This window comes from Rhinolophus ferrumequinum, chromosome 15 (genome assembly GCF_004115265.2).
Source record: "Rhinolophus ferrumequinum isolate MPI-CBG mRhiFer1 chromosome 15, mRhiFer1_v1.p, whole genome shotgun sequence".
In the NCBI taxonomy this organism is placed as follows: Eukaryota; Metazoa; Chordata; class Mammalia; order Chiroptera; family Rhinolophidae; genus Rhinolophus; species Rhinolophus ferrumequinum.
In genome coordinates this window covers 47,161,475-47,233,563 of record NC_046298.1, presented here as the reverse complement: position 1 = coordinate 47,233,563, position 72,089 = coordinate 47,161,475, and the positions used below count along the sequence as shown (strand labels likewise).

The 72,089-nt window shown below is 43.1% G+C and overlaps 3 protein-coding genes and 1 pseudogene across 17 annotated transcripts in view; 2 read left to right on the top strand and 2 right to left on the bottom strand.

Annotated features, from left to right (window-relative positions):
• The window catches only part of LOC117035424 (cationic amino acid transporter 3-like), a 5,258-nt gene extending 2,370 nt beyond the window's left edge, over positions 1–2,888 (top strand). Inside the window, exons 3-11 of the mRNA XM_033129287.1 lie at positions 49–226; positions 437–549; positions 717–939; positions 1,107–1,246; positions 1,352–1,454; positions 1,643–1,845; positions 2,034–2,200; positions 2,482–2,590; positions 2,758–2,888. Coding sequence (XP_032985178.1) covers positions 49–226; positions 437–549; positions 717–939; positions 1,107–1,246; positions 1,352–1,454; positions 1,643–1,845; positions 2,034–2,200; positions 2,482–2,590; positions 2,758–2,888 — 1,367 coding nt within the window. The remainder of the gene's footprint in view (positions 1–48; positions 227–436; positions 550–716; positions 940–1,106; positions 1,247–1,351; positions 1,455–1,642; positions 1,846–2,033; positions 2,201–2,481; positions 2,591–2,757) is intronic.
• A 10,252-nt stretch (positions 2,889–13,140) lies between these two features.
• Positions 13,141–29,619, bottom strand: ZNF331 (zinc finger protein 331). 15 transcript variants are annotated; one of them, XM_033127904.1, is made up of 6 exons: positions 29,409–29,617; positions 28,656–28,820; positions 28,169–28,263; positions 20,330–20,413; positions 18,749–18,899; positions 13,141–15,578 (listed from the first exon to the last, which is right to left on the bottom strand). In XM_033127904.1, exons 4-6 carry the CDS (start codon positions 20,336–20,338, stop codon positions 14,260–14,262), a joined length of 1,479 nt encoding a protein of 492 aa, XP_032983795.1. In that variant the 5' UTR covers positions 20,339–20,413; positions 28,169–28,263; positions 28,656–28,820; positions 29,409–29,617; the 3' UTR covers positions 13,141–14,259. The 15 variants fall into 15 exon arrangements, with proteins under 15 accessions (XP_032983795.1, XP_032983805.1, XP_032983792.1 ...); XM_033127914.1 differs by lacking the exons at positions 28,169–28,263; positions 28,656–28,820 and having other exon boundaries at positions 13,141–14,346; positions 14,395–15,578; positions 29,409–29,619; XM_033127901.1 differs by lacking the exon at positions 28,656–28,820.
• Positions 29,620–54,006: 24,387 nt separating this feature from the next.
• LOC117034679 (vomeronasal type-1 receptor 4-like) lies at positions 54,007–54,932 on the bottom strand (annotated as a pseudogene).
• A 6,572-nt stretch (positions 54,933–61,504) lies between these two features.
• Positions 61,505–62,400, top strand: LOC117035423 (vomeronasal type-1 receptor 4). The gene is given in 4 exon segments (XM_033129286.1): positions 61,505–61,619; positions 61,622–61,837; positions 61,840–61,888; positions 61,890–62,400. Coding segments are annotated over 4 exon segments (891 nt in total).
• The last annotated feature ends 9,689 nt before the right edge of the window (positions 62,401–72,089 follow it).

Sequence of the window (72,089 nt, the reverse complement as noted above, 5' to 3'; positions counted from 1 at the left end):
TCTATGAATTCATTTATTCTGGATTTTTCCTATTTCACTTTCCCACAGGTCTACTGGTTCTGGGAGCTAGAGAGTCAGCCCTGGTCACCAAGATATTCACAGGCATGAACCTTTCCGTCCTTAGCTTCGTCTTCCTTTCTGGCTTCATTAAGGGTCATGTGCACCACTGGCAGCTCACGCAGCAGGATTACGAATTGGCCAAATCTGGATCCAACGACACCTACAGGTCAGGAGTGCACTCCTGGACAGAGTAGAGTGTGTGTGTGGGCGGGGTGGGGTGGGTGCACAGCTGGGAATCTGGTGGGGAACAGAGATCTGGGCTGATGGGTCCAGGTGACGAGGGGAGTGGAGCCCAGGACTGTGGTCTGACTGAGCTGTCCAGTACAGAGGGCTGAACACATCTCACCCATGTTCTTGCTCTTCCCTCTCTCTATAGCTTGGGCCCTCTGGGGTCTGGAGGGTTTGTACCTTTTGGCTTTGATGGGGTTCTCCGCGGAGCAGCTACGTGTTTCTACGCATTTGTTGGTTTTGACTGCATTGCCACCGCAGGTAACACGGTCATTCTGTCCCATTTGGGGTCTGGGCACAGTATGGGCTGCCCTCGGACACAGGGTTTATAGAAGGTTAGCCTGCGTTTGGAGGTTCACGAAGCAAGAGAATTTTGTGCCTTCATGTCCGTGTGTTTTCCTGACCCCACACTTCCATCTGTCCTGCAGGGGATGAAGCCCGCAATCCTCAGCGTTCCATCCCCCTGGGCATTGTCATCTCGCTCTTCATCTGCTTTTTGGCATATTTTGGTGTCTCAGCGGCACTCACCCTCATGGTGCCCTACTACCAGATTCATTCTGACAGCCCCTTGCCACAGGCTTTTCTTTACGTTGGATGGGCCCCTGCCAGATATGTTGTGGCTGCTGGCACCCTCTGTGCTCTTTCATCCAGGTCAGTGTCAAAAACTTTCTCCTCATTTACTTTACATTCTCAGATGTCCCTGCCTTTGATTGAGAGATGAGAAGGAGAGACACCTTGCCTCATGTAGGCTAGGGAGTAGAAGCACTGGTCTGTCCTGGTCTCCATGTCCTCACACACGTTTCCATTTTCTCCTCCAGCCTCTTGGGTGCCATGTTCCCCATGCCTCGGGTGATCTACGCCATGGCAGAGGATGGGCTCCTTTTCCGGGGACTTGCCCGGGTCCATGACCGCACACACACCCCCATCATAGCCACTATAGTTTCTGGGACTCTTGCAGGTAGAATAAATAAAAGCCACTCCTTTTTTGATCAATTTCCTCATCTTGGATATTTCCAGTGGTTTCTCATCCCTCTCCCCCGACCTTGTTTGTGTCCTATTCTAGCATTCATGGCACTCCTCTTCGAGCTCAGTGATCTTGTGGACCTCATGTCAATTGGGACACTGCTTGCTTACTCCCTGGTGGCCTTTTCTGTGCTTGTCCTCAGGTGAGGCTCCATTACCTCCTGACTGGGGTCTTGACCTCGTGGGGGTTGATGGAGGGCTGATCCTTTTCTGCCTTCATGCTGTCTCCTAAGTGCCCTGCTACACGTAAGGCAGGGAAGAGGTGGTTAGGCTGCCTGATGCTGGATGGATAGGGGCTGGTGTGAATATTTCCTTAATACCTCTAACTCAGGTACCAGCCAGACCAGGATTTACGGAAGAATGAGAAAACAGAGGTGGAAATAACTGAGGTAAAGCCTGAACCTGAAGCAAGTTCTTTGGCATCTGTACCTGAAGCAGGAAACTCAAAGACTCTAAAGAGTCTGTGTAACCCGATCAACACCATCCCCACTCGGAAATCTGGCCAGACCGTCTATGGATGTGCCTTTCTGCTTGGTGAGCAGTGGGGTTTCTCTTTGGTGGTGTTCTGAAATTAACAGGATGTGTGCCTTTGGCAGCTGAGGAGGAGTCTTGGAGATATGATGGCTCTTCTTGACGTGGACAGTTGAGGGTGGGATGTGAGCCAAGGTCTTGACATATTTGGCTTCTGGAACTGGACCTGTTCTCCAACTTGACCCTTGCAGCTCTCTTGCTGACGATCCTGTGCCTGATACTGGCCCAATGGCCCAGCCATCTGTTCTCTGGAGACCCACTATGTACAACATCAGCTGGGCTGCTGCTTCTGCTTATTTTTGGGACCACTTTCATCATTTGGAGACAGCCCCAGAACCCAACTCCTCTTAACTTCAAGGCAGGTGACTTTATATCTCCAAACTATCTACCTGGAACAAATGAACTCACTTGAGGTCTAGGCATTCTTTCCTGGACCAGGGAAGAACAAGGGGAGTTGCTAAAACCATGATCCACACTCAATCCTTTACTAGTTCCATTCTCAGGGACATCCAGTGGGACACCCAGTATAAGCGGGCATTGAATGCTCAGCCCGGATGGTCCTGGTCTTCCTTCCCGCCCGGGGGGTAGGGCACCTCCGTCTTTGCGGTGAGTGCCGGGATTTACCGACTCTGCCCACAGGTCCCTGCTTTGCCTGTCCTTCCGCTGATAAGCATCTTTGTGAACATTTATTTGATGATGCAGATGACTCCCAGGACCTGGGCCCAATTTGGCATCTGGATGGTGATTGGTAAGTGGCTTTCTGGGGACAAGGGGCCTCTTGGGTGGCTGACCTCAGCCCTCTTTCTAATACCTTGCCTCCAAATTGTCTCAAATGCCATAATAGGAGGCCTACCGGGCATTTACAAGTGGGGAGAGTGCCCAATTTTCCTTCTTATTGTCTCATTTCTGTACTAGGACTTGCCATATACTTTGGATATGGGATCTGGCACAGCGTGGAGAAGACCAATGATCAACAGCCACCGGCCTCAAGCTCCCAGACTGCTGACAAAAATGTCCCTAGTGCTGAATTTCCATACAGGAAGTAGATGCTGTGTGGAACCTCCATCTGCTGGAGGTATGGAAGTGTCTTCTGGCTCAGCGGAGACTTTGAGCCTCATGGAGTGTGAAGGCGGGATGCATTTAGGACCTTGGATTTAAGTCCACTGGACAAAATGCCTTTAATGTTGTAAACTTTTAAAAGCATAATATATACACACAGAAAAGTGCATTATCACAAAGAAAATACAAAGTAACCAGCAACCAAAAGAGGAAATAAAATATTACTTGCAGATAAGAAGTGCCCTCTTGTGCCTATTTCTGGGGGGGAGGGACGAGGTAATGCCACATGGTGAAAAAAGACAGATTTCAACTATATTGTGTCAAGAGTCGCACTTTAAATATTAGGACAGAAATAGGTTGGAAGTAAAAGAAAGGGAATCTGTCTAGATCATGCAAACAGTAACATAAGAAAGCTGGCACAGCTATATTAGTATCAAGACAAAATAGGCTTTAAGAAAAAGAATAAAAAAGTGGATCATTTCATGCTGGTAGAAAGAAATTATCATTTCTATTCGCCCCCCCCCCCCCCAGCTTTATTGAGATATAATTGACAGATAACATTGTGTAAATGATCATTTTTCTTTTCTGTCACGGACTTTTTAGTTACACAACAGAGTGGATGAAGAAAAGTGCTCCACTGAAAAACGGCAGTATTGCCAGAGGCAGGGGGTGGGGCATAGGAAGTAATGGTGTGGTTGATAAATGGTTACTATTGGGTGGAACTAAAAGGGAATTAAACTGGAAAGACAAGAGAGAGTTGTTCCTACAGGACAGAATGCTTGAAATTGAGATTAGTGGATGTTGAAGGCATTGGTAAGAAGGTATAGGGCTAACTGTGGGAAAGAGCAACTGCAGTCGAGTGAAGAATATGACCATTGGGGGGATGAAGGTCAAGAAACTGAGCAGCAAAGTTATTAGATGAATTAAGAAAAACAGATGGCAGGGGATTAACCAAATTAGAAGCCCTGATGAAATTACAAGGTTAGGAAACAATGGAGACTGAAACTTGAGGTGGAAGTTTGGTGGAAATGGTTGACACCACCTGATTTATCATTATTACCACACTGATGTGGGACAGACATCATGTGCATCCCATTGGGCCGACAGGCAAAACAGAACACTACCCATAAAATAGCCTTGAAAAATTGGATCAGAATGTAATCAAGCCTCTAGTCAATTAGCTCATAGAAGACATAAGGGATGGAGTCAGTTATCTGAAAACACAATCAGTGAAACCTAGAACGTGGGCAATTCTCCAGGAGAAAAGAATGGTGCACTTTCTGTAAAAATTAAATGATATGACCCAAACCAGAGTTAATAGTTGCAGATTAAATATTTACTAAGCATAAGAGTCAGACGCTGACATTCGGAGGAACAATCTATCTTGTTTTTCGTCAGAGAGAATACATGTTCTATTACCCAACTTTGCTGGGTGTGATAATGATATTGTGGTTTTTAAAAAGTATGTAAGATTTTGAATGTGCTTTAAAATACCCCAGCCAAGGGGAAAAAACAAACCAACCCTGTTTGGTTGTGATTTAGAACCAACCAACTGTATACACACACGAGATTGTTGTGAAAAAGTGAATTAGAGGATATTAAGAAGTTAATTACTGGGGCGGTTGGTTAGCTCAGTTGGTTAGAGCACGATGCTCAACACCAGAGTTGCCAGTTCAATCCCTGTATGGGCCAGTGTGAGCTGTGCCCTCCACAACTAGATTGAAACAACTACTTAACTTAGAGCTGATGGGTCCTGGAAAAACACACTTGAAAAACAAATAAAAGTTAAAAAAAAAGTTAATTATTGTAAACTTATAAGATGTATCCTTATGTGAGTGATTCCTAGAGTGTCTCATGTTGAGAGTAACGATATGATCTGTAGACGTGAATACTGGGTTTACTCACAGTGGTTTCCTGAGTGATGCTGGCTACATGATCTCAGTGAAGTTCGCGGGCAGCAGCCAGTTTGCAATGGACTTCAGAAGTGCTGAGAAAAATATTAATAGAAAGACGGGAAGTAGATGACATGCAAATGTAGCCACAAGGAAAAGACAGTACTGGCAGCAGTGTTCCTTCTACAAGTGGCAACTGCTCAGGACGTTCCAGCCAGAGTAGGTGCTATAAGTGGGGTGAACATGACCGTCATCCATTTCAAGGCAGACTGACTTCACGAAGGTGATTCGACCAAATGGTCAAAGGCTGAGCTGTATGGTGAGATTTCCTGGCTCCAAATTGAACCCTTACACTTAGTGACTTACTGTTGGGCCTGTCTGTGCCTTGGCATTTTCATCAGAATGTGGGCACAGTGATAAGTGTCTACAACTCAGGGGTGTCTCAGGATCCGGTCAGTGCATTCAAAGCCTGTGAGTGGCGTCCTGCACGCGGTGCACTCATATCGCAGCCATTCAATATAGCGATTAAGGACGTGATCCTGGAGGCAGGCAGGGTTTGAGTCCAGCTTCATCACATAGTATTGGTGTGACCTCGGGCAAGTTACTCAACCTCACTGGATCTCCGTATCCTCATATGGAAAACGTAAGAATGATGAAACTTACATCCTAGCATTACTGTAATACTTATTGAATGTGAGTTTTTAAAAAGTGACAGCAGGATCAGTAATGTGGATTTGGGTATCAGTGTGGTGCAAAGCAATTGAAGGGTCTTAAACAAGAGCTATAGGTAATGTCCGTGACCTGTGTGTTAAAAACATGTTCAAGAACTGTGATGATGAGCGGTTGTGCTGAGAATGCTGGGTGACTCATTTACTGCTCAGTTCATCAACATTTAACATGGCAATACTACAATTTGAATTTTTATCTTCATTTTCACTATCCACAGATTTTCTCTGAAATCTTTCTCTAAGACACCTGTATCTAGCATTTTCTCAGAGGTCACATTCTCAGTGAGACCTTCCCTGTATGTATTGAAAAAACCCCTCAAATTCTGCAGACACTCTCTAGATTCCTCCCCATCTTCAGCCTGTCATCTCTTCTGTTTACCTGCAAGGCTGGAAGCACAACTCTACTTGTTTATTCTTTGTATGTCTTCCACTGAAGTCCTGCCTGTGACTCAGTCCGCCTATTTTCAGCTGAGACTTTTGTCAAATTATCTAATTTTGTTAACTTATTTGAAATTTCAGTTGGCCAGTTCACTCACTACATAATAGTTGAAAGAACATGAATTCTGTCTAGCAGCAGATGTTTGATTGTTCCTTCAACACAACCAGGTGCAATCAGATGTGGACGTTTTTGATGGACTCACCTATCAGTTTGCCTCATATTAATACTGCAACCCCTCTTCCAGTCCCTGCCAGCTGTTTCCCCCCCCCAACCCACACACAAAAATTCTCCACAGAAAGTCAATGATCAATGTAATTTTCAATAAGGAGCTCCTGAGATTAAGTGGAGGTTTTTTGGAAAAGGTGATATGTGTCTCTGTATATGTCACAGGAAAAATTTCAATTAATGCTATAAAAAGAATATATTCTTTTAAGTGGAGGTGTTGAGTCAAAGGCACATACATTTAAGTTTTGACAGATGGCAGGCATGCCTCATCGATATTATGGGTTTGGTTCCAGACCACCACAATAAAGCAAGTCACACAATTTTTTGGTTTCCCCGTGCACACAAAAGTCATACTTACACTACATTGTAGTCTATTATGGACAGCATTATGTCTAAAAAAAATGTACTTACCTTAATTAGAAAATACTGTATTGCTAAAAAATGCTAACCATCATCTGAGCCTTCAGTGAGTTGTAATCTTTTGGCTGGTAGAGGGTCCTGCCACGATGTTGAAAGGGCAGTATCTGTGAAACGTAATAAAACGAGGTCTGCCTGTATTGCCAAATTGCAGCCCAGAATAGTGTTGTCCAAAAAAATGTAATGAGAGCCACATATGTAATGAAAAATTTTCCAGTATCACATTAAAATAGCAAAGAGAAACAGGTGAAATTTTAATAATTATTTTATTTAGCCCAATATATCCAAAATGTTATCATTTTAACATGTAATTAATGTGAAACTATTGGTATTTTATCTTTTTATTTCTGGATGAGGTCGGCAAAACCCACTGTGTACATTTTACACTTACTTTAACACGTAGTCACATTTCAAACGCTCAGCTGCGCTTATGGCTAGCATACTGGATAATGCTGCTTGAGAATTTCTCCCATGCTTACTTGTTGGTTTAGTGCAGTGGTCAGGTAAACTCTGGTCCATGGCCCCAATCTCCCAGGTGACCCTGTTTTTGTATGGTCTAGAGGCGAAGAGTGGTTTTTATTTTTAAAAGGTTGTAAAAAAGATAAAAAGGAATATATGATACAGAGCATTATGTGGCCTGCGAAACCTTAAGTATTTACTATTTGTCCCTTAACAGAAAAAGCTTGGCAACCCCTAGTTTGCTGTAACTGAATGTGCTGGCTTTATCCACTATACTGATGTGTTCAAATTTGCCTTGTTTTTTGGTGTCTCACCTTAGTCATACATGCCTAGAAGAGACTGGAATGTTCTCTAGTGACCTTTGGTTTTTCTTTGTATAATTACTTTTTTTTTCTTAGTCAATCTGGCTAAAGGTTTGTCAAGTTTTGTTGATCTTTTCAAAGAACCAATTATTGGTTCTGTTGATTCTTTATAGTTTTTCTGTCATTTTTCACCACTCGAATCCCTATTATTTTCTTCCTTCTGCTAGCTTTCAGTTTAGTTTGCTCTGCTTTTTCTACTTTAAGATGTGGAGTTAGTTTATTGATTTGAGATCTTTTTTCTTTTTTAATGTAGGCGTTTACTGCTACAAACTTCCTTCTGAACATGGCTTTCACTGTATCCCATAAGTTTTTTTATTTTCATTTCTATGTATTTTCTAATTTCCCTTGTGACTTTTTCTTTGACCCACTTATTTAAGAGTGTGTGGTTTAATTTCCACATATTTTTTTCCCCTTGTGTTGATTTCTAGTTTTATTCCATTGTGGCCAGAAAAGATTCTATGATTTCAACCTTTTCCAATTTGTTGAGACTTGTTTTCTGGCCTAACATATGGTCTAACCTGGAGAACGTTTTATGTGCTCTAGAGAATGTGTATTCTGTTGTCAGTGGAGTGTTCTGTATATGTTTATTAGGTCTCATTGATTTATGATGTTAAGCTCTTTTTTAAAAAAATCTATCTCCCATCTAGATTTCTATCCATTATTGAAAGTGGGGTATTGAAATACTTATTAATGTAGATATTTCTTTCAACATTGTTAATGTTTACTTCATAATTTTAAGGTTCTTTTGTTTAGTGCATATATAATTGTTAAATGAATTTTATTACTATATGGATTTTCTTTGTTTCTTGTAAGAGTTTCAGACTTAAGGCCTATTTTGTCTGATACTAGCATAGCTACTTCAGCTCTTTAATACCTGATGAGGAAGGACTTCAACTATTTTGCTGTTTGCTGTGTCTTATGCCTTTTTTTTTTTTGTTACATAGATTTAAGGTGTACAATTCTGTAATACATCATCTACATCTTACCCCTTTTTTTGTTCCTACTTTCCTCCATTACTGCTTTCCTCTGTGTTTATTTTTATAGTGAAATGTTTTGACTACCGTCTCATTTCCTTTTGTGTATTTTTAAAAGATATTTTCTTAATGGTTACCATGGGGATTATAATCGACATCCTAAATTTGAAACAATCTAATTTGAGTTGATAGCAACTTAGATTGATCACAGAAACTCTGCTTCTATCTAGCTCTACCGCCTGTATATTGTCACAAATTACATCTTTATACATTTTGTACTCATTAACATAAATTGATATTTTATATTTATATTTTAAATCAAGTAGTAAATATAAAAAGAGGCATTACAAACAAAAAGTATAACACTGGCTTTTATATTTACTTACGTAGTTACTCTTTGTCTTCAAATTACTGTTAAGTGTCCTTTCATTTCTGCCTGAAGGTCTACTTTTGGCTCTTGTAGGGCAGGTCTGCCAGCAAGCAACTACCTCGCCTTTTATCTTGGAATGTCTTAATTTCTCTTTCATTTCCCACCCCCTTCTTCCAACTCCTCCCCACTCTGGTTCAAGCCACTGTTTCTCAGTCTAGTTGTGTAGGAACAGCTCCCTGGCCCATGCTGATATTAAGGAGCCTTGCACTCCTCCTGGCTGAGGTGAAGCAGTCGAAGTATTGAAATACTTACTTTAACACGTAGTAAATACTTACTTTAACACCTGTCGCTCACAGCAGTTCATGGCAGCTCTCGCTGGCTGCTGGCCACTCTTGATGACTGCCAGCCACTCATGGCAGCACACGGCAGCCCACCGCTGGCCGCTCAGCACACAGTAGCTTTTTGCTAACCTCTGGCTGCTCAAGGCAGCCCAGCTCCAGGGAGAGCTGTTGTTCACAATCTTAGCTGTAGAGGGCACAGCTCACTGGCCAATGTGGGAATCGAACCAGTGACCTCGGCATTATGAGCACAGCGCTCCAACCACCTGAGACACTGGGCCAGCCCCCTTTCATTTTTTGAAGGATAGTTTTGACATGTATAGAATTCTTGATTGGCAGCTTTGTTTCAGCACTTTAAATATATTATCCCTCCCTTTTCTGGTCTTTCTTTGGTCTCCCTGGTTTCTGATGAGATTCCCATAAGCCCTTGTTAACAGCTCCTTAGACATATCATTAATGATAAAGTATTTCTTATGCTGATATAGGCAAGAAGGGGATCATTAATTAATGATTTAATGAGGCTCAATAAAAATTCATTCATTCAACAGACTGCATATAGTGTACATGGTATTGTTGAAAGGGGTCAGGATTCAGAGGTAAGCAAGTCAAAAGAGGTCACAGAATTCAAGAATTCACATTCTAATGTAGAACACGACAAAAAACCAGTAAACTAGTAGAAATTTCCATTTAGGATCTGTACCAGACGCAAACAGTAATGTGACAGGGAGAACTCCATGGAGTGCCTTAAACCTATTCTCTCTAAAAACAGGAGCCTGAAGCAAGGACTGTGTAGTGATATTTCATTGGACAGTAAGGAAGAACTTGTTAGAACTACTCTGATGACAGTGGTAGCCACTGGGAGACAAAGGGGACTTTTCTTGTAAAGGAATGGAGTTCTGAAGCAGAAATGTAAGAAAGGCTAAAATGCTGATAAGGGACTGCCCACCAAGCAAAAAAATGGAAACACTGGTTGAGTAATGTAGGGCTGGAAATTACAGCAATTTTCAGACAAGCAACACCAAGCACTGGAAAAAAATTTGAATTGTGTGCAGAATGCTAAGGAAATAGTACAGTGCACTAAAGCCCCAGAAATGAGGACTTCAAAAGTAGATATAAAGTATGGTGCTAGAAATTATACATGGTAGTATATATTTCTAACTTTTTGATGGACTACTGGAGATTATATGAACTGTTTTGTAAGGGTAATTTTAAAACTGGAAAAGGACAGGAAGGCTCAAGATGCTGCATTTCCCCACTCCTCTCCCCTACACACACACACACACACACACACACACACACACACACACACACACACAGGTGGGTTCAGCCTCTTCTGAAACTGCCCTCTTCTGAATGTAGGAATGTCCTGGTTCCTGCTCTGATGTGAACAGCTGCTGATTCTGTCTGTCCCGAATCTGGCCAGCTTATGTAAGAGCTCCTGATTTTCTTTGTTAAAAACTGCAACAGCAGGGCGGCTGGATGGCTCAGTTGGTTAGAACGTGAGCTCTCAACAACACGGTTGCCAGTTCAATTCCCACATGGGATGGTGGGCTGCACCCCCTGCAACTAAAGATTGAAAACAGCGATTGGACTTGGAGTTGAGCTGTGCCCTCCACAACTAGACTGAAGGACAATGACTTGGAGCTGATGGGCCCTGGAGAAACACACTGTCTCCCAATATTCCCCAATAAAATTAAACAACAACAACAACAAGAAACCTCAACCGCATCCTGTGAGGCTATGTGTGCTCCATGGTGGTTATAAGGCTTGGATGCACCAGAGATATTTTGAATCCACCTTGCCCTGGGGATAGTTTTCAGGATAGACTCCTGAACCAGTCTGTCTGGGAGACTCCATTCTGAAAAACCTGTGGAGGCATATGAGAGACTTTTTCTTCCAGATACTGCAGGCTGGAAGTGTGAGGGATCCTGGCGTGGTCAGGACTACTGTGTGCAGCCTCTGCATAAAAGCTACTTTTAAGAAAGCAGAGCCAAGAGCCAGCCCGATAGCTCAGGCGGTTGGAGCGCGGGCTCCCAACCACAAGGTTGCTGGTTCAACTTCCTGACTCCCGCAAGGGATGGTGGGCTCTGCCCCCTGCAACTAAGATTGAACACGGAACCTTGAGCTGAGCTGTCACTGAGCTGCTGGATGGCTCAGTTGGTTGTAGCGCGTCCTCTCAACTACAAGGTTGCCAGTTCGACTCCCGCAAGGGATGGTGGGCTGCGCCCCCTGCAACTAACAACAGCAACTGGACCTGGAGCTGAGCTGCACCCTCCACAACCAAGATTGAAAGGATAACAGCTTGACTTGGAAAAAAATTCTGGAAGTACACACTGTCCCCCAATAAAGAATAAAGTCCTGTTCCCCTTCCCCAATAAAAATCTAAAAAAAAAAAAAAAAAGCTGAGCCAAAACTCAAGGCAGATGTCCTGGAAGTTTTGAGTGAAACACCTGGGTCCACCCAAGGCTAAAGCTAGTGAAACCTCTGCAGGAGTCAAATACTCCCCCACTCTGCCCTCTTAGGCTACTTTGAGTTAGGTTCCTGCTCCTTGAACCAAGAGTCCTTACATTCTTCCACTATTTCTGTCAATTCCTGTCCATCCAAGCAGTGTCCCTGCACCTTGGCCGTGTTCACCAGAGGCCTGCCCAGTACTGCCTGTCTGTGCAGCTTCGAGTTTCTCAGTATTATGTCCACCATGATCCCCATCCCCACATTTCTCCAACCTCCTCACACTTTTTGTCCTTTATAGTCCTCCCCGTTCCTGACAGTAGTCTTCCAATTGTTTCTCCGCACACATTTCTCCCATCTCATACTCTTTCCCTGCTCCTCCATCTGCTCTGTTTACAAAGCTTGGGAGCACAGGGCCCACCCAGCCTGCAGCCTGAAGCAGGAGGGAGCCTGGGCCCCTTCTGTTGATACTGGCATAGGGTCCACAGGAGAGGGGACACTAAAAGGGATGAGAACTCCTACGAGGATGATTACTGGGGGTGAGGAAGCCTCGTCCAGTCACCTGGGTCTGGCACCCTTCCCCATGAACATGTTTCATGTTCCCTCATTCCACACAATTCAAATCCTTATCCCAACAAGAAGGTATGTATGACCCAAGGACTTACTAGCTTTAATTGAAATTAACCCCGACCCTGAGGTAAACCAAACATAAGCCATTCTTCAACCCGGTTCTGGATCCTTTGCCAGCCTTTATAGGCCACTTGTCTGGGCTCTAACCACAGCACCATCCCATGTTCAGGTCCTCCTACTGGCTTTAGCACCCACCCTCGACTCCCCGGGTTACACTCAGGAGCATTCACGTCCTCCTCTGGCTCTCAAAGTCTCCCCTCCTCCCAGGACTTGTCTCTGAGCACTAGCCTTTCCTTCCTCATGTAGTCGGCCCATCAGCTCCTCCCTCAGCTTTTCAAACTCACTCCCATGAGCCCTAGCCCTTTTTCTAAAATAAACCACTCCCGTCACTCTAGGCTGACCATCTTAAGATAGCTCAGGTCCCTCCCAAGTCGAATTGCTCCCTGAACTCTCTCAGGGCTCTACCCGGGGCCCTGGCCCCTTTGTCAGGACAAGTCCACTCGCATCCCTGGAGCATCACCTTCATCGCTGTTGTGGGACCTCCAGGATTTGGTAGTGGTCCAGCGTGCTGGCCCAATTCTTTCCTGAACAAGTCATGTCTGAATATGCAAAAAAACAGACCAGCTCATATGCAATTTTAATTTTAATCATTCTGGTGAGCAGCTAGTGACATCACATGGTGGTTTTACTTTGCATTTCCTCAACGAGAAATGATGTTGAACACATTTTCACTTACTTACTAGCCATTTGGTAATCTTCTCAAGTGCTTATTCAAGTCCTCCCCTCTACTCTTTAATTGATTATGTTTTACTACTGACTTGAAGTAACCTTTATAGTTTCTATGTGAGTCCTTTGTCAGGTGTATGTAAATATCTTCTCCAAGCCTGCTTCCCCCCACCTTTCTTCCGCCTCCTGCCCCCTCTGCCCTCCACTCCAGTTCAAGCTGTTGTTTCTCAGTCTAGTTGTATAGGACACAGCTCCCTGGCCCATGCTGGTATTATGAGCCTTGTGCTCCCTCACCTGAGGTCGTCCATTCACAGCAGCTCAGGCCGGCCGGCTCACGATGGCTGCCGGCCACTCACGCTGGCCGCCAGCTGCTCATGGCAGCACATGGTAGCCCATAGCAGCACAGTAGCAGCCCGTGGCAGCACTCAGCAGCCCACGCCAACCTCCGGCTGCTCACCACAGCCCTGCTACAGGGAGAGCTGTCGTTCACAACCTTAGCTGTAGAGGGCGCAGCTCACTGGCCCATGTGGGAATCGAACCTGTGACCCCGGTGTTAGGAGCACGGCGCTCCAACCACCTGAGCCACTGGGCCGGCCCCCCAGCCTGCTTCTTGCCTTTTCACTACCTTCATTGTATCACTGATGAACAGAATTTTGTACTTTTGATGAAGTTCAACTTATTAACCTTATTTTATGTTAGTCTCTTTTGTGTGCCGAGAAACACTATCAGTCCCAAGGTTGTGCCTATATTTTTTCTCAGAAGTTTCATAGCCTTTTCTAAACTCATTGCACTCACAGGGGGTCTTCTTGTAATAATTCACTAATAGCAACACTAATGATAATGATAAGAACAACAACAGCTAGTATTTATTGAGCTTACACAATATTCCAGATACACTTTCAAGGAATTTACATGTACCAAACTGATTTAATCTCCACAATAGATGTATTAGGTCGGTGTGTTTATCCATCTCCATTTCACAAATACTACACAGGAGTAAGAGCTAATTTGCCCAGTGTCTCACAGGGAGTAGAGGTGGGATGGTGATGCTAACTGGGAGAGTATGTACCATCATGAAAGGCTTTTGCACATGTTACATTAGCAGAGTTATTCCCTAGAATGAATCTGAAATGTGACAGATATCGAAAGGTATAAGAAAGCTTCTATGCATCCATTAAATTAACCCGTCCAGTAAAAAAAGTCTACACTGCGTATCTTGTAATCATTAAAAAAAAAAGTAATTTCTCCAGTCTCCATATTTGCCTCTAGCATGACTATTCTGATATTCTATAAGAAGACTGACCAGTGAAGGCTTTGTTATGTTAAATTGTATCACGAATTTTTCTCCTGTCATGGAAGAAATGAATGCTGTATAGGTGCCTCCAAACAGTCTTTGTATTCAAAAGGTTTTTCAACAGTGTGAATTCTCTGATGTTCTCTAAGATGGTTTGCATGGTTACATGCCTTTCCACACTCCTTACACTCATGGGGTTTCTCACTGGTATGAATTTTCTGATGCTGTGTAAGCTGATGGCCATGACTAAAGGCTTTCCCACATTCTTTACACCCATAAGGTTTCTCCCCTGTGTGAATTCTCTCATGTTTAACAAGGCTTGACCCATAAATAAAGGCCTTTCCACATTCTTTACATTTATAAGGTGTTTCACCAGTGTGAATTCTCTCATGTTGAGTAAGGTGATAGCCACAATTAAAGGCTTTCCCACATTCTGTGCATTTATATGGCTTCTCACCTGTATGAATTCTCTCGTGTTTAACAAGGCTTGAACCCCAACGAAAGGCCTTCCCACACTCCTTACATTCATGAGGTTTCTCACCAGTATGAATTTTCTGATGTTGAGTGAGGTAATTGACACGAGTAAAGGCCTTCCCACATTCTTGACATTCATAGGGCTTCTCACCGGTATGAATTCTTTTATGTTGAACGAGGCTCGAACCACAGATAAAGGCCTTCCCACAGTCTTTACATTCATAGGGCTTATCACCACTATGAATTCTCTTGTGTTGAATTAGCTTATACACACGGCTAAAGGTCTTCCCACAGTCTTTGCATTCATAGTCTTTCTCACCAGTGTGAAACCTCTGATGCTGAGTGAGCTCATCACCACGTCTAAAGGCCTTCCCACAGTCTTTACACTCATAGGGTTTCTCACCCGTGTGAATTCTCCTATGAATAACGAGGCTCGAACCCCATCGAAAGGCTTTCCCACAGTCCTTACATTCATAAGGTTTCTCACCAGTGTGAATTTTCTGATGTTGTGTAAGTTGGTTACCCCAACGAAAGGCCTTTTTACATTCTTTACACTCATAGGGTTTCTCACCAGTGTGAATTTTCTGATGCTGAGTAAGTTGGTAGCCACGACTAAAGGCCTTCCCACATTCCTTACATTCATAGGAATTCTCCCTATTATGAAGTCTCTGATGTGGTCTAACAGAGGTATTTTGTCCATCAGTGGGCGTTTTCCTACAGCTGATTATCATCTGATTGAAATATCCCTCTTGAGGGCCCTGTGCTCCTTCCAACTCACCTTCACACATCCAGTTAAGGCCGAGGGATTTATTTTTTCCATCTGAGTTCCATTTGGAAAAATTTATTTCATTAATGCCCTTTTGTGTAGTTAAATTCTTGGTCTCAAATGGTGACTCCAAATCTGGAAAAAAAAAATTTTGTTTCCTTTTACAGAAAACAAAATGAAAAAAACAAGCCTAACTACAAATCAAAAACTTCGCTAGTAGAATAAGTCAACTAGACCTATATTAAAACATAAAGTTCACATCTGAAACCACAATACTTAATGAGAAACACTGGAGAGTTTCCTGCTAAAGTCAAACAGGAAAAAGGTACTGAATATTAGTCCTTTTCTATCAGCTGACACAATTAAGCAAAAGAAATTAGTGGGGTAAGTCTCAAAAAAGAAGATGAAAAAGAGCACAATTTGTAGATGATGTGCTCTGGGAAACCCAGGAAAATTAAATTCAGAACTACTGTAAAAAATAAAAACATACAGTTGGATGACTGTGTGTAAAATTAATATTCTGAAATTGATATATGTTTACGCAAGTAATATAATAAAGTAATTCTGGATAGAAAGACCCACCAACACTCAAAACCAGTAAGAAAGGTAACATGTAGGATTAAATTTAATTAAAAATGTGAAATACTTATGAGGAAATGTTCAGAAAAATTTGAGCATCAAAAAGGATGTGAACAGCAAAACATCAAACATATTTAAATCCAGGGGCAGCCGATGGCTCAGTTGGTTAGAGCGCAAGCTCTGCACAGGGTTGCTGGTTTGATGCCCACATGGGCCAGTGAGCTGCGCCCTCCACAACTAGGTTGAAGACAATGAGCTGCCGCTGAGCTTTTGGAGGGGCAGCCGGATGGCTCAGTTGATTAGAGCGCGCGCTCAACAACAAGGTTGCCGGTTCAACTCCCACATGGGATGGTGGGCTGTGCCCCCTGCAACTAAAGATTGAAAACAGCGACTGGACATGGAGCTGAGCTGCACCCTCCACAATTAGATTGAAGGACAACGACTTGGAGCTGATGGGCCCTGGAGAAACACACTGTTCCCCAATATTCCCCAATTAAAAAAAATATTTAAATCCATGAGTTCATAATGATACTAAAAAAAAGTTAAATGATCAGTCTTGGAGCATTCTAGGAAACCAGCCTTTCATTATTAAAAACTAGTTATATTTTCTTTTTAATTTTTTTTTAAATTTTATTGGGGAATATTGGGGAACAGTGTGTTTCTCCAGGGCCCATCAGCTCCAAGTTGTTGTCCTTCAATCTAGTTGTGGAGGGCACAGCTCAGCTCCAAGTCCAGTCACCATTTTAAATCTTTAGCTGCAGGGGGCGCAGCCCACCATCCCATGCGGGAGTTGAACCGGCAACCTTGTTGTTGAGAGCTCGCGCTTTAACCAGCTGAGCCATCTGGCTGCCCCTCCCGCAGCTCAGCGGCAGCTCATTGTCTTCAATCTAGTTGTGGAGGGTGCAGCTCACTGGCCCACGTGGGAATCAAACCAGCAACCCTGTTGTTCAGAGCTCGCACTCTAACCAACTGAGCCATCCGGCCACCCTAGTTATTTTTTTCTTTAATGAACAACCTTCTTATCCAATATGAATAGTGCCACTACATACATAACCAACCAGCAGATGGAACACAGTTTCTTTTTAAAGAATTATTACAGTGAATAAATGAAGAAGCAATGGTAGAATACCACCATTTTGAACCCCCAGTGAAAGTGAATCTAGGCACTCAAACAGCACCATAACCAGATAGCGTGTCATGATGGAAGAATGTAACAGCACCTAGGATGCAGCATTGTCAAAATTAGATAAAAGAAAAAAAGCACTCGAAGCTAGGATAACAGCCTTCAGGAACTAGTGAGGGCCTAGGGTCATGTCACCTCAGCTTGGCTACTCAAGGCGTGGCCCACATACCATGAATGTCATAGAGATTGTAGTAGAGATTATCATCAGCAACACATGAAATCGGGGTGAAATATGAGAAAACAACAAGGTGAGAATGGGATGGGGTGAAGATAAAGTTCATGGTGGTGGTTTCCTCCCCAGAAGCCATGGGCCTTGGACCTTGCTAGTAGGTCCAAGCGCCTCAGGGGTGCACCTGCTCCCTGCCCAGCTGGGCTGCTGCCATAAGGATGGTTTGTCCCAGCCAGACTGGCTCTTTCTTTGTAGTGTCTTCTTGTCTTTTTCCTCACAGCCATCAAGGCTCTTTCCCTTCCTTCCATAACAGACAATCACATCCAAAATGAACTGTCCTGCTTTCAAAAATTGAAATGCCACATGATGTAGAACTTGGTCACATATTTTTTTGATTGAGCCTTAGTCAAATTCGTAACAGCATGAAAGTAAAAATCTTAGAGACTTCAGAAAAGAGAAAGGATTAAAGAAAAAACAGGTGGACCAGGCAGGTAAGGAAAAGCTCTTATTTTAAACTTCCGAGGGCCTTATCCCTGGAGGCGAGTACAACATGGTAGCTGACAGTACGGATTCTGGGCCAGAATTCTTAGGTTCAATTCTTGCTTCTGCCTTCTCTGTCTGACCAGTCACTTTGTGCCCCAGAATACTCACCTACAAATCAGACATACTATCATGTCTTTTTCATATGTGAGAATGAAATGTATTTATATACACACAGTGCTTACAACAATGCCTGGTATAGAGTAAGCACAATATTAGCCATTACTATGGTTGTTATTTTACTAACAGTGAGTTAAGAAATTTCCTGAGACATTTACAAGATATTATCATCCAATATTTTAAGTCAAAGTTCATGGATTATAACTTTCAACCTCACTTCAGATGCAACGCATAGGAAATGAAATATGCTCACTTTGGTTTTATATGAATTCTGTTCATTCAATCCAGCTCTACATCAGACAGAGGCTGGTTAACTAGAGAAAAATCAAGCCACTGTGTCAAGCCATTTTCCTTAAAGGTAGACCCAAAGTACCACAGGCCATCAACAGCAATTTGGGTATAAACATATCAGAGTGGGAAGCTCGGTTTCTTTGAAGATGGTCATGAAATGTATGTTCTAGAATTCTAATTCATTCTTTGGTCATTAAGAAAGAGAGGTAACTGCAGCAAGGGCCAGACAAAGGTGGGACGATCACTGATGGATGAGACGAGGAAGGTACGTAATGCCTATTCCCAAATCGACAAACTCAGGGCATTCCCTGGGGACGAGAAGACGCGACTCAACTAGTTTCTTGAATGACAGCCCTGAATTTCACAATGCAGGGGCTGACATTCCAGGGAGCAGAGTCTAAGTTTATGACGCAGGCAACTTACTCAGTGAGACCAAGTTACTGTAATTCTCCAACATCACATCCCAGTACAGGTCCCTCTGCGTGGAGTCCAGACACGCCCACTCCTCCTGAGAGAAGTTGATGGCCACATCTGAGAATGTCACCAGACTCTGAAAACACAAGCCCACATGTCCCTGATGAAATGAGAAGATAGTTTCAAGATGAAGGAAAGGAAAGGAAGGGCTACGCTTTGGGTGGGGGCGGATACAGTGCATAGACTGAAGCCTGTGATATGGGAGGGGGCAGTAAGGACATGTCAGTGACTGAGACAGAATCGCTACAGGTTACTTTAGAGCCCCACCCACTGCTGCACAGAGAACCTCCTACACCCTGTGGAATTCTGACTCATCCTGACCTGCCAGGACATGGATAATTCATAAGCAAAGAGCCTGCCACGGGCCTGCCTCATAACTTCTCAGCGGTGTGGACTCCAGGGCATCCTTTGCCCTTTGAGGGGAAAGAAAAAAATGCCTACACTTTTGTTTCCATGTAACGTAATATAAGATCTTTTAACTTCAAAAATAAGGTTTGCATGGTTGGATGTTTTTAACCCTCAAGTTCATCATTTTGCCAGCTTATCTTTTAAGCATTTTTCCTTTGTAATGACAAAAGCATTTCTTATTCCATCATACAGATGGATTAGACTTAATTATTACACTTATACACTTGGGTTGAACAAAATGTGTAAGATATCCCCCAGTTCTGAGAGCATACGATCATCTACTACTTCCGTCCTGGATAACCCTGCCTGCCTTTGTTCCTGATTTAGAGGGAAACGGTATCAAATGATGCAGAAGCATATAGAGGTCTGGCGGTCTGTTCAACAACAAAATTGCCCTCTTGGGTTCCCTGACAAGAACATGACCTCTAAATCTGTAGGCTCCAGACACAGCCCTCTGCCATCCCAATGCCTCATAAAGCTTGAGCTCTCACCGCACACTAATCCTGAGACCAATGAGCATAAACACTCCCTCTTATCATCCAGGAAAAATGATCAGTGGGGATCAGTTGACAACTCTCATTTTCTCCTGTGGTCCAATGGGACCAACATCCCTAAGTCAGCAAACCACAGACTCAACTCAAATATTTCTCTCAAGGGACTGTCTTCCTCCATGGTGACAACATTGTTACAACATTACTGTTACAACAGTTTTGATGTGGCCTCCTCTCTATATGCTTAGCTATAGGGGTTCTGTTCAGGTGGTCTTCAGATGATTCTCGAAATGGATTGTTGTGTAATTTAGTTGTAATTTTAATGTGATCACGGGAGGCGGCAGACATAGCATTTACCTATTCTGCCATCTTGGACCTCCCCACAACATTCCTCTACACAAAGACAAAAAACTGAGCACAAAGGAGATACAGAACAATCAGCTCCATGGTTACATGAACATTAGCCACAAAGGGTGGGCACAGGGCTCCATGGCATCACCATTCACTAGAACAGGAAGAACTGGGAGGTAGGTAATTGGATGAAACTCCTGGGCAGGGGGCTTCAGGATAATTCATAAAGAAGCCACAGGACCCAAATCCCATATTTCAAGAAGGAAAGAGAAATACTTACATGGGCCATAGTTTTAGAATCCAGAACTGACCAGTTGTCTTAGGATTTCCTTTACCGAAGACACAAAATCCAGAGAAACTAGAGCTGGACGAGGAGAAAGAAGCATCGAAGTAAGTGCACCTTGGTTCCCCAAAATGACTTACAACCTTTTTGCTCCTCTGTCTTTGCTTCTAAAGAACCCGTGACCCCTTCCCCCACACCCACACATACACACATCTGGAGAAGATTAAGAGGATTCTAGAAAACAACAAGCTCTCCCTGAAACTCCAGGAAACCCAGTGGCATAGAACCGAGCAGAGGAGCTTTTATGTACTTATTTCTCACCTTGACTTCAAGACCCAGGCATTTTAGCAGGATTCGTGGCCAGCTCCCTGTTGGTGGGTAGGTATTAAGAAACTGGTCTCGACCAAAGAGAGGTCTGGCCTTTGTCCTCAGCTTCTGAGAGGAATCTACATCATACGGAACAGGAAGGGCTCTGTTTTGGGTGCTGGCTGGCTATACCCAAGTCTTATGGTGGGAGCTGGCTCTGCTAGAAGGACCAACCAGGTGATTCTGGGTGGAGGGTTTTGGGTCATGGGTATCAGTTGACCTGAAGACTGAGGTTAACATCCAAGCAATGAATAAATCAATCATGTTTATAGAATCAATCAACCAACTGTGTCTATGCGATGAAGTCCTGATGAAAACTCTAAACATTGGAGCTCAGGTGAGCTTCCCTGGTTGGCAGTGCTCCGTGCGTGTTGTCAGACATTGATGCCAGCAGAGTAAGGAGTCCTGACTCTCTGGGGAGAGGACGCTGGAAGCTCGGGTTGGGAACAGCCCTGGACCTCCTCGCCTTATGCACCTGTTTCCTTGGCCGACATTAGTTTGTACCCTTTCCCTGGAATAAACCGTACTGGACTAAAACAGCTCTCAGAGTTCTGGATGTCCTTCTAGTCCTGAATTATTGATCCTGAGGCTGGTTTCGGGAAACTCCTGAACCTACAGTTTGTGTGAGAACTGGGGGTGGTCTTCGGTGGAGACTGTGCCTTCAGACCTCATAGTGCGGCTCACTCCGGGCAGGGGGGCTGTGATCTGGACCTGAGACCAGGTGTGTCTAGGACGCTTTCTCTCACTCTGAGCAATCCTGCTTCCTCCAGTCACACCGTCCAGGGTGAAGAGGATCTGCATCAGCCAAACCTGAGTCTCTTCTGGCCTCCAGAGAGGGTGATGTGGGTCAAGACATGGCAGGTGGATGGGGTGACGGACGGACTGCCCAGGCAGTGGTCAGCACTGAGTCCAGAAAAGCTGACTGCATGAACACATGCAGATGATCAATGCAAACACTGACATTACAGCTTATTCAGTGCTAAGACGGGAGAAATACTTAGACATGAAAGGTATTTCAGATATACTGCCAGTCGGAAAATCAGTACCAAGACAGGATACAGTAACACGTTTGTAAAATTCTACATATGAATACATACGCACATGTATAATGATGTGTGTGTATATATATGTATATAATATATAAATACACACACACACACACACACACACACACACACACACGGGGGGGGGGAGAGCGACAAACACACAGACACTGACAAACCATAAGACATCACAGAAAGAAAGGGATATAAAAATAGAAACAGAGAAATAGAAGGAAAATATCCTGGAAAGTTATATATCCCTAACAGAGAACAGTTAACATGGCAGGTCTGAGGCTGCTATCCTTAGGCCTTCTTGTAAGACTGCCCCTTGGCTGGACTTCCAGAATGTTCCCACCATTCCCTAACTGCTAAGACTGGTTCACTGTGCTAGAATTTGGGTCTGTGTTAAGGCAGGAATGCCTATGTGACTGACCCCCCAATAAAAACCCTGGCCTCCTGGGCAGGCGAGTGACCCTGGTAGACAATACTGTACGCTCATTGCCGGAGGAATGAAGCACGTCCTGTGTGACTGCACTGGGAGAGGACTCTCGGAAGTGAGTGCCTGTTTTCCTCCAGATGTCGTCCTGTGCGCCTTTCCTTCTGCTGACTTTCTGTATCCTTTCATTGTAATAAATCTTAGCCATGAGCAGGGCTGTAGGTTGAATGCTGTGAGTCCATCCAGAGAACCACTGAACCTGGTCGTGGCTTTGGTGAGTCTGACACAGACTTTGACCTTGAGTTTCTTCTCTTTGTGTAAGTATTCCTAACTGGGTATTACCACCACAGCCATGCATTGGCTTGATAAATACAAATGTGTGTGCATTTCTTTCTTTTAAATTTATTAAGACGCAGTTAGACTCTTAAAAACCAGAGAAACTTTTTTTTTTTTTTTAAACAGTTTCCTCTTGAAGAAAAAGTTCACACTATATTATCTTTGGATTATCTTAATGAATAACTTTTGTTTCCTTTCACTTTCTAATACCGAAACCAACTCTTCGATGTCCATAGATGCCTACAAATGCTGGAGTACTGACCGGAAAAATGACCAAAATTCCAAGTGATGCCTTAGATACTGACGGCTGTCTCAATGCTGCTTAGTTTATGTCTTGGTGGGGGGTGAACTGTACTTTTCAATTTGTCCTTTCAGCTGTGGTGTCCTGCAGATGACTGCTAAATCACTTGAGCCTATTAGTTTTCACTTTGCATCAAACGTTAGAAAAAATATGTAAGGCATAAAACTTAGAAAATAAATTCCCTTTACCTTCACATAGAGCCTGTGAATTCAGAAGTATTTGGTCATGACCTGATGTCAGTGGCTCTAGTGAAAATGACACCCTGTCCTTAGCACCTCTCAGAGCACGTCACTTGGCATTCCCACAGCCTGCCTTGTGCTTCTTCCATTCAGACCTTCCCTTCCTTGCTGGATTATAAGAGTGTACAGGCAACCGTGTGCTTTCAGTCATTCTGTCATTCCAAGTACCAATACCACAGAGTCAGGCATATTGCAGGCACTTAACAAAAGTGGGATTTTGACTCAAAAGTCCACTTTTTGGAATGTATCCCAAGGAGAAAGCTATAATAGTGTGTGTATACACGCACACACACACACACACAAATTTTTTTTATGAGACAGTTGTTCTTTTAAGTTGAGGTAATTGCAGATTCATGTGCAGTTGTAAGAAATCATTCAGAGGGAGCCTGTGTAACCTTTACCCTAAGGGTACTACACCACAAAACCATACGGTACAATATCATGACCAGGATGTTAGCATTCACACAATCCACTTATTTTATTCAGATTTTCCAGGGAATTATTTTAAAAAATGAAAAAAAGTAGAAATATAATATCTCATAGTAGGGGATAGATTAAATAAATTATAGTCTGCTATAATGGCATATGTTTACTAATAATGATATTGATTTATATGAATTGAGAAAGAAATTTAAGATGAATTACCAAGCAAAGAAGGTAGGTTTAAAAAAGTACGTATAATTTGGGAGGAGAGTCTGACTTTCAGGATGTGAATCTTAGCGCTGATGGTTACTAACCTCACAGTATTTGTGAGACGGGGGTAAAAATAGTACCTACCAGGTATGACTGTCTCAACGACTAAGATCATCTACATAAAGCACAATATGTAACGATTATTTAATGCAAGTTAGCTGTTATTATTGAAGGTCAATAACATGAAACACTCCTTAATCCGTTTTTTTTAAAAAGAAATCGAAGCCTGCTGTGTCATTTTCTTATATAAAAATGTTTTCAAAACTGCTGTCTATATAATCAATGCTAACGAAAAGCTTTCAGAGCCTCTTAAGAATGAAATTATTTTAAATTAACAATAGTGGCAAAAAAAAAAAGATCCTGAGACAGATAAGGAGGTTTATGTGAACATTTTAAACTGCTGTCATCTTACACTTTTCTCATATATCAGTCCTTGGAAATGTCACTTGTACAGTCCATATTTGTAATGTGCCAGTGACCACTGCCATGGTCTGTGAAAGATATACAAAAATCCTAGAAAGTCTAATTTTGAAAGTCTTTCTTGCTAATTTATTGAAATGGGATTAGTTTCAAATCATGTATCTTTAATCCTATAAGGGGAAAATATGTGAGAGATTTTTTTTCAAAGCAAGAAGGGGATCACTGGCATGCCTCTCCCCTGCCCACATGTACACACGTATCCCGTGATCCATGGCTGAAGTGGATTCCTTTTACAAACTAAGATTTGGCGAGTCTTTGGCTCATTTGCACGATCAGTTAGCAGGATTCCATGCTCTAGAAACAAAACCACACACATATGCTTAGAGGGGGAGGGGAGGATTGGAAACATACACACCAAAATATCAACAGTCATTCTCTTTGGATGGTACAGTTATGGGTAATTTCAAGTTTCTTCTGTATGATCTCCCTAGGAAACTGAATTTTTTTTGCAGCAAGCCTGCATTAATCCCATCATAAGAAATGTAACTTAAGACAGTCCCAAATTTTAAAAAATAATTAGCAAAGAAAAGGACCAGGGTTATGGGGGGGCAGTATGTTGCAGTCATTAAGGGAACTTTGAATGGACAGGCTTGTGGTAGACAGAGTAACTGTCTCCCAAAGATGCCCATGTCCTAATTCTGGAAACTGTGAATACGTTACATTACCTAGCAAAGGGGATGTAGGTTGCAGATGGACTTAAAGCCACTAATAAGCTGACCTTAGGTAGGGAGATTATCCAGAATTATCCAGGTGGGCCCAATGTATTTGCAAGAGTCCTTAAAAGTAGACGAGGAAGGGGTCAGAAGGAGAGAGAGATGTGATGACAGAAGCAGGGTCAGAGTGATGTGATAGGAGAGGACTTGACTTGTCTTTGCTAGCTCTGAAGAGGGAGGAAGATGCCACAAACCAAATCAAGCAGGCAGCTCTGGAACCGGGAAAGGCAGGGAGAGAGAATGCCTCCTAGAGCCTCAAAAGGAACACAGCCTTGCCAACACCTTGGTTTTAGCCTGGTGAGACCTATTTGGACTTTGCACCTCTACTAGGACTGTAAGATAATAAATTTGTGTTGTTTTAAGCCACTAAATCTGTGGCAATATGTTACAGCAGCAAAAGGAAACTGATACAAAGCCTAGAACTGAAAAAGAAAGGTGACTAAAACAAGTATCACCTCTCTGATCTTGGACGTCCTTTCACTGCGTCTCAGCAGTGCCATCAGACCCTGAACACAGGAATGCAGCTAAGCTGCTCTGCAGACTGATAAGGCAAAGTGTGCAAAGCAGACAGGAGGCTGTTTGGTACAGAGAAGGTGCTCAATAAACGTGGCCATGCTCCCTCCCACCTTTGCTGAATAATCAATTAAAATGTCACTTTGGATAGGATACTTAAAAAGTGTTTGATTAAATGAATTTCAAGCTAATTAAAAAACTTCACCCATATTATGAGTACTGCTTCATATTGTATCACATGCGTTTTTCCTTCTTACGACTATTCCTAAACATAATTTTTCATAGCTGCGTAATATTCTATAATGTGAATTTGGTGTGGTTTTCCATCATCCTAAATACTGACCGTAGTCAGGCTAACACAGTCTTTGATTCCAGACCAAGAATCTAATTGTTTGGGGCATGTCCACCTCTGTGAATGCCATGAAGCTATAGACGTTCTCCTAGGAAAACACCACATTTACAAACATATGCACTGAATACATATAATTTCCTTTGGGAAATTGTAAATGGAATTAAAAGAAGGACCCCAGTTTAAGGATTCCAGTCCTAGACCCTTTGAGGATCCAGTTCATTTTGTCAACTTGCAAGTACCACTCACAGTGACCGTCATACGTATGTTGCTCCTGACCTATAGAACGTCCAGACTTACCATATAGCAAAAACAGTATTTGCTGAACACTTACGTTCTGCGGGGCTGTTCTAAGAGATTTCACCTGTATTATTTCAACCCTATTTTCATAAAGCTCAAAATGCCAGGAAGAGACCGGATCGGAACCCCAATACTCTAGACTGAAGGTCAGGCTTGGCAAACTACAGCCTGCTGGCCAAATCCAGTCCACAGCCTGTTTTTGTGGGGCCAGAGAGCCAACAAGGGGTTTTATGTTTTTAAAGGGTTGTAAAAACAAACAAAAAGCACAGGAGGAGGAGAGGGCATCATTCCCCATTCCTTAAGTGTGAGCTGCACAGAGTGACTTCCTTCCAAAGAGGACAATATGGAAAGGGGGAAAAAGGAGTGACTTTACAGTGGAGAAAATTGATAAACACTACCTCAGCCAAGTGATCAAATGCCACCTCAACAATCACAAATCGTGTTGACAGTACATACCCTTGCCAATTTCGTGAGGAAAATGGTAATTTACCTCTGTGATCTTCTACCCTCAAATGCATAAACCCTGTCTAACCATGAGAAAAACATTAGGTCCCAATGGAGGGACATCCTGCAAAACACCTGACTGGTACCTCTTAAAAATGTCAAGGTCGGGGCCGGCCCAGTGGCTCAGGCGGTTAGAGCTCCATGCTCCTAACTCCGAAGGCTGCCGGTTCGATTCCCACATGGGCCAGTGGGCTCTCAACCACAAGGTTGCCAGTTTAATTCCTCAAATCCCGCAAGGGATGGTGGGCTCTGCACCCTGCAACTAAGATTGAACACCGGCACCTTGAGCTGAGCTGCCGCTGAGATCCCGGATGGCTCAGTTGGTTGGAGCTCGTCCTCTCAACCACAAGGTTGCCGGTTCAACTTCCGCAAGGGATGGTGGGCTGCACCCCCTGCAACTAGAAACGGCAACTGGACCTGGAGCTGAGCTGTACCCTCCACAACTAGGACTGAAAGGACAACAACTTGACTTGGAAAACAGGCCTGGAAGTACAGTGTTCCCCAATAAAGTCCTGTTCCCCTTCCCCAATAAAATCTTTAAAAAAAAAAATGTCAAGGTCATCAGAAACAAGGGAAGTCTGGAAACTGTCACAGCCAAGAGGAGCGTAAGGAGACATGACAATGAACTGTTGTGGCATCCTGGGATGGTGGTAGGGGGGATTCTGGAACTAAGAAAATAAGTAAAGCATGGACTTCAGTTAATGATAATGTATCAAAATCGGCTTATTTATTGTAACTAATGTCCCTTACTAATGTAAGTTGGTAATAATAGGGGAAACTGAGTGCAGGGTACCTGGAATTCTCTGTACCATCACTGGAATTTATCTGTAAATCTAAAACCATTCTAAAAAATAAAATCTGCCGAAAAAGAACAATATGCAACCATATATAGCTCACAAAGCATAAAATGTTTAATACATGACCCTCTACAGAAAGAGGTGAGCAGCCTCTCCTCCAGGTTCAGAATTTATACTCAGTATCAAACCGTATTGCTTCTCAGTTAATACAAGATGTATCTAAACAAACTGAAACTGACCGACTTCAAACAAGACATGGCTCATGCAACACACTTATAGTTATTGACTACTGAAAAAAAATTCCTGCCTATGGCAAAGACCTTTGCCCAAACCCCATTCCCCAAAGCCTCACGAAGCTGATAACTTTGTCATGTACTGACTAAAACAATCAAACCTTCATCTTTCTTCCTGTGCTTTGAAAGTCAGGTGTGTGGGAAAGACCAAAGATATCTAGTGTTTGATTCCACCTAAAAATCAATGTACTACTTACCAAATCACACTAAAATAAAGTGCAAACAATAACCTCCCAGTAGTATTGTTTTACGCCATCAAATTCTTAGAAAAGAGCACACAGAAGGATGTGAATAATCTGCCAAATGAATAGGTAAATACTCACTGGAGAAGGTGGGTACATTGGGGAGGGTGGGTACACCTGCACAGCCCTGGTCACACCTCTTGGGAAGGAATTACTGGGATAGGTCACTGTTAGGGAGGATATTTCAAGGAAAGCAAATATTCTTAAGTCCTATAAACACAAATCACTTACTGAACAACAAAAAAACAACTCATCTGAACCTTGATTTTAAGATGTGTAACAATTCTTCTCCCGCCTGAGGATGCTTTATCTAGAGGACGGCTGGCCTGGGGGAAAGAGAAGGATAGAATGAGAAACCAGGTTCTTTCTGGAGCACAGACTACATCAGAACATACCGTCCAAGGCCACACCTATCCCCATGTCATATCTAAAAACAATCAGAAATAAGGGGGAACTGGGATCTGAGTATTTCAGAGATTCTTGGGGACCAGGCTCTAGTAACTGGGGTTCTGAAATACGTAGCTGTCCCCTACTCCCACCTGCCAAGTCAGGGACCTCTACCCTCTAAAAAAAGGAACCTTATTCCTGAAGCCTTTCCATTCTGTCATTCAGGGAGCCTGTATGGAGAGCAGTGCTAGATCTATAACTGCCTTCTCATAACTATGTCTGCGCCCTTCTTGTTAGTCATTTTCACTATAGGGTTCAGGCTCTGACTTACCTTTAGTGTCCCTGCGTCTAGGCAGGTATCACATGGTTAGGTGAAGGCAGAGGGAGTTGCAGACATCCGAGCTACAGGTTACACTGTCACAACACACCCGTGTTCACTCAATCCGTGGCCACACACCGAATCACGCGAGCACAACACTGCACCAGTAGTCACAGCCTAACAATCGCACCGTTAGGTGATATACCTTAGTCCTGTCATCGTTACTGACGCCCACGTCAGAGACACGGTGCCCGGCCCTGACAAACCCACAGAAGAGCAAAGGCACACAGTTCACAGCCACGGGGACATATCTGGGCCCTGCCATTCCCTCAAAGGCCACACGCAGGTAACTCACAGCGCAGAGTCGCCGACTTACAGCCTGGCCGCGTCGCCCCTACAGACGCTCCCACGCACGCGTCACAGCCACGGGGACCGGGCCCGGCGGCGTACCCCCTCTCTCACTTCCAAGTGCGTCACAGCCACGGGGACAGGGCCTGTCCCTGTCACCCTCACCGACGCTCCCACGCACCTCACTTGCGGGTACGTGGCCCGGTCCCTGGCACGCACGCGCACGCATGCACACACACACACACACACACACTCACTCACTCTCGCGCGCGCGCGCTTCTCTCCACAGCTGCTCTCGTAGCCATAGGCCCAGGCTCTGCTTCGGGCCTCCTGGCCCGGGGCGTTTCCCTCCCCGCCACCCCCGCTGCATTCCGCGCTGGTTTCCTCCTGGGATGCTAACAACTGCTAACAACTTACCGCGTACGGCACAACGACCAACACGGCGTCGGGAGGGGGCGCAACGGTTGAGCTTAACTCGGGACGGCGACCTGCAGGGGCCGGAGCCTAAAAAACCCTTCGCGCAGGAAGCGCGTCTCCCAGCAGGCAACTGGATCGCTTCTAATGGGGCTGTTCCTCAGAGGCCTCTGGGAAATGTAGTCCAGAATCTGGGAATCCGCGGAGCTGGAAGCGGTTCCTCTCACTTCCTCAGGCAACTAACTCTACATGGCTCTAAAGAGTGGGCTATGCCCCCAGAGACTTCTGGGAAATGTAGTTCTGGTGGGAATTCTCCGGTCTGGAAGCGCGGCCTTCAGGCGTTCTGCCTTTCTCCTAAAGGAGCTGTGCCTAATAGCGCGATTGTTGGGGGGGGGGAATTTGCAAATGCTGGGAGCCCTGCCAGCACTTCATTATCTCTCCCAGCTTGAAATTCAGCCTGCCGCTAAGGACAATGGACCGGCAGGCCCCTGGAAAATGTTCAGAGTCAAGGAAGGAATCCCCAAAAGATGGGAGTCCAATAGTGCAGACTGCTCCTGGGACCTAGCCTAAGGGTGTCTAGATTGTAATCTGTGTGATGTTACTTTGTAATTATTAGTGATTCTTGAACACTAGGGGGCTGAACTATGCCGGTCCACTATGTGGGAATATTTTTCAATAAACAGCCCATCAACTGGATTCCATCAACCAATGGAAAACTATTTTCAATCTGCAGTTGGAATTGTCGACTGGCCAAATAATTCTCCAGGTCATCCACCAAAAGAAAACGGTTTATTGAAACAGAATCACCAAGGAGTGCGTGCACACTGACCTACCTGCTCATTATCACCCATGTGGGAAAAAAAAAGGTACAGCCCAACCTGGGTTTCCCTTTTATTTGCATCCTCTCACCACCCCCTCCGGAAGTTATCATAAATTCAAGAGGAAGTCAAGACTAGAGAGTTAACAAGGGGGCCCAGCTCCACCCCATAGTCTTCCTAGCTCTATGGCTAAACATCTTAAGGAGCAGTCAAGTGATTCAGTTGGTTAGAACCCGAGCTCTGGGCAACCGGGACCTGGGTTCAATTCCCACATGGGCCAGCAAGCTGCACCCTCCGAAACTAGAATGAAGTCAATGAGCTGCAGCTCAGCTCCCGTGTGGTCAGATGGCTCAGTTGGTTGGAGTGTGGGCTCTCAATTACAAGATTACCGGTTCGACTCCTCGACTCCCGCAAGGGATGGTAGGCTGCACCCCCTGCAACTAACAGCGACAACTGGACCTGGAGCTGAGCTGCGCCCTCCACAACTAAGATTGAAAGGACAACAACTTGACTTGGAAAAGTCCTGGAAGTACACACTTGTGGGGACAGAGCCAGGAGTGCAGTTTCCAGGCTCTCGCCCTCATGTGGAAAGGTGCTGTCTCAGGTACTAAATGGCCATCAACTGTGATTTGATGGCCATCAGCTGTGACCAGTTGGCCATCAGCTGTAACCAGTGAGCCATCGGCCACTAATATAACTGCCATGGCTACGCTAACAGAAAATGGGGGCTAGCAAGAAGATGGTGGCTGAGCTAGCAAGTGCGGATTGTGGATTGTAGCTAGCAAGTCAGGTTGGTTGGCAGAGACAAGTGGACGGCGGGTTGCAGATCATGTGGCTCCTGTCTCCTGTGTCTCCAACCCAGACGCCAGTGAGACTATAGTGGTATGACTCCTCTATCTATAGCTCTGTGGGTGTTCCTTTTTGTCCTCACCATATCCTGCATTCTTGTGCAGGGAGCGGGAGCTGAGACCCCGCATGACACATGGCGCAGTGAGCAGGGTATGGCGCCAGGCAAAGCTCTCCGAGGGATGGTAGAGCAGTTTGGGCGAGTGAAAACTCAGTCTCGGGAAGCCCATGAGGAACGGAGCCGGAAACAGGAAACGCAATCTGCCTGGGAGAAACGTGACCCCTTGGTGAATTGGTGGTCCTCTCAAGCCTCCGAATGGCATGCCACCCTGTTGGCCACAGCAGGCATCACCTGCTTTTTGGTAGGCTGCTGCTGCCATAGGCTCCTAGAGTTGTGGAAGTCTTGCGCCAAGGCCACCACCCACTTGGATGCCTGGCACGGCGAGCAGGATCCCGGCCAGGTAGAAATGGTGTCTGACTCCAGGCAGGAGAACACATGGCCTCCACACAGTGTGTGGCGCCCGGTGGCCACTGTTCTTAGGAGTTGGACCCCCCAGGAAAGGTGGGAGGACAGGGACGGCTCTCTGGCCAGCATGGAGAGGGCCCTGCAGGTTCTAGCTGAGCGGTTGCCGGAGGAGGTGAAGGGAACAGCTGGCTACATGGGCTGGATGTTCCTCACTGCCTTGAGTCTCAACACGGAATATGCGCTTAATGAAACAGCTCAGGTGCCGGACCAGGTGTCCTGGTTGGAGGCCCTAGAAGCTTAGGTCTGCCTGTTAGAAGAGGGGCCTCACAGTGGAGACTCTGAGGCAGAGGTGGAGGAAGCCAGTGGAGACAATGTAGCTCCCAACCCCTAAGTCCGGCCAATCTTGAAGCAAAAGGTAAAACGTGAGCAACCTTTGGGCCCTGGGGGCGTTGCTGCCGGCCATCCAGTTGTGACTGAGTTCACAACCTACACTCCTTACACTCCCACTGAGTTGCAGGAGCTGGGGAGCCAGTCTTGGCTGGCTACTACGTTTATGGGATGAGGGGGCAGACAGCATTCTCTGCTCCCCAGGCAAAATGGAAAAGCTAGCCTTCGTGACAAGGTGACAGAATTGCTATAGGTTGTCCCAAGACCAGGGCAACCATTCTCTAATGGAGTGGCTCACTGCTGCGGTACGCACAGTATCGGGAAAGGCTGGCGAACTGCCGGATACTGTGAGTAAATGGCACTCATATACGGAACTTATTCAAATCATCCATGAAATGGGTATGAGACATGTGATTTTTCAACCCTAATATGCGCGGGCCGGATTACGAGCTTTTTTACAGCCAGCATGAGAGCTCTGGTTTTGGATACTGCACCTGCGAGTGCTTTTGGATCCTTGGTTGCCATTCTTACGCCCTACGTGGGGCGGTGGATCCATGAAGTTACCGTTGCCATGGCGACCCTAAGGGATGTTGAAAGCTGGCGGCAAAGGAAATTAAGACAGGAGGTCCGAGCAGTTGAGACCTGGAAGCCCAAATCAAAAGCAGGGGGCGATTTCGCGGGCCTCACAGAGTAACTAACACACACGCAGATGTGGCGTGATCTCGTGGCAGTAGGGGTTGATTGGGAAAAAATAGACCTGACAACCCAATGCACTCTTGTTGGAACTTTGGGAACAGTTCCGTCCAGAACAGCAATTCTGGAGAAGCCTAAAGGAGAAGTCTGGGAAAGCGCGACCCGTGTCCCTCCAGGACTTCATGCGGCTGCTTGAGGCCCACTCCTTTCAGCTTGATTAAGGGTGGGGCCAAGGTACCCAATCAGAGGGGACAAGCGGGGACCAGAGGCCCCACGTGGAACTGTCCATACATTGGTCCCCTGCTAATGTGCAGAGGGTTTTGGCCCTAGTTGACACCAGCGCAGACTGCAGTCTTGTTTATGGAAACACAGAACTGTTCCCCGGACCAGCAATCTGCATTGATGGCTACGGGGGAAAGACTGTGACTGTAAAAGCTGTTTCCCTACCACTGGGTATAGGAAGGCTTCCCCTCGTACCTACAAGGTTTATGTCTCCCCCGTTCCGGAGTATATTCTAGGGGTGGATGTGCTACATGGCCTCAGTTTACAGACGACGGTAGGAGAGTTCCGTCTCCGGATCCGGGTGGTGAAAGCGATGACACGCGGGCATGCTCACCACCCTCCTCAAGTGTTGCTGCAGCCCTGGCGCGTGGTTACGGTGCAACAGTACTGCCTGCCAGGAGGACAGGAGGAGATTAGTCGTACAATATTGGAATTGGAGAAGGTACATATTGTGAGGCCGACGCACAGTCCCTTTAACTCCCCAGTATGGCCTGTCAAGAAGCCAGATGGGACCTGGCGAATGACTGTGGACTATAGGAAGTTAAATAAGGTGACGCCACCTTTGCACATGGCAGTGCTTTCAATTCACGATTTGATGGATTGTCTGACTATCCGCCTGGGAACGTATCACTATATAGTGGACTTGGTCAATACTTTTTTCTCCATTGACACTGCACCCGAGTGTCAAGAGCAGTTTGCTTTTACTTGGGATGGGCGGCAGTGGACTTTTCAAGTCCTTCTGCAAGGATACTTGCACAGCCCCACTATCTGCCACGGGCTCATAGCCCAGGATTTGGCACAGTGGGACCACCTGTCCTCTGTGGCCTTGTTTCATTATGTCGATGATATTTTATTAACATCTGATTCTTTTTCAGATTTAGAGCAAGCAGCTCCCTCTCTTCTCCGCCACCTGAAGTCACATGGCTGGGTGGTGAATGAGGGAAAGGTCCAAGGCCCTGGCTTGTCCATCAAGTTTTTGGGTGTTGTGTGGTCAGGTAAAGGTCATACCTGAGGCAATTACTGACAAAATACAAGCCTTTCCCCGGCCGACCAGGGTCTTCCAACTGCAGACGTATTTGGGTCTGCTAGGATATTGGCAGGCATTTGTACTCCATTTAGCACAAATGGCAAGGCCCTTATATAACATGATAAAAAAGGGGGTCTCATGGGATTGGACAGAGGCTATAGAGCAAGACTTTGTTGCCACAAAACGGGCAGTGCAGCAGGCAGAGGCTCTGCAAATAATAGACCCTGGACACCCATTTGAACTTGATGTTCACGTAACCCAAGAGGGGTACGGTTGGGGTCTCTGGAAACAGCAGGAGCGTCTCCGGTTGCCAATGGGATTTTGGTCCCAAATGTGGAAAGGAGCGGAAATCCGCTACTCTCTAATAGAGGAACAGCTGGCTGCTGTGTAGGCAGCCCTAGTGGCCACAGAAGCCATCACAGGAATGGCATGGATGTTGGTTCAAACAACCTATCCCATGCAGGGGTGGGTCCGTACATGGACCCAGGGACCCAAAACAGGGGTGGCACAGACCACCACCCTTGCCAAGTGGGGTGCTTACTTAGAGCAATGTGACACCCTTAGTTCAAGCCCTTTGAGCACAGAGCTACAACAGGTCCTGAGGCCTGTGGAGCTTGTAGCCCAGGCTGAGCCAAGCGCTCTGCCTAAGGGGGAGGACTTGGAGCCCTCACCCTACAAAGGACAGCCCCCAGTACCTGAGGATGCCTGGTTTACCGATGGTTCTAGCTGAGGAGCTGCAGCCGTTTGGACGGCTATTGGTGTGGAGTCCAAAACAGACACCATTTGGTTTGATACTGGGACGGGCCAGAGTAGCCAGTGGGCTGAGCTATGAGCTGTGTGGATGATAATCAGCCATCAGCCCGGTCTCCTAGTTATTTGTACTGACAGCTGGGTGGTGTTCTGGGGCCTAATGTTGTGGCTCCCCATGTGGAAACACCAAAACTGGTTGGTAGGACATCGTCCACTGTGGGGTCAAGCAATGTGGCAGGACCTCTGGGACCTAGGGCAAAGAAAGGAGGTGACCCTAATGCATTTCACAGGTCTCTCCGCCTTAGTGTCACCAGGTAATGATGAAGCAGACGCCCTAGCACGTGGCCGGTGGTTAGAACGGGCCCCTGCCACTGATGTGGCCCTTTGGCTGCATAGGGAATTGCAGCACGCTGGAAGCCGAACCATGTGGCAGGTGAGCAGACGCTGGGGTCTGCCTTTGAAATGGCAGGAGATAGCAGATGCCTGCTATGACTGTGCCGTCTGTGCCCAGGACAGCCCCCAAAGGCGGAGGCTCCCCTGGTAGACACAGCAGATTACGTGAGGGCGGGTGCCCCTCACTCGCTGGCAAGTGATTACATTGGACCTCTGCTTAAGGCCCGCAATGCGATGTATGCGTTCACAGCAGTGGACACTGCTACAGGGTGGATGTTTGCTTGGCCGTGTCCGGTTGCGGATCGTGTGGCTCCTGTCTCCTGTGTCTCCAACCCAGCTGCTAGTGAGACTATAGTGGTATGACTCCCCTATCTATGGCTCCGTGGGTGTTCCTTTTTGGCCTCACCATATCCTGCATTCTTGTGCAGGGAGCGGGAGCTGAGACCCTGCATGACAACACTGTTCCCCAATAAAAGTTCTGTTCCCTTCTCCCCCTCAAAATAAATAAAACCAATGCAATACAACATTTCTTCTTAAAAAAAAAAAAAAAGCATCTTAAGATGCCAGTTCACTTTTAACAGAATCCAAGTGTCCACAAGAAAAACATCCAGCCTAAGAAAAAGGTTATGAGTTTATTTGAGCCAAACTGACGACAATTGCTGGGAAAGAGTCTCAACAGATTGATAAAATGCTCTGGCTGTTTTCCAATTTATTCTATACATTTGTGGGGACAGAGTCCCAGAGAGCAGTTTCCAGGCTCTCGGCCTCACGTGGAAAGGTGCTGGCTCGGGTAGTAGATGGTCATCAGCTGTGACAAGTTGGCCATCAGCTGTTACCGGTTAGCCATTAGCCACTGATATAACTGCCATGGCTATGTTGGGGGGTTGGATGGTTGGCAGAGAAGTGGACGGCGGATTGCGCATTGTGTGGAGCCTGCTTCCTGTGTCTCCAACCCAGCCGCCAGCGAGACTATAGTGGTATGAACCCCCCATCCATGGCTCCGTGGGTGTTCCTTTTTGGCCTCGCCATATCCTGCGTTCTTATGCGGGGAGCGGGACCAGAGACCCTGCATTACATGCATTACATGTGGCACAGCGAGCAAGTTACAGCACCAGCCAGAATCCCCAAAGGGGTAATGGAGCAGTTTATATGTGTGAAAGCTCAGCTTTGGGAGGCCTGTGAGGAGCAGTGCCAGGAACGGGAGGCGCAGTCGGCCACCCTCTTGGCCATAGAAGGCATCACCTTCCTTTTGGTAGTCTGCTGCTGCTGTAGGCTCAAAGGGTTGCAGACATCTTACACTGAGGCCTCCACCCAATCAGACGCCTGGTGCAGCGAGCAGGATTCCGGCCAGGTAGGAATGGTGTCTGACTCTGGGCAGGAGGACATGTAGCCCCCACACAGTGTGTCGTACCCAGTAGCCACTGTTCTCAGGAGTTGGATCCCCAAGGCGAGGTGGGAGGACATGGAAGGCTCTCTGGCCAGCGTGGAGGGCCCTGCAGGTTCTAGCTGAGTGGTTGCCAAAGGAGGTGAAAGGTACAGTCGGCCGTGTGGGCTGGATGTTCCTCACTGTGTTGCGTCGTAACATGGAGGACACGCTTAAAGAAATAGCCCAGGTGCGGGACCACCACACCCAGGGGGAGGTGCTGGAAGCTTGGGACTGCCAGTCAGAGGAGGTCCTCACTGCATTGCATCATAACTCGGAGGAAGCGCTTGCTGAAATAGCCCAGGTGTGGGACCAGCAGTCACGGTGGGAGGCGCTGGAAGCTCGGGTCAGCCTGTTAAGAGGAAGAGCCCCCACAGTGGAGACTCTGAGGCAGAGGCGGACCATGGGAGTGGAGACAATGTAGCTCCCAACCCCCACACCCGGCCCATTGTGAAGCAAAAGGTAAAGCATGAGCAACCTTTGGGCCCCCCGGGGGCGTTGCTGCTGGCAACCCAGCAGTGACTGAGTTCATAACCTACACCCATTACACTCCCACTGAGTTGCAGGAGCTGGGGAGGCGGTGCCGACAGCGCCCAGGAGAGCCGATCTCAGCTTGGCTGCTACGTTTATGGGATGAGGGGGCAGACAGCATTCTCTGCTTCCCAAGCGAAATGGAAAAGCTAGCCTCTGTGGCAGTGCATCCGTCCCTATGACAAAGGTTATAGAATTGCCATAGGTTGGCCCAAGAACAGGGCAACAACACTCTAAAGGAGTGGCTCACCGCTGCGGTACGCACAGTATGGGGACAGGCTGGAGAGCTGCCAGACACTGTGAGTAAATGGCAATCGTATACTGAACTTATTCAAATCATCCGTGAAATGCGTATGAGACATGTTATTTTCAACCCTAATATGTGGGGAGCGGGACCAGAGACCCCACAGGCCACCTCACACGACAAATGGCGCAGCGAGCAGGGTCTCCCACATGACACGCCAGTATCCCAATGAGGGGTCTTCCAGCACCCCAGTCTCACGGACGGCCGGGCGAGACACAGGAAGTAGGATCAACACGATCTGCAATCCGCTTGCTAACCACACTTGCTAGCCGCTTCTCTGCCAACCAAACCCACTTGCTAGCTGCAATCTGCAGTTATATTAGTGGCTAATGGCTAATCGGTAACAGCTGATGGCCATTTACTACCCAAGCTAGCACCTTTCCACGTGAGGCCGAGAACCTGGAAACTGCTCTCCTGGCTGTCCCCACATTGACTACCCAATTTTATATAAGATTTGAGCATCTGTGGATTTGGGTATCCCCACAGGTCCTAGAAACAATACCTCTGTGGGCACCAAGGGCCGACTCTGGAATTAAGTTTTAGGGAAGTCAAAAGTCATAGGCAGAATTTCTACTCTGTAGGGTTGGGGGGTTTGGCATTCTTACCCCCACCTTGTTCAATGGTCAACTGTGTATGAATTTCTAGGCCCCATCTATTATTAAGTGGTCGATTTTAAGAGTAATTGATATTTTCCCTAGGTCATTATTTAATTTATTTTTAAAAAGCTTTTCCTTATTTTGACATTCCTTCTATATCCATTAACTGGTATATTTTTATAAAATAAATCTACCTTTATAAAGCGGGACTGTATGGTTACATCTAATATTGATTCCATTGTAAAGACAGGATGTATGCCTCTTTAATTGACACTTTCTAAAGTAATCAGTTGTTTTAAAAACCATCTTGAATGTGGATAACTTGTTATTTTGGCTTTTTCTTTTGAGATTAGAGCCATAAATTTTCATTGAAACAGTGTATTTCAAATTACAGAAATCAATATTCCTTATATTGGCCCAAATGTTCATAATAGCAAGGATATCTTCTTCACAACACCCTGTTTTTTTAAAAATTTGATTTCATTAGTTATTGAAAATTTTCTTGCTTTTTGATTAGCCAGCTCTCCCAGGTTCACTTTATTCTTTCTCTATTCCAGACGCAGAACGAGCCACTTCTCCAAAAAGTCCTGGTTTCTTTCAGTTGGAAGTGACATTAGTGAACACAATCTGGGCACTGTTGGGTTGACACTGCATTTAGACATTTTCAGTGGACAGAAGTAGGAAAAGAATGCTTGTTTCCCATTTATATTTTCAAATAAATTTTAACCTTATAGTGTTTTTCTCTCAACTTACTGAATCCTAACTTTATTAACATAATTATTTCCTGTTGCCTACAATATAAAGAAAATACTTTCAAAATAGCAATGGCGATAGTTCTAAAATAACTATGGTATAACTGAAGGAAATCTGAAATATTCTTTGTAATCCCTTTTGTCCTTCAAATGGCTTCCACTAAGTGTATAAAGTCAAGACACTATATTGCTACTTTGTTGATGATGAACTATTTAAAAATGCTGTTGGGATAACAGGGTAGTTATGTGGAAAATGATCAAATTCATTCAATACCTCAAACTATATGTCAGAACAAGATACAAAGGGATCAGAAATATAAATGTAAAAACAAAACAAAAAACTCATAAACATAATTAATGTGTTGTTTATAATGGAAATTCTAACTATAATGCAAAATCTAGGAGTCATAAGAGGCACATTATAAACTGCTGAAAGCTAAAGACAAAGAGGAAATCTTGAAAGCAGCAAGAGAGAAATGACTCATCTCATCGAGGGGAATGATAGACAATTTGATTAATGCCTGGCACTTCATTAAAAACAGTGAACAAAAGGAGGCAGTGGAATAAAATATTCAAAATGTTGAAAGAATATTTAAAAAACCAAATAAGAATGCTATATCCAGCAAAACTATTAAAAAATTAAGGGCAAAATAAAGACATTTTCAGATAAACAATATGCAAAGAAGTTTTACAATTCATTAAGAAACCAACCCAATTGAAAAATGGGAAAAAGACTTGAATAGACATTTCACTAAAGAGGACATATGAATGGCTCATAAACAAATGAGAATATGCTCAACATCATCGGCAAATGAAAATCAAAATAATAATGAAATATTACACCCACTACAATGCTACAATACAAAATAGGGAATATTGTTCCACAGGCTACGGAGAAACTGGAACCCTCATATATTTCTGCTCAGAATGTAAAATAGTACAGCATCTTCCATTTAAAAAAACTATCTATTTAAGGGAAATGTATTATTTTCTAGGAAATTATGTTACAAATACTGACTGAAAAATAACCAGACAATCAGAATAAATCTGAATAACCAATTTTAATATACAGATTCAAAGGCATTGTAAAGCACTGACAAAACCTGACTCATTTTAAGCCAGATATAGTTCCAATGTAACATAAACTCTTCTAAAAATAAGTCTGTTCCCATTATTATACATTAGGCTATTAAAAAAAAGAACAAAAAAAATTTTAACTTGAATCTTCATTAAATATGTGGGGACAGAGTCCCAAAGAGCAGTTTCCAGGCTCTCGACCTCACGCAGAAGGTGCTGGCTTGGGTAGTAGATGGCCATCAGCTGTAATCAGATAGCCATCAACTATGATCACAGGGCCATCAGCTGAAACTAGTTGGCCATTAGCCACTAATATAACTGCCGTGGCTATGCTAGCAAGTGCGGATTGCGGCTAGGAAGCACGGTTAGCAAGCGGATTGTGTTGATCCTACTTCCTGTGTCTCGCCCGGCCACCAGAGAGACGGAGGTGCAGGAAGACCCCTCGTTGGGGTGCTGGCGGATGTTTGCTTTTGTGTCTCGCCCAGCCGCCATTGAGAATATAGTGGTATGACTCCCCTATCTATGGCTCTGTTCCTTTTTGGCCTCACAATATTCTGTGTCCACCCACCGAGAGCAAGACCAGAGACTCTGCATTACACTTGGCACAGCGAGCAGGGTATGGTGCTGGCCCAAGCTCTCCGAAGGGCGGTGGAGCAGTTTGTGCGTATGAACACTCAGTCTTGGGGGGGGCCTGTGAGGAGCGGTGCTGGGAAGAGGAAACGAGATCTGCCTGGGAGAAACATGACCCCTCGATGAATTGGTGGTCCTCTCGAGCCTCCGGATGGCACATCGCCCTATTGGCCATATCAGGCGTCGCCTTCCTTTTGCTAATCTGCTGCTGCTGTAGACTCCGAGGGTTGCGGACATCTTGAACCGGGGCCACCACCCACTGGGATAACTGGTGCAGTGAGCGGGATTCTGGCCAGGTAGGAATGATGTCTGACTCTCAGCAGGAGGATATGTGGCCCCACAGTGTGTGGTGCCCAGTGGCCACTGTTCTCAGGAGTTTGACCCACGTGGAGGGGTGGGAAAATGTGAACGGTTCTCCGACCAGCATAGAAGGAGCCGTGCAGCTGCCGGAGAGCTGGACCCCCGTGGAGGGGTGGGAGGATGTGGATGGTTCTCCAGCCAGCATAGACTGGAGAACGTGAAGGTCGTTGTGGCCATGTGGGCTAGGAAGTGCTTGCCGAGGCAGCCCAGGTGCAGGACTTGTAGTCCCAGGAGGAAACGCTTGCTGAGTCCTCAGTGGAGGATGCGGGTGAGGTCAAGGTCGTCCCTCACCCCCAGTTTGGGGAGGACTGGGGGCCCTCACCCTGTGGAGAGGGCACACATTGTGAGGCCCTGGCGAATGATTATGGACTATGGGGAACTGCCTTCCAGCCCCGATATGATGGACTACTTGGACTGTTTGCTTGGGAACGTACCACCATGTAGTGGAACTGGCGGATGTTTGCTTCCTGTGTCTCGTCTGGCCGCCAGAGAGACTGTGGTGCAGGAAGACGCCTTGTTGGGGTACAGGCGGATGTTTACTTCCTGTGTCTCGCTCAGCCCCACCAGTGAGACTTGGGTGCAGGAAGACCCCTGTAATGCAGGGTCTCTGGTCCCGTTGCCTCTCTCGGCGGGTGGTCACAGAGTATGGTGAGACTGAAAAGGAACAATAACAGAGCCATGGATAGGGGGTTCATACCACTATATCCTTTCTGGCAGCTGGTCGAGACACAAAAGGAAACATCTGCTAGTACCTCAACAAGGGGTCTTTGTGTACCCCCGTCTTGCTGGCGGCCAGGCTAGACACAGGATGTAGGATCAACACGATCCAGAATGTAATCTACTTGCTAACCACACTTACTAGCCGCAATCCGCTTCTCTGCCAACCAACCAACCAACGAGCGGAGCCACAGCACCACAGCAGTTATATTAGTGGCTAATGGCTAACTGGTAACAGCTGATGGCTACCCAGCCACAGCGGATGGCCATCTAATAACCGAGCCTGCACCTTTTCACGTGAGGCCGAGAGCCTCGAAATTGCTCTCTGGGATTCTCTCACCACACACCACTCCTCTAGGGTCTCACCTCAGAATCTAACATGACTAGCGTCTTCCACGAGGGGCCCTATGTGAGGAACCTGAAGGTGGATGCAACATCCTGGGCACAGCCAGGCTTTCTGGGCACAGCTAGGTTACCTGGGCACAGCCAGGTTTCCTGGGCACTGCCAGGCTTTCTCAGGGTACCACCAGTTTTTCTGGGCATAGCCAGGGTTCTCAGGGTACTGTCAGTCTTTCTGGGCACAGCCAGACTTCCTGGGCACAGTCAGGGTTTCTCAGGGTACCGTGCTGGAACAATAGTGGCTCACAGCCAAGGTGCTTACATATTCTCGATGGCGGCCAGTCGAGACACAGGAAGCAAACATCTGCCTGCACCCCAACAAGGGGTCTTCCTGCACCACAGTCTCTCTGGTAGCTGGGAGAGACAGAGGAAGCAAACATCCGCCTATACCTCAACAAGGGGTTTTCCTGCACCACAGTCTTGCTGGCAGCTGGGTGGAGACACAGGAAGCATACATCCACCAGTTCCACTACATGGTGCTACTTTCCCAAGCAAACAGTCAAGCGGTCCATCACATCAGGGATGGAAGGCACTGCAATGTGCAAAGGTGGTATCACCTTATTCAATTCCCCATAGTCCGCAGTCATTCACCAAGGCTGTGTGTTGGCCTCACAATGTGTGCCCTCTCTGCAGGGTGAGGGCTCCAACCTGGGGGTGGGGGACGACCTTGACCTCACCGCATCCTCTACTGAGGACTCAGCAAGCATTTCCTCCTGGGACTACAAGTCCCTCACCTGGGCTGCCTCAGCAAGCACTTCTGGCCACAACGACCTTCGCTTTCTCTGGCCTATGCTGGTTGGAGAATCGTCCACGTCTTTCCACACCTCCACTGGGGTCCAGCTCTCCGGCAGCTGCACGACTTTTCCTATGCTGGTTGGAGAACTGTCCACATCTTCCCACCCCTCCATGGGGGTCCAACTCCTGAGAACAGTGGCCACTGGGCACCACACACTGTGTGGGGGCCCCACGTCCTCCTGCCCAGAGTTAGACCTCGTTCTTACCTGGCCGGAATCCTGCTTGCCGTTCTTATCTGGCTGGAATCCTGCTCGCTGAGCCAGGTGTCCGAGTGGGTGGTGGCCTGGGTTTAAGATGTCCACAACTTTAAGAGCCTACAGCAGACTACCAAAAGGCAGGCGATGCTTGCTATGGTGAAGAGGATGGTATGCCATTTGGAGGCTCAAGAGAATCACCAATTTACCGAGGGGTCATGTTTCACCCAGGCAAATAGCGTTTCCTGTTCCTTGTGCTGGTTGAGACCCTGCTCGCTGTGCCAAGTGCAATGCAGGATCTCCGATCGCATTCCCGCTCTCGGTGGGTGGACACAGAGCATGGTGAGACCTAAAAGGAACAACAACAGAGTCACGGATAGGACGTCCATACCACTATCTGGCTGGTTGAGACACAAAAGGAAACATCTGCCAGTACCCCAACAAAGGGTCTTCCTGCACCCCAGTCTTGCTGGCGGCCAGGTAAGACACAGGAAGTAGGATCAACACGATCTGCAATGTAATCTGCTTGATAATTGCACTTGCTAGCAGCAATGCGCAATCCGCTTCTCTGCCAACCAACCAACCAACCAACGCCTAGCATAGCCACGGCAGTTATATTAGTGGCTAATGGTTAACTGGTAACAGCTGACAGCCACCCAGCCACAGCAGATGACCATCTGATTACACCTGATGGCTATCTAATAACCGAGCCAGGACCTTTCCACGTGAGGCCGAGAGCTTGGAAACTGCTCTCTGGGACTGTGTCCCCACAACCCCTCGTTGGGGTACTGGCCGATGTTTGCTTTTGTGTCTCGACCAGCTGCCATCGAGAATATAGTAGTATGACTCCCCTATCTATGGCTCTGTTGTTGTTCCTTTTTGGCCTCACCATATCCTGCATTCTTGTGCAGGGAGCGGGAGCTGAGTCCCTACATTACAAATACATAATGTGAAAACATTAGCAATCAATATTAGCCAAATGCAATTCATTCTAATTTAAAAAAAGATTCAATATTAGGACATCGGTTGATGTTATACACTAAAATAACAGATTTAAATAGAAAAAATATTTCAGCACTGCAGTAGATCCTTGAATAAGATATTTGATAACTGAATCATGCCAAATAATGAAAATTTAAAGTCTTTTTAAGCAAGAAAGTTTCAGCAAACGTTATGACCAGCAAAAACACTGGGAGCCTTTCCATGAAAGTGAAGCTCAGACCTTCTAGCGATTCACCACTACACAGGATGCCTAAGCCAGAACCCAAAGAGGAGGAAACGAGAAAAGAGAATCAAATAGCTAGAACAGCTATTATTCACAGGTGACATGATTACACACCCGAAACAGTGGAGGATTTATTTTAATTGTAAGGGCTAATAAGAGAATTGAGAACATAGAGCAAATTCTTACCATACACCAGTCTTTCTTTTGCAGCAGTAATTTAAAAAGCAACACAAACAAAAACAGAAATAGCCTGCATTCCCATTAGCAAATATACTGTGACCTCTTCTTACAAGGCATTTCCAGATTTATGTGAAGCCGTCAAAATTTTTTAAAGGACATGATTAAAGACTGAAAAATACATCATTACCGATATTTAACACAATGTAAGGGAAGAAATGAAGCTGTTGAATATTAGGTGATCTGGTTAAACTAATTTTTGACAGTCAATATAAAAGATAATCGTCATTATTATGAGTAAAATTGGGCCCCCCTCCAAAGATATGCTGAAGCCCTCACCCCAATACCTCTGAGTGTGATCTTATCAGGAAATAGGGTCATTGCTCATGTAATTAGTTAAGATGAGATTATTCTGGAATAGAGGGGGACCCTGGCCTCTCATTCAATATGACTAATGTCCTTATAAAAAGAATACCTTGTGAAGACCAAGGATGGGGTTGATACACCTACATGCCACGGTACCTCACTTCAATGACTGCCAGAAGCTATTACATTGGTGCAAAAGTAACTGCGGTGTAAAAGGTTAAAAAAAAAAAATTGCATAAACCGCAATTACTTTTGCACCAACCTAAAAGAAGAGGCTAGTTTCAGAGAGAACATGGCCCTGCCCACACCTTGATTTCACCAGACGTGTAGCATCCAGAACCACGAGTCAATAATTTTGTTATTTTAAGCCACCCAATGTGTGGTACTTTGTGATGACAACCCTAGGAAACAAATACACTCACCAAATGCACAATGAAATAGTGTAAAATTACTTACCAGATACTGAAGAGTATTTTCAACATATAATGATTAGAAAGGCATTGAGATTGTATCTGAATCTGATACGATATATTTAAAAGGAAAAAGTAATTTGGAAATTAAAAAGAAAAATGTAATAAATGTGGGACCAAATTTAAATAAAATCTGAGAATACAGGAATGGAATAACGTTGCTCCCTGCATGAAAAGAACACTGATCAGTGGGGCTTTGGGGCTGTAAACACACCACGACTAGCCAGCCCTGTTATGGGATGAGCCTTGGGATGGAAGAAACAGGAGGTTCCACAGGACAGGAGTCTGTCACCTCGTCCAGGGATCCGGGGGATGACTCCTCGAGGTAGTAACAGCGAAGTGGGGGCCAGGGGAGAGGCAGGTCCCGGCTTGGAGAACGCGATGAGGGCGGGGAGGTTTCTCAGGACCGGGTGAGGTCTGCAGAATTCCAGCACCAGGGAGAGGATTTGGCAACTCGCACTGCCCGCAAGGGGTGGGCACCCGCGAGGGAGGTGGGAGAAGGGCAAGAATCCACGTACCGAGTGAGGCTTTTACACGGCGTAGGGGTGGGTGAGGAGGGTCAGTGAAGGGTTTTAAGCAAGAAAACGAGGCAGGTGGCGTCCACACGGCCAGAATGCAGAGAGGGAGCAGGGATCGCCCTCGGAGCGATTGTAATACGTAATGCACGCGGATTCCTGAATTCGGAAGGTCTCCTGGCGACACTGGGACTCACCACGGGGAGGATGGACGTATTTTAACGTCCGTAGCGACTCCCAAAACCCGCGCTGTGGAGGTCTATGGACTGGAAGCCGCCAAACCCATGTTTGAACCAGAAAGACAAAATCTCCCTAAAATAAACTTGACCTCCGCTTCTCTGGATCAGATTCCGGGTCTGCCGGAAACTGCGCAAACGTGGATGCTGGAAGGTGCAGGGGGCGGGGCCTGGGCGGGGCCATGGCCAACGAGGGGTCGAGGCCTGGGCTGTCCTGGCTGGAGAGGGAGCACGGAGACTCCGGGTTAAGCTTACGTAAAGAGGGGGTCTGAAAAGGGGCGGGTTTACGCGCCGCCACGCCCCCAGGGCGTTTCTGGTTCTGCCGAACAGAATTTGATCTGGGTTTATATAAGCGTTTGAATTTCTTTCCCTTAATGGAGTTACTTCCTGCTTATTTGAAATTAATGTTGCAAACAATGTAAGATAAAAGCTTAGGGTGGTGTGGACCAATTCTATTTGGAAGGTGAGATGTTTTCCTTTTAATAAACTGAAAAAGTTTTAAATCAAAGACAGTTTTTGCTGATGGGTGGAGACACTGTGAGTGGAGCGGGGGCGCTGGCACCTCAGTGGGGATTGATGTAGTAGAGCAATTGTTGATGTGACTGTCCAAACCTGTAGACAACTTTCATAAAAATTTGGGCGAAACAGAGGAGGCGCCTGGAAGCAAGACTTCAATAGACTGAGCAAAATGTTTTGGAGAATGGCAGTTTGCAGCTTCTTTTATGCAGGAATTGAGGGAACAGAAGGAAGATTATGTGATGGTGAGAGAAAGCAAGGTGGGGATGGGATTCCAACATAGGTAACAAGATTATGTGCTCTCTTAAGGGTGGTTACAGTTTATTTCAAAGGTGTGTTAACCTAGATGCACGGAAACAATGGACAGGGCTTGTTTAAGGCAAAAATAAAACTTCTACTAAAGAAGTTACAAGCATGGGGCTTGACTACCCACGACCTGCCTAATTAGGGATTTATGATCAGATCATCCTGTGACGTTATTTTCCGTAGAACTCCTTCATCCACACAGTGGTTTGATCTGGGAATATTTATGGCTGTAACAATTAGAACAGATTATTTAATTAATCAAGGACTGGAGTTGTCTGTATAGGGGATAGAAACTGGAAGATGAAATGCAAAAATCTGCTGGTGAGGAATGTGCAATTTTATACCGACTTCCGTCAGTACTTAATTCCTATTTCTGTTCTCCACTCACTCAGAGTACTAATCTTGGGGTCAGGTCCAGGGTCTTTCATGGACCAAGGACCTGGGTGCCTGGGTGGAGGGTATGTGATAGTTTAGGTCACCAATCCATTACTTTAAAATATCAATTAAAAATTTAAAAAATAGATATTAATTCTTTAATTCCTCTTTATCTTCAGTTTGTCAATCTATTACACACTGGAGGTGATCTATAAATCCATATATTTTAAAAATAAAGTTGGATGGTATCTAATTTTTTCAGTTAGCTGAAATTTTCTTTTGCCCTACTGTAATCTCATATTTGATGGATGTTCTAGAGGTGCAGTGAAGCGGAATAAAGAGCATTTCTTGGTTTCATTTGTGTTTACTAATTTAGGTATACTAAATCTGCAGTATGGACCTCACTGTAGGATTGATTACATGAGGACCTTCCAACAGGTAAGAGTTTTAAGGTAATTTCTAGTTCAACAACTGTTTGTACTTGCTATTGTCATGGAGAGGAATTAACCCCTGGTCATTCGCAAAAGGTGAAAGCATTCAACCAAGACTCTACAAAGTGGGAGAGTGAAGAAAGGTTTTTTTAAAGTTAGGGCAGAGAGAGAATGCCCATGGCAGTGTCCAAAGATGACGCTGCCACGGGTTGTGAGGAGAGAAACACCAGCAGGGTGGGGGTTCGCTGGGGCAGAGTCCAGAGTCTGAGAGTGGACAGCTGCACTTAGCTTTTTCTTACATAGGAAAGAGGGAGTCGGTCAGGCAGGTTTGAGGGCTGACATCCTTCCTGGGGTCTGGTCTGCTTGAAGATGAAATCTCCAGATTCTAGACTCGGACTCGGCCATCGAGGTCTGGGACTTTAATGCGTCACCAGTAAAAACTGCAAGAAGTTGTAGATTAGATTCCAGTGTCCGGTGTCTGGGCACCTGAGGATTAAGAAATTGCTCTCTTGCAGGTTAGGATGTTGTTACTTAACGAGGTATAGTGGCCTTGAGAAAGGGAACAGACAGAGTTCTTCAGTTTAATCAATGAGGGGAGAAACAAAGAGAAAACAGATGAATATCAGAATGAATCAAACTGCAAACAAACTAGGTTTAATCATAGGTGGCTAGATAGTGAACTATGCAGTGAATTAAACTACAAACTGACTAAGTCTATTAACTGTGTTATTGATTTACTGAATTTCACCCTTACAACTATATGCCCAATCAGAATGAGAATTCGCCTAATTTCCTACCTCCAGAAACAATAAGTCTTTCCCCATTTTAACAAAGAAAAGCTATTTTTCATTTGTCCTCCAGTCTTAAAATGTTGCTTTAAATGCTAAGTTACTAAAAGAGGGACATTGATCTCAGTAAAGCTACTTTTATTGAAGGCATTTAAATCATATCCATTTCATTCAGAAGTATAGTTATAATCCAAATACAGTTTTCATGTTTAATAATTATTTCTCAACATACATGGTATATTAGATTGCTTTTATCACTTGTGCATTAGAAATTAATGTTAACTTAGTGATAATTTAAAAACTCATTGTTTATCAAAATTTTAAGAAGAAATAGCTTTAAACACATTTTTTATAGAGAACTATCATAAGATATTAAATAAAAGTATTGTGATGGAGAAAAAATTAATATGAGTACGTAATTCTTTGGGGGAGAAAACTGTTCCACAATTTCCAGAGGGAAAAATGTACCATATTCATCAATCCTAGGATGCCAGAATTCCACTGAAAAGAAACCAAAGTATTTCTCACTTGCTTCAAAGTCTTTCACAAGTTTTCCTTACAATCTAGTGAGATATTGGCATGTTAGATGATGAGACAGGCGGAGTTAACAGGAGTGAACTTGTGAGCTAGCAGGATGAGACAGGCAAAGAGTTAACAAGAGTGAGCTTGTGAATTAGCAGGAACGAGCTTAAAAATTAACCACTTGTTTCTGAATCCCCCGGCTAGCACTGTACCTGTAAGCTGACAAGCACCTTCCATCCATCATAGATGGGAACAGAACAGTTCCCAGGGGAGGCCAACTGCAATGGCAACACCCTGCCAGCTAGTAAACACCTGTCATAGATGGGAACAGAACGGTTTCTAGAAGAAGCTCCCTGCAAGCTGGTGAACACCCCGCATCCATCATGGGTGGTTGCCAGAGGAGGCCAATTGTAATGGCAACCCCTGGAAGCTGACAATCACCCTACATCCTGCACAGAAAAATATAAAACCCCAGCTAAACAGAAACCCGCTGCAGCTGTCTAGTCTACACTCTACCCCGGCAACTTCTCTCCTGGTGCTTCTATCTGACTTCTGCTCCCTTGTCCGGGCACAGCTGCCTGTTCTAGACACTGCCATGGGCATCCTCGCTGCTCGACTTTCAACCAACCTTTTCTTGTTTTCCTACTTTTATGAGTCCCGTGAATTCTTCCATGTTCTGTGAACAACCAGGGGTATCAAAAAAACCCCAATCCATTAAATATCTTTAAAATAATTAACTCTACTCAATTAAAAGAAAGCATATAATTTCCTGGTCTATTTCAGTAGCTTCTTCTTCTTCTTTTTTTTTTTTAGATTTTATTGGGGAAGGGGAACAGGAATTTATTGGGGAACAGTGTGTACTTCCGGGACTTTTCTAAGTCAAATTGTTGTCCTTTCAATCTTTAGTTGTGGAGGGCGCAGCTCCGCTCTAGGTCCAGTTGCTGTTGTTAGTTGCCATTGTTAGTTGCAGGGGGCGCAGCCCACCATCCCTTGGAGGGAGTCGAGGAGTCGAACTGGCAATCTTGTGGTTGAGAGCCCGCGCTCCAACCAACTGAGCCATCTGACCACCCAGGAGCTGGGCGGCAGCTCATTGACTTCATTCTAGTTGCAGAGGGCACAGCTCACTGGCCCATGTGGGAATGGAACCGGCAGCCCCGTTGCCCAGAGCTCGCGCTCTAACCAACTGAGCCACCCGTCTGCCCCAGTAGCTTCTTAATGGATCTCTTCCTTTATAAGCTTCACTTCACTTGGCAAGCATAGAGAAGTCTTTTACAAACATAAATTTCATATTGTCACTTTCCTGCTTAATTCCCCATGGTATCTGATTGCTCTCAGTTTGGAATCCTGATGTGTTACCAAGCTGCTTTCTATAATCTGGTACTTGGCGACCTGTCACTTTTCTTCCCATACCAATTTCATTCATGCACACACACTCCTGGCATACACGGCATATTTCTCTTCTTCCAACACATCTTGTCTTTCCTCGTCCAGGGGTTTTGCATAGCTTTGTGCTGTGTTTTAAATGACCAGCTGCTTCCTCTTGCCATGGCTGACTTCTGCTCATTCATCTTGTTTCAGTTCAGTATTGTCTCCTAGCAGAGACTGTAAAAGACACATTTATGCATCCCTTTGGGTCCCCTCGGGAGAATTACCTTCTGATCATTCTTGTGAAAATTTGTAGGTTTTTCATTTTTATCATATCCAATTGTAGCCTCCACCCCTTGCCTAAGGTAACCAAAAATCTGATCTCTCTCTCTCTTTCTCTCTCTCTCTCTCTGTCTCCCCCTTAGATTCCACACATAAAAGAGATCATACAGTATTTGTTTTTCTCTGTCTAACTTATTTCACTTAGCATAATGCCCTCAGGGTCCATCCATGTTGTTGCAAATTGGGATATTTAAAAAATTCCCTTTAGATTTCCTCTTTGACCCAGTGGTTAATCAAGAGTATGTTATTTCGTTTTTGTATACTTGTGAATTTCCCGGTTTCCTTGCTGTTACTGATTTCTAGTTTTATTCCATTGTGGTTCCACTAAATTGTCACCAAGTGTAACTTTTTAAATTATATACTTGTTTTGAGTTAAAATTTCAAATACTTGTAAAGTAGCTGAGGAAGAGGTAACATATTTCCTTCAGTTCTGTATCTCACAATGCCAATCTTTCTATTAATAGAAACAATCATTCATACTGGTCCTGCCTGTATCTTTCCAATTCTTTTAGAAATATGCATATAGATACCTAGTTAAATTTATGCATTTTATATTGCTCGGGTATTTTATGTATAATCTGTGGCTTCCTTTCAACACTTAACCCGTATATTCTGGCGATGTTTTCATCTTAATTAATATATCTTTAGTACAAACTTTAAAACCCCCCATGTAAGCATTCTACTATTCAAAATATATAGATTATTTTATAAGAATGCTTCAATGACTGTCTTCAGAAAGTCAACCTTCTAAAGTACTTATTTACCTGGGTTGGAGGATGTGACTTGTAGCTGCACTGTCAAAGGGGATCGCATTTGAAATCATGACAGAGACTGGCTAACATCCTCCTCAAAGCTCTACCAGAAAGAGGCTGCAGCAAGATTACACTATATCCCCACCTGAAACTAATAACAGCAACAACAACAAAACAAAACAAAAAAAAAAGGAAGAAAAAAAAAGATTACACTACCCCTCGGGCCTGGGTATGGACAATGCAAGGAACCAGATGGGGTAAACATGGGGGGACTGGGAAGGAGAGTGGGGAGGTTTTTTTCCTTTTGGCTCCTCACCCTACATCTGTGTTTTCTTCCCCTCCTTGTACTTCCCAGCACCCAGACAGTGTTCCAGGTAGTGGGTCTTCATTCTCCCCATGCACGCACCCAGGTTGAATCCCTCAGTCCGGGGCACTTTTATCTTCTCCTGCACCCAGGGCTCCCTCATCCCTGCACCACAGAGGGTAGGATGGTGACCTAGAATGGACATTTGTGTCCAACAGAGATATAAAAGTTTGAGTTTTACCCTTCCAAAAAGAATCCAGGAATATTCTTTAATGCTGTTGAAGTAAGAGTGTGGACAGAGGGAGGAATCGGGACAGAGAGAGAGCAATTCTGCACTAGTAAATGAGGCACTAGCAAGACACATTTCCCTTTAGTATCTAGCAGCCTCTCAGCTGCTGTCGGCTCAACCAGATGATGATATAATGTTTTCCAGTTACGTGAAGCTCTATATCAATTTAGAGACACTTTGACTCTTTTTCCTCCTGCTTGGAAGAGAATGAACAGCAAGCAAAGCACATTCAGGTGGCTTGTTTCAATCCTGTTTCTCACCCATCAGCCTCATTAACAGGTAGGACAGTGGAGGGTCCTGATTCCCATCATCATCAAAACTGTGAAGAAGAATGTAGAGACCTAAAATTTACACTATTTACAAACCAACAAGTTAGTTTTCTAGTTGCATGGATCCCTGCAGAACACATGAGATTCCCGGATAGAACACAAAAGACTTAATTTTTTATGGCATGATAGGTAGCAAGAGCTTCATGTTTGCAACTATTCCCCTTGCTCTTCCCAAATACTACAGTTGGGGTGATGCAAAGAGGCCCAGGTGTATGCTGTACAGTGTAGATTTGCACCACAGATGACGACCCTCAAACTAAGGAAACCCCAGTATTTTAAAATTGGTCACAAGAGCATACTATAAATTGGTAACTCCAATCCTAAATTATGCAGTATTATATTGAACATAAACAGACTACTCCCATTAAAGTTGAACATATTTTACTATATACAATTTGGATATTTTTTCAAAAGGTATAGCTAAAATTTAAGGATTGGAATAGAAAAATAAAAACACATTCCATATCATTTTAACTAAGTAGAATGTGTACATATATATACGAGGGGTGCCAAAGAAAATGTATGCAAGTGGACACTTTGGTCAATGTTGCTCAAGCAGTAGTTCACCATAATCAGAAGTGTCTGGACGGTGATGGGAACCACTTTGAGCCCCTCTTGTAATTGCAGAAGTCAAACGGGACTTGTATTCATCTTTTGTTATCGGTATATATTGAGTATTACAATTTTAATAGTTTTTTTCCTTTCTTAAAATGTGTATACACTTTTTTGGCACCGAGTGTGTGTGTGTGTGTGTGTGTGTGTGTGTGTGTGTATGTGTGTGTGTGTATAGAAACTAAAAATGTTTTTTGCACAAGATTCAGTATATAGGTTAAACCAATTCTTCTGTTTTTTTCCATTTTTAAATTTTTAATACTTTGCATCAGCTTTACAATGTAAATACAGATAAAGTTATATTAAAATACTTCCTAGAATTGAGGAAATATCCATTTTACTGCTTTGGAAAATCACAGGCCAAAAACTTTACATGAATAAATTGAATTCATGACTTTCTCCTCCAAATGGCTATTCTCCCACTGTTTCAAAGTTGATGGAAGGCTCCAGCAAAACCTTATTCCTTTGCCTGAGAGACATGAGCATGTACCCTCAAACATTTCTTTCCAACATGTTCAATTGGCATCTTCATGGAATAGACAAAAATCTTCCTTCTACAGATCCCCGAATCTGTGCAGTTTTGTCCCAGACAGCATATAATTTTTCATAGTCAACACTTATTTGATAATTTTTAAAAATCAGCAAAAACATCCTTTTGTGTTCTCTTTTATCACACTGTTGGTCAACCTGGTCATTTCTACATGAAAATGTTTTTAAATATACTCAGCTCCCCTCATAGCATTGTATTTCAAATTATAATCTTTCTAAATATGTAATGTACAAAACTTGTGTTTGGCCCTCGATGACTACTTTTTGAAACTGAATTTACCCTATAGCTAAATTACATGCTATTTATTAATCTATGGGAACTTTTTTCTTTCTTCAGTTTCTCAAATGACCACCTGAAATGGTATTCTTCTTACATGGAACTTTTCTTACAATCCACTAAAGGTTAAAGCCTGGGAAAATTAATTATGTCAGATTGAAAGCTACACATACAACTTCCCCGTAATCTGCAGATTGTTTTAGGAAAAACTTTAAAACTGCATAGACTGTGAATTTCTCCACTGCAAATATTAATGAGAGCCCAGTTACATAAGAATTAACATGGTAATTTTATCATATTTCATTTACAATTGATTCTGTCTGGTTTACTACTCTCTTATAACTCTTTTAGAAATGTACTTAACTTTGACAAGATTAATGAATAAACAACGAGGCATTGTGAATATACCTACATTTTACATTTTTCTGATAATTGTAGGGGATTTTGTACTCCTTATCCAGGCAAAGCAGGACCTGGGCAATCTAGAGTCATCATCGCTCATGAGGATGTAGGGACTGACTGCTGGGAAACATACAACAATCAGTGTAGTGATGTTCACCAGCCACAAACTGGGTCTGTTAAAAGCAGCCAAGCAAACGTGAAAGATGGAGGAGAGGGAAGACACAAAGGTGCTCACCAGGGCAAGGATGCCCTGGGTGCCTCTGGTCTCAGGAGAGGGTCTGGGGGAGACACTGTTGCTATGTCTGTATTGGACCTGCTACTGGTGCCTGTACAGGATGGAAACCATGGAGTCACTAGCCTGGATCATGAGCCCCAAACAGAAAACATCATGGAACAATACCAATGCTACATATAGTGACTGTGACTGGATAGAATTACAGTAGCCACAATCTCTTTTCTTTGTGATATGTTTGTTGTTCCATTTGCCAGTCACATATACAGGAACTATAGTATTTAGCGTCATGTACAGAATCCAGCAGAGGAAGGTGGAGGTACCCATATACGTGGCAGCTTTCCTTTTAAGGTGTGCCTACCTGGAGTTCCTGAGGCTGATGGTGAGGGCCTGGAAGACACTCAGGAGGCAGGTGGTGCCCACGGACACATCCCTGCTCACACTGTGAACATAGAAAAATAGTTTGCATCCAATATCACTGAGGAAGTATTTCAACCCAAAAGCTGCCATTGTTTCGGGTACTCCTTAGACAGAACGACTAAGGTGTTGGCGACAGTCAGGTGTTTGTGAATCAGATCTGCAGACCTCAACCTAAATTTTGTGAAATGAAGGAAGAGATAATGGTAAAGAAGAGAGAAATTCCCTAGAGTTCCAACTATTGGCTGTTCAAAAAAGATGATTCCTAGCGCCAAGTTTCTGGTTGCCATCCTCTCAGTTCTCAGGGACTGATATTGTCTTCAGAGCCGGAGATTCCTATGTGGGAACATGAGGCAAAAGATGGAAAGAAATCAAGATTCTCTATGGGTATTAGTTCCCACTTAGAAATAATTACTTAAATTATTTCTTTTATTAATCATTTCCTCAGACTTGAATATATCACCTTTAAAGCATACTGAGCGAATACGAGTCACAGTTATGAAGGCTGAACATGTAATAAATCCTTTATTCTTCCTAATGCCGTGAGATGAGCAGCACTGTTGTTCTCTCTGAAAATATAAAGAGCATTTAGATAGATAAAGGTTAATGATTTGTCTAAATTCAATTCTTTATAAAGGGCAAAGTGGGCACTAGAACCTGGCTGGGCTGGTAAAAAGACAGTGTCTTTAAACATTGTGCTACCATACTCCACCCAGCTAGTTAGCTGTGTTCTTCCAAAAAAAAAAAAAAAAATGCAGACGAATGTTTAGTCTTTTCTATATCTCGTCATTTTGTTTTTGATTGGTTGTATTTTATTTTGTAATTTCTAATGTTTCCATTAATATGTAAAGATTTATTGCATAAACCAATACCAAATTGTGACTAAAGATTTAAATATTTAAATAAAATATATATGCACTGATTGTACTATAAATTTATAGGGATGTGCTCTATAACAAGTTGTATTTAAAGAACAAATTGATACTTGTCACAGGAACCACTGAACACAATGTTAGTTCTGAACCATGGGGCATGAAATGCCAAGATGTGATGAAATAGTAAAGAGTGGAGAATAAATATTACCAAATCTAAATCATATGGTTATCTATACCAGTGTCTTACTTAAATAAAAATGTGAACAATAAGGCAAGATTTGTGAAAGAAATTAAAATACGAAGGTCTGACAATTAAGTTCGTGAACTTGTTGCAACGATGTTGCTAACTTTTTTGATATCAGAGGGATTATTCATTATGAATTTGTACCAACTAGACAAACAGTGAACAAAGTTTACTATTTGGAAGTGCTGAAAAGGCTGTGTGAAAAAGTTAGACAACTGGAACTTTTCACCAACGATTCATGGCTCTTGCATCACGACAATGCACCAGCTCACATGGCACTGTGAGGGAGTTTTTAGCCAGTAAACAAATAACTGTATTGGAACACCCTCCCTACTCATTTGATCTGGCCCCCAATGACTTTTTTCTTTACCCAAAGGTAAAGAAAATATTGAAAGGAAGACATTTTGATGACATTGAGGACGTTCAGTAATATGATGATGACAGCTCTGATGGCCATTCCAGAAAAAGAGTTCCAAACTTGCTTTGAAGGATGGACTAGGCACTGGCGTCGGTGCATAGCTTCCCAAGGGGAGTACTTCGAAGGTGACCGTAGTGATATTCAGAAATGAGGTGTGTAGCACTTTTTCTAGGATGAATTTGCCAACTTAATTGTCATACCTTGTATGATCCAGGAATTCCGCTCTGGGTATATATCCAAAAGAAATGAAATCACTATCTCAGAGAGAGCTTCATCCCCATGTTTATTGCAAAATTATTCACAATACCAAATAGGGAAACAACCTAAGTGTCCTCCAACAGATGGATGTATAAAGAAAATGTGGTATATATACATACAATGGAATATTATTCAGCCATAAAAGAGCAGGAAATCCTGACCTTTGTGACAACATGGATGAACCTGGAGGAACCTAGGCTCAGTGAAATAAACTAGACAGTGAGAAAAAAATACCGTATGCTCTCCCTTATATATGGAATCTAAAATAGTTAAACTCACAGAAGCAGAGAGTATAATAGTGGTTGACAGGGTAGGAAGATGTTTTTCATGGGGTACAGGCATTCATTTATAGGATGAATAAGTTCTGGGGATCTAGTGGACAGCATGGTGACTATAGTTGACAATGCTGTATTATAACTTGAAATGTGCTAAGAGAATAGCTCTTCAGTGAGCTCATCATACATAAATGCTAACTATGATGGATTTAATTGGTAATCATTTGACAATGTATACTATATCAAATCATCACATGGTACACCTTAAATATATGCAAGTTTGATTTGTCAATATTTCTTCAAAAAAGTTGGAAAAAATCAACCAAAACATTTTTTGTGTTCTCCCCTTTCCATTCCGGTTTAATCTGACCATTTCTACATGAAATATGCTTATCTCCCTCTATGTAACCATATTTGAAATGACTACCATCTTTATCAGGACGTAAGGTATAAATTTCATTACTTGGGCCCAAATGCAACTACTATATGAAACTTAACTTTCATTCCAGCCTCACCACATATTACTTCATTATTCCCTGGGAACATTTTTTCTTCGGTTTCTTCAATGATCATCTCACATGCTATGTCTTTTTTATGGAACTTTTCTAGAAACTCCATGTTCAGTTATTTTCTAATTAAATTGTTATGTCAGATTGAACATCACACTCAAAGACATTCCTATAATCTCCTGATTGTTCCAGGACCTCCTGCTGACAGGGGACATGGCCTTCGGGTCTCTGCCTATGTCTTGAAGAATGTTAGTGCCTCAAGTCTGACATGATGCAAATCTTTTTATTTATAGTGGTATTTCCAAAAATATAGTAAGAAAATAAAATACATCAAGGCAGAATAGAAATTTGAAAGTAGTGAATCTGGCATTTATTCATGTAAAACATAGGGATAAATAGCTAAAAATTTGTTTCCATCCACAAATATTGAGTAATCCATTATTTTCTGAGTTCCAAAGCCTCTTCTGACATATCACTGTATATTTTACATGAATATTTAGGGGACATAGATTTCACTTCATTATCTTCTATGTTTATTATTGTACAACCACTACCTTCGCTTTGTGACTATTTCGTTAAAATAGAGGGTGGTATCTGGAGGGGTACATTTCTCACAGTGTAATATTTCTTAGATTCATCTGTCTTCATAATTTTTGTCCCCGTGCTCTTTTCTGTTAATTTTTCAATTGCATTTGAGTGTTCTAAAAACCTGTTGAGATTTTGATTGGAATTAATTGAATTATACATTAATTTTGGGAGAATTGAATTTTTATGGTTTTTCCAACTATAGTCATATGTCACTCTCCATTTATTTGAATACTCTGTCATGTCATCCAACAATATAATTATCTTTGTAAAGCTTTGAAGAACTTTTCCTAGACGTAGTCTGCAGAACTATTTAGTATGGGCTGGTATTGTCAATAATCTTTCTTATAAATTATATTTTTGCTAATATGAATTATCTCAAATCCCGAAAGGCCTCTAGGATAGGCGTTAAGATGTTTTCTCCATCACTTACCACACCCAAAAGAGGGGTTTGGAATGGATGATGCAAGACTGGCAAAGTTTAACAAAATTTGAATCTATGAGCTTAGGTTTTCTTGTTGTTGTTGTTGTTTCTTTGTTTTGAGATCATATAGTATGTCTTCCCCTGACTCACTTATCTCACTTTGCATAATGCCCTCAAGGTCATTCCATGTTGTTGCAAATGACAGATTTTTTTTGTGTATGGCTGAATTATATTCCATTATAAATAAAGAAAATGTGGTGTGCCTATTTTCTTTATTCATTTATGTATTGATGGCTGCTTAGGTTGCTTCCATGTCTTGTTTATTGTGAATAATGCTTCAGTGAGCAGGGGAGTGCAGATATCTTTTTGATTTAATGTATTTGTTTTCTTCAGATAAATACCCAGATGTGGAATTGTTGGATCAAATGGTAGTTCTGTATTTAATTTTTAGAGGGAACTCCATACTACTGTTTTCCATGTGTGTGTTTTTTCTAACTTGTCAGAACAGAATCTTTACCCTACTCAAGTGTGTGTGGACTTGCATATTTATTTGCATATGCATGACCTAATGCTACTCAGGGGAAGTAGCATCCCCACTATTGTCACAAACAACACTGAGAAACACAGTATTGCCTGTATTACTCATTTAAAATTACACTGAAGCTCTGCCAAAGCAATTTCAAGTGGCAGAAGAATTGGAAACAACGATGGAAGACCCAGTTTGGAGATGATATTATTATTATATATCTAGGAACACAAAGGAATTGAAAGAAAAAAACTCAAAAATGATTCATTAAACTAATACAATATAACATTGACACACAAAAATAATAGTCTTCCTCTGTACAACTAACAGTCATTTATGAAGTGCACTGGAAGGCGGTATATGATGAAAAAAATAAAGTAAATTAAAAATGTGAAAATGTCTAGGCAATGTGAAATTGCGCACATAACTTCAATGAATTCTAATGTAAAATATTGGCATCATGTTCTTCCTTTTACTTGCACATCTGAAAATCCTGCTCAGGAAATTGTGTCTCATTTTTGTCTCTGCTCATGACTTAAATGGTGGTGCAGCTCAATAGTCTGAATATAAGAAAATACGGGTTTTGGGTTTTTTTTGTAAAATGACTTCTTATGGAAGTTGTTAGAGAATGCAGTGAGACACATGTGCTTGGCTGCTGGTCCCACATGTCAGACCCTAGATTTTCCTGGTTCCTTTGTTGCAATAACTGTCTTCAAAAAAGCTCACTTTTACAAGTGTCTGCCTGTAGGAATCGTGGAGAAAGAGCCTGCCTCAAACATTCCAAAGGTCCCTTTGGAGAAGCTAAATAGAAACTTGTAATTGTTTTGTTGATTTTTTTTTCGTAATTAGCAACTGAAAGTAGATTTCAGAAACATTCTCCCTTGCCAGCCTGTACTCTGATGGCTGCTATAGCTGAAATGACAAATGCAGTCCTGAAGGGGTTGGTCACAGAATCACTCACCAATGGTCGGGTTCAGCTGACTCCTTCCCACATTTGCGCTGGCTGCTGTGACCTTCACATGAGCACCAACCATCCTGTCAGCAGGAAGGAGTTGGGTGTTTTCTGTTTCAACTTGAGAGGCACAATCTATAATGAAAGTGGGGCTGTCAGAAGTCTGGATAAGTTTCGTCCAATGTCAAAGCCACACAAGAGTGAGGAATACTTCCTGAGGCATGAGCCGGGCTGGTAAAGGCAGAGGAGGTCCTACACTTCACACCAATCATGACTCCTAATTTAATTTACTGTAATTGACAAAGTCATTTTGGTGTTTAAGTAATAACGAAAACTGATTTTTAAGGTGCTTAGGAACTGAAGTTCTGAGATCAATCTGCTTATTCTGTCTGCCTTACAGGAATCATAAACTAAATTTCAGGATTACTAGATTTGTGCTTGTAACACATTCATGCTTATAATAAAGAACAGGATAAATCTATAAGGACCATATAATACTGTGCAGAATCAGTGTATTCAAATCACAATTGCTGGAATAGAAATGTTTTCGCTAACTGGTGTCAGTAATTGTGTTTCTACTGAAACACCTGTGGTCTGCTGATAATTATATAAAGTTAGAGAAACAGCAGTTAAGGAAAAGGTAACTTTATAACTATCAATTTCAGACAATAGCTGTCAGGAATGAATATTTGGTGATATTGTATTTGGTTTAAAAACATTCTTATATCAAATAAAAAACTCTACTGTCGCAGTTCATAAAATATGCAAGATTTCATGCCCTAGAGATTCCATTTTGTGCATATGTCTCATATTTTAGTATCTTTCAAAATCTGTGCATCATTGCTCATAATTTTACTAAGTTGGGTATTAATAAATATATAAGTAGATGATCTGAAAATAATTAGTTTTTACTCTACACTATTTTATCTTGCAGTATTGTTTTCTGTCCTATCATTTAGAGTATAGCATGAATTTTTCAATAATTCCTGTAATAGGTGCCACTGTATTTTTTTTTTCCTGGCATAAAAGCAAACAAATCTTTCTTTTGCTCTCCTCATATCAACCCATTCTTCTCTTCATTTAATCCAACTTGTTATGGGGCAGGTTCCTGGTTCCTTTCCCTGGTTCCATAACTGTCTTCAAAAAAGCTCACTTTTAGCATTAAATTCCTTATCAGTGCATCAACACTTATTAACATTTATAAATCTTCATTCCTAATTGCTTTTGGCCTATAGAAAATCTATGGACATAAATGGAAACTTGTTATAATCAAAATTATAAAATCACCCCCAACCTAAAGCCAAACAACAAAGTAAGAACAACACTAAATATGCATCTGGATTATCTGAAGAATGCGGCCAACCGGCTTTTTAGTGTAGCTTGGTGGTTCAGTACACTGTTTTGTTACCAGCCCAGGCATTTTCAAGTCCCCACTCTGCCCCTCACCAGCATATGGATTTAGACAAATCAGTTAACCTCTATTGCCTAAATTCCCCTTATCTTTATAGTTAAAGTAATAGTAGTGTGTGTCTCATAGTTTTGTGAAAAACAAAGAAGTTACCACATGGACGCTCCTTGTAGCAATGATCCATACATTGTAAGTTTTCTCTGAAGCTTATATAGTCAATTCTTTAACATCGCTTAATAAAAGACAAAAAAATTAAATCGAACCTAGAAATAAGTCAGACAGAACAGTGAATGGGGAATATTGGAATTCGGTTGACCCTCCTGCATGCCTTTTATTCCCACGCAGGATCCAATGGCTTTGAACACAAGTGTCAGTCACTGAGAACAGGATGGCCACCAGGGATCTGGCACTAGGAATGATCTTCTTATCACAGACTGTATTTGGACTCCTGGGGAACGTCTCTCTTTTTTACCATTATCTCTTCCTTAACTTCGCTGGGCGCAGGGAAAGTACACAGATTTGATTCTCATGCACGTGATAGTAGTGAACTTTTTGTTTTTTCTTTCTAAAGGAGTCCCCCAGACAATGGTAACTTTTGGGTTAAGACATTTCCCCAATGACTTTGGATGCACACTTATTTTCTATGTTCAGAGAGTGGCCAGAGGTGCGTCCATTGGCGCCACCTGCCTCCTGAGTGTCTTCCAGGCCATCACCATCACCCCTGGAACTCCGGGTGGGCAGAGCTGAAAGTGAGAGCCTGCAAGTACATTGCCCTCCACCGTCCTGTGCTGGGTCCTGAACATACTGATAAATACCATTTTCCCTCTTTGTGGGATGGGAAGGTGGATCAATACGAACATCACAAGGAAAAGCGTCTATGGATACTGTTCTGTTCATCATGACAGAATCACTGACACATTGTAGGCTGCGTTGCTGTCCTCCCCGGATGTTTTATGTTTCTTGCTCATGCTCGGGGCCAGTGGCTCCATGGTCTTTGTCCTGCACAGGCACCAGCAGAGGGTCCAACACATTCACAGGACCCACGTCTCGTCTTGGTCCTCCCCTGAGTCCAGAGCCACCAAAACCATCCTTCTCCTGGTGAGCACTTTCGTATCTTTTTACACCATCTCCTCCATCTTTCAAATTTGTTTGGTTCTTTTTAATAATCCCAGTTGGTTGACGGTGAACATATCTGAAGTATTTGCTGTTTGTTTCCCAGTGCTCTGCCCCTTTGTTCTCGTTACTGTGACTCCAGTGTCTCCAGGCTCTGCTTTGCCTGGATAAGGAATAAAAAAAAAAACCCTAATCTTGTCAGAAACATGGATATTGCATGTTTTTTTCACAATATTCAGTTGTTAACTCACTCATTCCTCAGATTTATAGAATTGTAAGCACAATTATGTGAGTCACATTACAAGTAGTGGCATGCACACACATATACATTTGTATACGTATAAATGTGTGTATACACCCACACACATAGATGGGTAGATGATAGATAGATAGATAGATAGATAGATAGATAGATAGATAGATAGATAGATGATAGGTAGATGGAGCTGTAGATATAGATATGTATGTATACACACAATTAGATTATGTTTCTTAACCCCTAAGCAATAATACTGGAAAAGTGTACATTAATAAAGGTAAACATAATATTAATTATGACAAACTACTTTAAACTTCAAATTTATTTTATCTGGTAATTACATGGCCTTCTTGGTTAATTGTTGAAAAGGACAAGGAATGTATCTATCACTTTTCTACTTTAACTTTTATGTTTTAACCATGTTTCTTGAAAAAAAAATCCAATTGAATATAGTCAAACAATGTTAGCCTTTAACAGGAGCAATTAATATATGTGTTTAAAATAATGATATATTTGGGATTGAAGTTATCAATTTACTGTGTTCTTCATGACACCTGTTCTATTTTCTTATTCTTTCTGTCTTCTGTGTTAATTTTTTAAATTATTGCACATTTTGCCTGTTTTTGGAGGTTGTATTTTCAGTATCTCTTTAACCGAGGCATTGCAGCATATTTAAAAAAAAAAAAATCACAATGTGAAGTTATTTAATACTTTTACCTTCTACCTTGACAATATAAGACAATAATGACATTAACCTATTCATACCCTCCCAAATTTCTCTTTACTTTGCAGATATGTATTTAAAAAATTAATATGTATGCACAGGTCAATGACATTTCACAAACTGAACACACCTATATACAGTTCCTACGCCAAACAATGGAACATTGTCAGCCTGGCAGATGTCTCCTCCTTGTGGCTGCTCCTAGTCACTCCTTACTGGTGACCACTATTGTGACATCTAACATCTGAATCTCTTTACCTATTTTGTACTGCATATGAATGGAATCATATAGCACGAATTCTTTTGTATTTTGATTTTAACTTCCATATTTTGTTTGTGATGTTATTGCTATTTTGCGTGTTATTGGTGATTCATGTGCACTGGTGACAGCATTTCATTGTGAGTGATTTTCTGTTTGGCACTCTAGGAATAGTGCCTATATCTTAATTCTAGGATGTGTTTTGATGAGATGTGTAGAAATTTCCTTTTGATGTATATGTGACAATGATATTGTTGTGTCATAGGTTTACAGGCATACCTCAGAGATATTGCAGGTTCGGTTCCAGACCACAGCAATAAAATGAATATTGCAATAAAGTGAGTCACACCAAATTTTTTGATTTCCAAGTGCCTATAAAAGTTATGTTTACGCTATATTGTAGTCTGTTATGTGTGCAATAGAATTATGTCTAAAAATACAATATATATACCTTAGTTAAAAATCATTTTATTGCTAAAAAATGCTAACCATCATGTGAGCCTTCAGTGAGTCGTAATCTTTTTACTGGTGGAGGTTCTTGCCTCGGTGTTGATGGCTGCTGACTGGTCAGGTAGGTGGTTACTGAAGGTTGGGATGGCTGTGGCAATATCTTAAAATAAGGCAAAATGAAATCGGCCACATCGGTTGATCCTTTTTTTTCACGACCGATTTCTCTGTAGCATACGATGCTGTTTGATAACATTTTACCCAGAGTAGAACTTTCAAACTTGGAGTTATTTCTCTCAAACGCTGCCACAGCTTTATCAGCTAAGTTTATGTAATAGTCTAAATCCTCTGTTGTCATTTCAGTGATCTTCACAGCATCTTCACCAGGAGTAGATTCCATCACAAGAAACCACTTTCTGGTAGAAGAGGAATGGTAAAGGGACTGAAATACAAGGTGACGGAAGGAGATTTGACTTGGGGCGGTGAACACATAATGCAATATACAGATGATGTAGAGTTGTACAATTGAATACTATACAATTTTATTAAACAATGTCACCCCAATAAATTAAAAAAGTGAAGAAATCACTTTCTTTGCTCACCCATAAGACAAGGGCACCAATAGACTTGCATGACACAGAGTTGCCACAAACCTTTATTTGTAAAAAATGCAATATCTGCAGTGTATTAAAGTGAAACACAACAAACTGGGGTATGCTTGTATATCTGTCCATCTTTAGGAGGTATTGCCAACAGTTTTCTAACAGTTTGCCAACATAATGTGTGCATGAATTTTACACCCCACTGCAGTTGATGAGGTTCTTAGTTTACTTGCATCCTTGTCAATAAAACGTTTTCTGTCATTTTCATTTTAGCTTTCTGGTTATTGTGCGATAGTACCCTGTAGTGACTTTATTTGCATTTTCTTGATGAGTAAGACATTTGAACATCTTTTCTCATATTTATAAGCCATTGAGTAACCCCCCCTTTTTTTTTTCCTAAAGATTTTATTGGGGAAGGGGAACAGGACTTTATTGGGGAACAGTGTGTACTTCCAGGACTTTTTTTTTTTCCAAGTCAAGTTGTTGTCCTTTCAGTCTTAGTGTGGAGGGCTCAGCTCAGCTCCAGGTCCAGTTGCCGTTTCTAGTTGCAGGGGGCGCTGCCCACCATCCCTTGCGGGACTTGAGGGATTGAACTGGCAACCTTGTGGTTGAGAGCCCACTGGCCCATGTGGGAATCAAACCAGCAGCCTTCGGAGTTAGGAGCCTGGAGCTCTAACCACCTGAGCCACCCAGCCGGCCCAGGTAAACCCTTTTTTGAAAGTGTTTATTTTACCTTTTTTCACTTGTGTTGCCAATAGTTCTCTTATTGATTAATAGGAGATATTTATATGTGCAGAATATGAGTCTATTCTTCGTGCTTGTTTTATCAATCTATTTATCTATCTATGTATGTGCCTTTTGATGAGGAAAAACTCTTAATTTAAATATAATCCAATTGCCATTTCCTCCTTTATAGTTAAGGAGTTTTGTACTTTTGAAGAAATCTTTTCCTATTCTAAGATAATAAAGATAGTGTCTTCACCTCCATTGGCTCACTCTTACTGGGGATGCTAAGCTACCTGTCAGAGGTGTTAGGACAAAGATTCTGTGTGGTTTGAGAGATTTCTCAGGGTTTATTTTCAAAAGTTGTTCCAGGAAGAAAGTGAGCATATTTTCATCATGCCTTTGGTTGAAAATCGAGTGGAAATAGTCTAAACACACAAAAATGGAAATGGAATAATTCTCGTGAGGAAAGATTGAAGACTTTGAGTAATACCATAATACATATTGGATGGCTCACAACGTAGTTTATGACCCATAATAGAAACAAAGTAGGTTTTTGACCTATAAAAAAATAAAGCCATTCTAACTGGTGTGAGGTGGTTTTTATTTGCATTTCTCTGATGATTAGTGATACACAATGGAATACTATTCTGCCATAAGAAAAGATGAAATAGTGTAATTTGCAACAACATGGTGGATCTTGAGATTATGCTAAGCAAAACAAGTCAGACAGAAAAAGTCGAGAACCATGTGATGTCACTGATATGTGGTATGTAAAACTGAAAACAACAAAAGAACAAGACAAACAAATGAAGAAACAAAAACTCATAGACGATCACTGCACTGTACACCTGAAACTGAACAATAATGAATGCCAACTATAATATTATATATATATGTATATATAGGTATGTATATATTTACAAGAGCAGAGTACAGCATTGGGAGTGGAGATAGTGGAAATGGGATGGCTCGGTGTGATGTCAGAGAGATAGTGGATGGGGGGGCGGGGGGTCCACAGTGTGAGGGATATAAATGATAAACGTCTAAGTAAAAAACAAACAAACAAAAACAAACAAACAAACAAACTCATAGACACAGACAATAGTTTAGTGGTTACCAGAGGGTAAGGGGGGTGGGGGGTGGGAGATGAGGATAAGGGGGATCAAATATATGGTGATGGAAGGAGGACTGACTCTGGCTGGTGAACACACAATGTAATTTATAGATGATGTGATACAGAACTGTACACCTGAAATCTATGTAATTTTACTAACAATTGTCACCCCGATAAATTAAAAATAAATAAAAAAATAAAAATTAAAAAAAACAAACAAAAAAAACTCATAGACACAGACAATAGTTTAGTGGTTATCAGAGGGTAAGGGGGGAGGGGGATGGTAGATGAGGGTAAACGGGATCAAATATATGGTGATGGAAAGAGAACTGACTGGTGGTGAACACACAATGTGATATATAGATGATGTATTACAGAACTGTACACTTGAAACCTATGTAACTTTACTAACCATTGTCACCCCAATAAACTTTAATTAAAAAAAATAAAGCAGGAGATAATGGAACATTTAGAGATAATCAGAGGTGTTTTTTTTTTTTTAAAAGGCAATGTATGCATAACAGTGTTTCCACAGAACATAATGTGGGAAGGATGTACGTATGTGTCCACACCAAGATGTTAAGATGTTAAGAGTGGTTTTCTATAAGATGTGGTATGATAGCATGTTCTTTTCTTTCTTTTTGTCACGCAGCTGCCTGCCCGTCTGTCCCCTCATGCCTACCCCTAAAAAGAAAGAAGAGTCTGTGAGACTAATCCTTTCGGGGACTTTGCTTCACTTTTGTGCTTACACCTTATGTCTCCTTGTTTGGCTGGCTAGCCAATGATGGGTAAGATTCCTCAAGAGAGGAACGACCTAAGACAGGCACAGTCACGTGGGAAACTCATGGGGTTGATAGAGGTGGGCATAGACCCCACATTCCCCCGTCTAAGGAGAGCTTCTGCCTCTGTGGCTGTTTTCCTTCTCACAACCTGCTTCGGAAGTGATTCTAGATGTGATAACATCAGATTCTAGATGTGATAACATTACTCCATCTCAGCAAGTTTCAGCATAAAGGTTCTGTCCACTGGGGAGGTACAAACAACAATTACTAATACATCATGGGACTCTCGGCAGGCAAGGGTGATTGGTTTGAACCAGTTTTCTGGTGTGGTGTATGGGACTCACAGACCGTAGAAAAAACAATGCTACTTCCTTGTATGCGCATCAATAAAAGCCACAAGGTGGCCCGATTCGGGGCTCTCAGTCCTTTGAGGCTGAGAGACCTTTGGCCCCCTGTTTCAAAACTTTCTTGATTTCTGTTACTTTCTTAACACTTCGCCGCCCCTTCTCATTCTCCTACTGCCTGTGTTGTGCTTGCTGGATGCAACTCTTTCTTTCTTTCTTTCTTTCTTTCTTTCTCTCTCTCTCTCTCTCTCTCTCTCTCTCTCTCTCTCTCTCTCTCTCTCTCTCTCTCTCTCTCTCGCTTTCCTTCCTTCCTTCCTTCCTTCCTTCCTTCCTTCCTTCCTTCCTTCCTTCTTAGATTTTTATTGGGGAAGGGGAACAGGACTTTATTGGGGAACAGTGTGTACTTCCAGGACTTTTCCAAGTCAAGTTGTTGTCCTTTCAATCTTAGTTGTGGAGGGCGCAGCTCAGCTCCAGGTCCAATTGCTGTTGTTAGTTGCAGGGGGCACAGCCCACCATCCCTTGCGGGACTCGAGGAGACGAACCCGCAACCTTGTGGTTGAGAGCCCACTGGCCCATGTGGGTATCGAACCAGCAGCCTTCAGCGTTAGGAGCATGGAGCTCCAACCACCTGAGCCACCGGGCTGGCCCCAGGTTCTTTTCTTCATTGACTTACTTATATTTTCTCATCTTTTGAAAATACACGATTGAAGGGAAATATTTAAAAGTTAAACATGACTATGTGTCAAATATTCTGACAACATTTACTCTTTTATATATTACTTCAAAATGCAGTGTGGTATACTCCATGCATCTTTGCGATGAAGAATCGAGTAATGAATATTTTCCCGTGAAACCTGTGTTCCAAAAATTTCCACCTATGCGATATTTAGAAATGTTTGTTCTAAAGGGTTAGATGAATTTTCTTTTGTGAGCTTTGCTATTAATCTATGCCTATTCCATTCTTATATTAATTTCATATCTGCATAAAAGTTTTTACATTATTTCATAAATAGCAGTAGTAAGTAAAAACAGATTTGAAATTTAGACAAATAGAAATAAAATAAAGAGCAAAATCCCCTTACTTCTCCCAATCCTTTATCCTTCTCTCTTCAAAAGACCCTTAACCACAGTTCCTGGTGGGATATTCCAGAACTTGTTATGTATACACTAATGTAAGTATGTACATCATGGAAAGCATATACTGTAGTGATAGCAGAAATTCTGGGGACAAATTGGAATCCTCGTGCAGTCACTGCTTATGTAACATTAGGTAAGTGATTATGCTCTGTGTCTCACTTTCCTCATCCGTAAAATGGATATTATAGGAAGGGTACCTACCACAGGGTTATTATAAGGACAAAGTGTGTTACTATTAGTCAAGCATCTAGTATAGTGCTTGGAACATGGCAAGCATTGAATAAATACTGTTTGGATTTTTAAATATCCTTTTTGGTTTGCTTAATAAAAATACTATTTAATTACTTGCACTGTATTTAATTACTATTTAATTACTGTAGCATGGAAATTTGGAGATGTTTTCACATGAGGACTGACTGAGCTATTTCAGCTTTTTAGTATTGCAATACTTGAATGTACTAAGGTTTCTTGAAGTCGTTCCCTGTCATTTGTATTTTTCGTGTTGAAATTGTAAATTCACCTGGAATAGACATTAATCTACTATGTATCTACCTGTTAATGTGAGTCTAGATGGAGATATCTTAACATTTTGATTGGACAGTAAGTTCAGTATGACAGCATGCATGTCAATATTGATACAAGTACAGAATATATGCCTTATGTTAATATTTAATGGCATGTGATATCCCAAATTTCATAAAAAGGAGAATACTCCTCAAAGACATGAAAATTGTTCCATCTGGAGATCAAACTAGTATTGGGCAGGGGTGATTAAATGGGGACTTTTATTTTAACTTAAATATTTTATAATAAAACATGCATGTAATTGTTTTCAATGGAAAGTATTACAATATATCCATGAAACTATTACTAATGGTTACCTCTTGGGATGGCTTCTTACAAGGGAATAAAAGTTCTTCCAGACATAAGTGGAGCTTAGTATGGGGACAGCCACAGACATTTATTTCCATCAGTAATGATCAGGTACAAATAAACATCCCCTGCCAGACCCCTCCAGCGTCACTCTCTGTACCTGGCATCCCCAAAGAAGAGGGCAAAGGCTGTGAATTGTTCTCCCTAAATCTTACTTGCACCCCTATAGTGTATATACAGTTTAACGGTATTCTCAGGGATATTTTGTATATACAAGATTTCTGTCTACTGAGCTAAAATTTAAAAAAAGAGAGACAAACAAACAAAAAAACTCATAGATACAAAAGTTTAGTGCTTACCAGAGGGTAAGAGGGAAGTGGGGTGGTAGGAGAGGATAAAGGGGGTCAAATATATGGTGAAAGAAGGAGAACTGACTCTGGGTGGTGAGCACTCAATGCAATATATAGATGATGTATTATAGAAATGTACACTTTAAATCTATATAATTTTACTAACCAATGTCACCCCAATAAATGTAATAAAAATTTTAAAAAACGAGTAAATTGTGAGTCAACTATAAATGAGGAAATTTAGTGAATTTGTGATTTTCACTGTGACTTTTGTCCATCTCCCCATCTCTCTCCCACTCACCGTCCTGATTCCATTTCCCTACAATCTCAGACCTTCATCCATCAATCAGGTGAATGAGCTCTGTCCCACCTCCTTCATTCGCTGGGTCACCCTCCATCTCCTTGACTGCTACCTGCCCCATTATCTCCACCCAACCATGTTAGACATCCATATTGCCACATCACCTCCAGTCTGTGCCCTTTGGACTTTCATCCCACTAAGAAGTCTACCCAGCATTCCAAGAATATCAGTCCCAAACTCCTTGCCTTCCTCCTTGTCCTGTATCTGACCCCATTTCAGTGACCCTAGTCTTAATTATTGCATCCTTTCTGTTGCCAGCCCTCAAGTGTTTGGTGTGCTCCATCTCCCACCTTTCATAACTCTCCATTACTTCCTGGGTCTATAATTCCAGCCCTTTTTCCTGGGTTCTTTAGCCCACAGATACCTCGTTCCACTGATTGCCTCCCTTGTCTCATACACATTTTATCCACCTGTGTCCATTTCCCCTCCAATCTCCATTTCCTCTTTCACCCTCTCCCTCTGCTGTGGACCACCATCAATCCCTGGGACCTGTACCCCAACTTGCTGCCCCCTGCTTCCTTAGCCCTGCCTTGATAGAATCTCCAGTGCATTCACCCACCTCTGCCCTTTAACCCCTGCACTTGTTCTCCTTCATCCCCTTTATGACATTCACTTTCCAACACCGAGCACCCAGTATGCTTTCACCACCCAGTGTTCTCTTCATTTTTACACCTTGACCCCTTGTGCCCTTAAACTCTGCAGTGCATTTTACCCCACTGCACCCCAACACCATGTGTCTTTTAAGCCTCTCACTTTCTCCCCTGTACCCACAATCCCACATGCACCTTGTTCTCTGCAACCCCACTTTATCCACATGCCACATTTGCCCTATGTTTCCTTCTTACTGTGCTCCCTACCACACACCCACCTGCCTGAACTCTCCACCCTTGCCACTGTGTCCCTTGATTCAAGGGGCAAAGCTAACAGCAGTTTTTCAGTCTGGCATATAGTAATCTTTTCCTTGTGGGATGTTTCAGGGTGGGTACCCAGGTCGGAGTCCCTCCAGGTCCCTAGTGCCATGGTGAAGAGCACCGAGCCAGATGTAGAGGTGTAAACTGATACAGCCATTGTTTCCATTTTATATGCCCCTTGAAAAACACAGATGAAGCTGTCATGGTTTCTATCACCCAAGAACATTTGGTCTAGAACAACCAGTTAAATGGTTGAATTCAGGACTCTGGGTAGAAGGGAGGGGTGCTTTAGAGGGGATTTTGACTTCATTTGGACCAGTTCCCTTTCTCTGTTTCATGAGTTCTGATATCGTCTCTGATGGACCATCTATGTATGGAAGAGTTTTTAAAATTATTATTGTATTAATATTTCTTTTACTTTTTAAAGAATAAAATAGCTTCTAATATTATTTTCCCAGGAAATTCTAAGGTTCTACATTAAGTTACTTGTCAGTTAGTACTATGAAACAGACACAAAAATGTCTTAAATAGATTAAAATTATGTGAACTCTGGGTGTTAGTTTCTGTTGGGCAGGCTTTGAAAAGATGGGTATGTGTGGGAGGAACATTAAGACTTACTGTCTCAGAAAATTCAAATACATAGGACGGTATCATTGTCTATAGTTCCCATGCTGTACGTTAGGTCTCCAGAACTTACTCATCTTGCATAACTGAAACTTTGAAACTTTGGATCAATGTCTCCCCATTTCCCTTACCCTCACCTAAGGAAACCATCGTTCTGCTCTTTGCTTTTATGAGTTTGCCATTTTAGATTCCAGATATAATTGAGATCATGCAATCTTTGTCTTTGTGTCTCTGGATTATTTCACTTAGATAATACCTGCAAAGTTCATCCATATTGTTGCTTATGGAAGGAATTTGTAAAGGCATAAAAACATTCCATTCTCTCTCTCTCTCTCTCTCTCTCTCTC

Coding starts and splice junctions, on each gene's coding strand:
- ZNF331 (XM_033127904.1), bottom strand. Junction 15,579..18,748: donor CAGTAACTTGGTCTCACTGA/GTAAGTTGCCTG, acceptor TTTTTTTTCCAG/ATTTGGAGTCACCATTTGAG.